At 44.9% G+C, this 72,089-nt stretch overlaps 1 protein-coding gene across 1 annotated transcript; it reads left to right on the top strand.

Annotated features, from left to right (window-relative positions):
• Positions 1-24,964: 24,964 nt before the first annotated feature.
• On the top strand, positions 24,965-54,565 carry LOC122553338 (G protein-coupled receptor 4-like). The gene is made up of 2 exons (XM_043696913.2): positions 24,965-25,123; positions 52,859-54,565. Exons 1-2 carry the CDS (start codon positions 25,073-25,075, stop codon positions 53,807-53,809), a joined length of 1,002 nt encoding a protein of 333 aa, XP_043552848.1. The 5' UTR covers positions 24,965-25,072; the 3' UTR covers positions 53,810-54,565.
• Positions 54,566-72,089: the final 17,524 nt, after the last annotated feature.

Genomic DNA, 72,089 nt, shown 5'->3' with positions numbered 1-72,089 from the left:
AGACAGAGATGTTGGCCAGGGAACAGGGTGGGGTGTTGAACTGGCAGGTCTCAGTAAGGTCAGGGTCCTTTTTGCACATAGAATGGTGATGTTCTGCAAAGAGGTCACCCCATGAAGAGAATACCATATTGTCAGCAAAGAATACAGGAGACTAGATTGAGTGAAGTGCAGCTTCGCCTGGAAGGTGTGTCTAGGCCTTTGGATACTGAGGAGGGAGAAAGTAAACAGGCAGGTGTTACACCTTCTGCGATTGCAAGGGAAGTGCTGTGGAGGTGTTGGGAGTGAAGGAGGAGTGGACCAAGATGTGGCGATGGGAACAGTCCCTGCGGAAGGCTGACATGGGAGGAGAGGGGAATATGTGTTTAGTGATGGCATCCTGTGGAGATAGTGGAATTGGCGACTAATTATCCTTTATATGTAGATGTTGGTGGGATGGTAGGTGAGGACAGAAGTGACCCTGTTGTTGTGGGAGGGAAGAAAAGGGTGAGGGTTGAAGTGTGGGAGGTGGGTTGGACACAGCTGACGGCCCTATCAATAACGGTGGTGGGGAGTCCTCAGTTGAGGAAGAAGATAGACATTTCAGATGCCCCCCAATCAACATAAGAATCATCAGAACAGATACGACAGAGGCAGAAAAACGGAGAATGAAATAGAGTCTTTACAGGAAGGTGGGTATGAAAATGTATCATCATGGTAACAGGGAGTTACTGAGTTTGTAGTGGACATTAATGACAAGCCTCTCTCTAGAAATTGAAATAGTAATGTTGAGGAAAGGAAGGGAGGAGTCAGAAGTGGACCAGGTGAAGGTCAGAGTGCAATGAAAGTTGGAACAGAAATCAATAAACCTTTCTAATTCCAGACGAGAGAGAGGGAAGCACCACTGATGATGTCATTGATATCCTGGAAAAAACTGTGGGTTGGGTCTAGAATAGGATTGGAACAAGGATGTTCCACGTCCCCCACAAAGAGACAGGTATAACTAGGGCCCATGTGGGTCCCCATGGCCACCTCTCTGAGCTGAAAGGAGTGAGAAGAATGAAAAGAGAAGTTGTTGAGGGTGAGGGTGGGGTCGGCCGGGTGGTGGAGGGTGCTGGGGGGTGGGGACTGTTCAGGCCTTTACTCCAGGAAGAAATGGGGAGCCCTGAGACCATCCTGGTGGGGGATGGGTGTGGAAGGGGGGGTTGTACCTCCATGGGAAAGGGGAGGTAGCTGGAGCCCATAAACTGGACGTTCCAAAACTGACATTATGTGTCAGACAGTTGTGGATGTAAGTGGAAGGGACTGGACGAGAAGAGAAAAAAAATTCAGTCGAGGTAGGAAAGGATGAGTTCTAGAGTCATAGCGGTGGACAGCTTTGTCTAACTTGTTCATGCTGACCAGATATCCTAAATTAATCTAGTCCCATTTGCCAGCATTTGGCCCATATCACTCTTAAACCCTTCCTATTCATATACCCAACCAGATAGCTTTTAAATGTTGGAAGTGTACCAGCCTCCACCACTTCCTCTGGCAGCTCATTCCATACACACACCACCCTCTGTGTGAAAACATTGTCCTTTAAGTCCCTTTTAAATCTTTTCCCTCTCTAAACCATAAATCTATGCCCTCTAGTTTTGGATTCCCCTACCGTTGACTGTTCACCCTACCCATGCCTCTTATGATTTTATAAACTCTATAAAGTTACTCCTCATCCTCCAACCCTCCAGGGAAAGTAGCCCCAGCCTATTCAAACCCTTCAACCCTGGCAACGGTGGCTCAGTGGTTAGCACTGCTGTCTCACAGCACCAGGGACCTGGGTTCAATTCCACCCTCGGGTGACTGTCTGGGTGGAGTTTGCACATTCTCCCCATGTCTGCGTGGGTTTCCTCCGGGTGCTCCAGTTTACTCCCACAGTCCAAAGATGCGTAGATCAGGTGGATTGGCCAAGCTAAATTGCCCATAGTGTTCATGGATGTGTAGGTTAGGTGCATTAGTTAGGGGCAAATGTGGAGTAATTGGGTCTGGGTGGGTTACTGTTCAGAGGGCCGGTGTTACTTGTTGGTCCAAATGGCCTGTTTCCACACTGTAGGAATTCTATGATGCTATGATCCTTGTAAACCTTCTCTGAACCCTTTCAAGTTAAATAGTCTTGTTCCTCTAGCAGGGAGACCAGAATTGCACACAGTGTTTCATAAATGGTATGATCAATGTCTAGTACAGTCACAATGTGGCATCCTAACTCCTACATTCAGTACACTAACCAATGAGGGTAAATGTGCCAAATGCCTTCTTCACTATCACATCTACCTGTTATTCCACTTTTAAGGAACATTGAACCTGCACAGAGGGATAAAACTGAGACCTTTGCTAACTACAGAATGTTTAGCATCAGACAGGAACGTCAAAAGCAATAGTAATTGCAGGACAGGAGGTGAGGTTGGGAGAGGAGATAGAGTCAGAGGGAAGGGGAAGAGAGAAAGGTTTTTAGAGAGATGTTGGTGTCTCTGAGTTGTTGCAGCTTGGGTTCCCTAAGGCTGAAAGGAAAAGAAAATGTTTCTTGTTAGAAAGTTGAATGAGCTGAAGGATACAGTGGAACTTGGGGCAGAGCATCTCTGAGCCAGTGTGAGGCAGTGCTGATGGAGAGAGAAGTCGCGAGTGTGCATATAGCACTGCATGGCCCTAAGTGTGCAGTAGGAATAGCTATCTGAGGAGTAGTGTATGTCACCACCAATGGAATGCCACCACCAGATACATATTCCCCTCCACAAGGACCATTCCCTCCAGGACCCCTTTGTCCAGTCCTCACACTTCTGTGCACCCCCACAACTTGTACTTCACTTGATCTAGTCTCCTATATTCACCGCTAACAATGTGGTTTCCTCTACATGGGGAGGCAAAGTGCAGACTGGACAACCGTTTTCCACAGAAATGACCCTGAGCTTCCTGTGGTCAGCCACTTCAACAGACCACGGTGTTCCCTGCCCAACATATGTCCATCAGACTTGCTGCAGTGCTCCAGCGAACTCAGCGCAAGCTGAAAGAGCAGTGTTTCATTTTTCTGGAGATCTGCAGCCTTCAGGACTCGATATCAAATTGAACAAATTTAGGGCCTGAGCACCTTCTCTCAATCCTTGCCCCAATCCCCACACACTGGGTCTTGTCATCAAATGAGCTGCTACCACTCACAAGCTATTGTCAGCTATTAATGCTCGTTATTAGCTCATTGTCTTGGGCTGACCTTTCCCCATTACTCTGCACAGTTGCTATACTCTCTCTGTGAACTCCAACTCCACCTATCATTTATTCTGCGCACCCCCCACCATCCCGCCATATCTTCTGCACAATACCAACACTTTCCTTGGCTACAATCCGTTCTGAAGAAGGGTCACTGGACCCAAAACGTTAACTCTGCTTTCTCTCCACAGATGCTGCCAGGCCTCCTGAGTTTTTCCAGTAATTTCTGTTTTTGTTTCGACTTTAGTTGGATGAGTTCTGAGATGGCTCATATGTGGAGACTCTGTCGCAAAGTGAGGAGATGGTCCTCAAAAAACTCTGGTGATTGAGAGGTTGAAAGTTTGTGCACTCTCTCCAGAAGGTTGCTGCCTTCTTGACTAAATCTTCAGTGTTTTGTTCAGTTACAAGCCAGGGCTCCCATGAATCAGTGGTTAAGTTTGATTTTGTCAATATTGCTTTGAGGCTATTCCTTAGGCATTCCCATGCCCTCCTGGCAGTCTCAAGCTCTGACCATATTCGAGATAGAGCACTTTCTGGGGGTGTAATATCAAGTAAATAAATGAAGTGGTCCTAGGGTTTTGACAATGCAGTTGGCATTGTGGTAATGTCGTTGTAGTATTAATCCAGAGCTTCAGGGTAATACTCTCAGGACATAGGCTGAATCCCATCTTGGCAGATGGTAAAAATCTACAATAAAAATTAGTCTGATGGTCACCATGGAACTAATGTTGATTGAGATGAATATTCATCTGATTCACTAACGTTCTTTGGGGAACGAAATCGCCTGTACTTACATGGCCTGGCCTACATGTGACTCCAGACCTGTAGCAATGAGGTTAGCTCTTAACTGCCCTCAGAGCTTGTAAGTTCTAAGACAGATAGGGGTGGTCATAGATGCTGGCCTGACCAGTGACATCCATATCTCACACATGAGGAAAGCCAAAGAAAAGAAGCAGCCAAGGCCCTGCTTAACTGATTCCGAATGATTATATACATCAACACTGGTCAAGCTAGCGTGGGAGAGAATGTTTCTCTTGGACCACCAGATTTAAAGGATCTTTAAGGAATCCCTACAGTGCGGAGAGAGGCCATTCAATTCATCAAGTTTACACCAACCCTCCAAAGAGCATTCCCTGTCCCCATACCCCCCTATTTGCCATGGCTAATCCACCTAATCTGCACATCTCTGGACACTATGGGCCAATTTAGCACAGCCAATCCACCTAATCCAATGGTCAACACGGTGGCTTAGTGGTTAGCACTGCTGCCGCACAGCACCAATGACCTGGGTTCAATTGCAGGCTCAGACAACTGTGTGGAGTTCGCACATTGTGTGTGTGTGTTTATTTTCCTCTGGGTGCTCCAGTTTCCTCCCACAGTCCAAAGATGTGCAGTTTAGGTGGATTGGCCATGCTAAATTGACCATAGTGTCCAGAGATGTGCAAGTTGGGTGGATTAGCTCTGGGAAACGCAGGGTTACAGGTCGGGGTGGGCCTGGGTGGGATGCCATTTGGAGGGTTGGCATGGACTCAATGGACCAAATGGCCTGCTTCCATACTGTAGGGATTCTTTGATTCTGAAGGTTATACAAGCCTCAGCAGCTTATAAGAGGGTCATTGCTCTCTGGTGAGCTATGACCTCAATTCGAGTTTGAGATTCTGGTCTTCAAATTTTCTGTTCCCCAGCTGTAGGAAAGCTGAGTGATGGTTGGGAAATGAATGATAATTTTGTACTCTATGTCTGTCTGCATCCTGAGGAGGCTCCTGAAGAATAGGAAATGGTTTGTTGTGAAAATGTGAAGAATTACAGTAAAGCAATTGGCTATGGTCCACAAAGGACTATATTGAGAAATAACTGGTGTTATGTAGTTTGGGGTGCACCATTCTCTGTTAATTATGGTGCAAAGCAACAAGAAGCATCAACATGTAATGCCTCAGCATATTCAGGCATTGAAGCGCTCATCCGTCCTGCCAACTTGGCGAAACAACTGCTGAGAATTTGGAATTTGTTTTATTGGGTGACTTAATTTGACCTGATGTAAAATCTGAGATGTTACAGATAAGATATAGTACATCACAGGAAAGAAGAAGTAGTCACAACACTGTAGGATCATGATGTATATTCATGAATAAACCAGAAACTGGAAGCAGACACAAACGGGTAACCACAGAACTCAATTCAGTACTATCTAAAGTTCAAAAGTGCCAAAGTTCACAAGCTACATGTGCAATTTTGAGAAGGCTCAGCATAATTAAATGAGTGATACGTTTTGAAAGGTACAGTTTGGTGGCAAGCACAGAGCTGGGTGAAAGTTAAATGAATCTTATACATGGATTAGCTTGCTCAGAAGTGACTACGGGAATTTGGTAAATAGGAATTGGATATAGGAGGGATGAAATGCTAAGTAGTTAAAATTAAGGCACAGCATTAATTATGGAAAACAGCAGAGTAATTGTTCAGATCTAAGGGATAAAGCTAAATAGACCAATTCTGCAGGGATCCAAATTGGAATGAGGTAGATATTTGTACATAATAGAACAAAGGGGATATTAAATGGAAACATACATAAAGTTGGGCCTTGTGATAACCCCTACTAGGCCCATGGGGAATCCCTAATCTCTATGTGGAGCTGACTGGGTATGAGTTCTCTGGGTAACAGGCAACGATCCTTTTTATTAGAACTCATCAGCACAGTGGCCCCTACCCCTGGACTGAGAAACCTGGGTTCAAGTCCCATCTTCTTCAGAGACCATACTGTAATAACATCTCTGAACAGGTTGATTAGGCAAAGTAGATTAAGCTTTTAAAATGATACATATCTCAACCTCCTTTGACACTGCATTGTCTGTAATGGGTTTTGCTTGTAAATATTTAATTAACTACACATTAGTTACTGGTGGTGGTTAGTAGTTTCAAATAAAAATAAGGCAGACCCCTCTAGAAAGCAGGTTGTGGCAGGGTCATCTTTGCAAACTCCCTGCCTCTCTTTGGGGTTACGTTTGTGTCCATGGAGAAGGAGTATGCGTGTCCATTAACACGCTCGCCACCTTGAGAGAAAAGATGTGCACTGCAGGGGAAACATTGCTTTGTTTCCCCCTCCAACTCCATCTTGATTTAGTCACCTCCCATGCTTCCACACCCCCTGCACTTTTAATGATTTAAATGGCCCATAGTGGACTCTGTGTGTTAATGCTGAATTGCCTACACAGGTGACTACTGTTGGTTGGTCAGTAGTTAAAGCAAAGAAAACATTTTTAAAAATGGTAATTTTGGTGGTGGGAAAGTTACTCCATTGCATGTGGCAACACCTCTGGGCATATAAAAACAAAGACCCCTATAGGGTCATGTGGTGTAACGATAGTGTCCCTGTCTCTGAGCCCAGGGCCTCCTCCAGAGGAGTGTAATAACTTCATTGATCCGGTTGATTAGGAAATATGTAAAGCAGACCCCTATTACTGGTGTTGGTGTTAGTAGTTTAAAAAAGTCACGGAGATTTGGTAGTGGGAAAGGTGCTCGGTTGTGCATGATAGTACTTATGAGTGTTAGAGAAAGAAAGCAGACTCCCTTTGCCCTCTAACCCCATTTTGATTTGATTGTTGCCCACTCTTCCTATCTCCTCTTATGTTTAATGGTTTGTAATGCCCATAGTGGGCTTTGCTTGTAAATATTTAATTGGCTACACAGGTGGTGGTCAGTAGTTGAGAAAATGTCACAATGATTTAGTGGTGGGAAAACCATTCTGTTCTGTGTAAGAGCATTTTCAGATACATTGAAAGAAAGCAGACCCAGGGCTGGGACTAACCTATGTATATCATGAATAATGGCTCTATTTTAGTGTTCAACAAGAAATTATGTTCCTTTAAAGTTGGGCTTCCTGGGTTATTTCAGAAACATATATAAAATACACAAGAAATGAGAGCAGCTATACACATTTAAATCCCTTATATATGCTGCATTATTTGATAAATTAAGGTTGATCTGATCACAGCCTCAACCCCACTTAATTTTCTGTGCCTCCACAACCCCTCTCTCCTTTGTAGATTAAAAATTTATCTCAACCTCAGAAGTGTTCCCATGTTCTCTGGGAAGAGACTTTCAAAGATTACAGACCCTCTGAGAAAGCAAAACTCAGCTCTCTCTTTAATGAGAGACCCTAATATTTAAACTGTGTCCCTACATACACTATCAACCCTATTTTTCTAATAAACCTGCTTGGAGATGCTATTACACACCTCTGGAACAGGGGAGTCCCCTTGGAATCTGTTATATTTCAATAAGATTCTTCTAATCTGCAATGTGTATAGGTCAAAAACCATCGGCAACCATCATGGGGAATGAAATAAAAGCAAAATAACGGCCAACTAGAATCCACTGGCTGTACATTCTGTGGCATGTATGTCCCTCCTATTAAGTTCTAGGTAATGACATGTTTAGGCAATGCTTGCAATTGCTCGGATTCTAGCTCAGTTAGTGCACCTGGAAGGCTGGGATTTCTGTGAGTGCATGTTCTAGCAGGTGGTCCTGCTAAGCTGCATGTGTGAAAGGCCACACATCAGCCTGGAATATATGGCATTAGCTTTGTTTCTTGTCTAATATCACATGAAGGAATGGAGTGATCTAAAAGTACAGAAGCTAATATTAAACTTCGCAAAACACACCAACTTCAAATTGCAGTGAACAGTGAGGAAAATAGCAGCAAACTTTAGGAGGACTTTGAGGAACTGGGCAGACACTAGGCAAGTGAAAGTTAATTTAGAGATTGAGTGACATTTGATTCTTGTAGGAAAAACTAAGAGATATAAATGGGATGATGCAATTTTAAAAGGCATGCAGGAACAGAGACATCTGGAAAGTATGTACATGTCTCTGAGAAATGACAGGACAAGTTCAAAATGTTCTACAAAAAAGCATATGGACTGCTTGACTTTATAAATAGAGGTGAGATATATAAAACAAGCTTGCCTTTATAAAGCATTCTACCAAGCATCACACTTTAGGGAAGACATCAATGCGAGTGAGTTTTGAGAAGATTTGTAGCTCACGTTGAGGTTCTGGATGTAGGTTCGCTCGCTGAGCTGGAAGGTTCATTTTCAGACGTTTCATCTCCATCAATGCCTTTGAGAGGGTGCAGAAGGTATTTACTCAAATGACACCAGGAAGGCTTCAGTTATTTAAGACACTGGAGGAACTGAAGCTACTTCCTTTGGAGCTGGAAAAGCTAAGCGGAGATTTAACTTCACATTTATTGCTGATCTTGCTTTTGTGCAACTCCAGTGCAGCTGTAACCTTGTGTGCCTCACTCTGTCTAAGCACCCTATGATCTGTATGTCCTTGTATGTAATGATCTGCCTGTACTACTTGCAAAATAAAACTTTTCACTGTGACAGCAATAAATCAAATCAATTCGAATCTAACCCAGGTTTTCAAAAGCATAAAGAATAGGGAAAATAAGAAGAAACTATTCCCAGCTTTCTATTCTGTTCCATTCTAAACTACTTCCAGTGGAAGAACGGTTAGAAAAAGGATCGAGATTTAAGGATGAACAGATCCAAAGGCAACATAAGGGCAAAGAACTTTTAAAGCAATAAGCTGATGTGATTTGAAATGCACCATCTGAACATAAGAAATAGAAGCAATAGAATATTCAGTTCCTCAGACCGGCCCTGTCATTTCATAAGATCATGATTGATCTAGCCCATGCTTCAAGTGTCTTTTAAGTATATTCAGTGATCCAGCCTCCACAAATCTCTGGAAACATTCACCATTTTATCGCATGGGAAATCATGTCTCACAAACTTGATTGAGTTTTTTGAAGAAGTAACAAAGAGGATTGATGAGGGTAGAGCAGTAGATGTGATCTATATGGACTTCAGTAATGTGTTTGACAAGGTTCCCCATGGGTGAGCAATGTTAGATCTCATGGAATACAGTGAGAACTAGCCATTTGGATACAGAACTGGCTCAGAGTTAGGAGACAGAGGGTAGTAGTGGAGGGTTGTTTTTCTGACTAGAGGCCTGTGACCAGTGGAGTACCACAGGATCGGTGCTGGGTCCACTACTTTTCATTATTGATATAAATGATGTGAGCATAACAGGTATAGTTAGTAAGTTTGCTCATGACACCAAAATTGGATATGTAGCGAAGAATGTTACCTCAGATTACAACAGGATCTGGACCAGATGGGCCAATGGGCTGAGAAGTGGCAGATGGAGTTTAATTTAGATAAATGCGAGGTGCTGCATTTTGGGAAAGCAAATCTTAGCAGGACTTATACACTTAATGGTAAGGTCTTCGGGAGTGTTGCTGAACAAAAAGACCTTGGAGTGCAGGTTCATAGCTCCTTGAAAGTGAAGTCGCAGTTAGATAGGATAGAAGAAGACATTTGGTATGCTGTACATCTCTATGACTCCAAGAAATTCCTTCTCAGCTCAGTTTCAAATGGATATTGAAAGTGTAACAACAGCAATAACTTTCAATAAGAAATGAGTTAAATATTGAGAGAGCAACATTTGCTGAATTATGTGGAAAGTGCAGTGGAATTTGATTAACTTCATAGCTTTTCCAAAAGAGAAGGCGCAATGGACTGAATAATCTCTGGGCTGTATCAGTCTGCCAGGCTGTAAATTCTTGCGAAAGAAATGGAACACCCATTGGGCAGGAGGAAGTGCTGACAAAGAAGTGGAGAAAGGAACGTCAATCAAGACCAAGGACCACTTCCATTTTCTGGAAACACCTGCCAAGTGTGCAGTAGGAATTGCAACTCTCGGATCAGGCTCATGAGTAACACACAGAACCCATGACCAGAGACATGGAGTTTTCTAGGTGAACAGTCATACAACAATGAAGAAAGGATTCACAGAGGTTGCTGTGTGATCAGAAAATATGTGTTAATAGAGAATGCTGACAAAGTGCCAGCTGTCATTCAATTGAAAGCATTCTCAACTCTGAAACAGATTATTTGTTTCAGTTCAATGCGAACATCTATGCTGAGACCCCAGTGCAGTACGGAAGAAGTCCTCACTTCCAGAGTTCACTTCTTTAGGATGAGCTGTTAAACCAAGCTCTCATCTGCACACTCCGAATGATGGATAAGCTTTCATCACTCAAAGAAAAGCCAGGGAGTTTGCCCCAGTGTTCTGGTCAATATTAATGCCTCAACCAACATCAATATAGCAGATCAATCATTGTTATTTATAGAAATAGGCTGTTTGGAAATTAACTATCCCAATTATTGGATCACAGCAATCACTATGCTTCAGTAACTGGACAGTATTTTGGAATCTCTGAAGGTTGTACAAGGGACTATACAAATGCAAGTCTTTCTTTTTGTTGTAAAAAGCGTACTCATATATTTTTCGGCAATAGGGCAGTCAAGAAGAAGGTAAAAGTAATAATCAATGTAAACCTTAGCAAGACACAGCATATTAGCACACGTTAGTGATCATTATAATTGTCTGCTCCTGCCAAGTATTCACAAAGATGTCATGAGCAACATGCCATCCCTGGGCAAGATTAAACCGGGCAAAATCAGTCAGTTTAATATCAATGAAGTGGAAGTTCTAAACAGGCTAAAGGATCTTTGTGAGACCTGGCAACTTGGAGTTAGTAAGGATACAACCTATCTTTCTTGTTGGAGGAATTTTCTTCCCAGCTAAACTTTGATTAAGTCCTGTTTCATTGATTAAACATCAAGGGTTGAATATTGCTGAAAAGTTATACATTTTATTAAAACTTTTCATCTTGCACACATCAGGACAAATCACAAGAATACCAACGTAAAGGAAAAGCATTTCTTGTTACAAATACTGTCTGAGAAGAGACTGCTGATTGGTTGGCAAATGGACTTTGTTAGGTAGAGGTGTTACAATGGGAAATGCAAGTGTTAAATGATATCCGACAGTTAACAGCCAAGCTTTGTTTAAATGTTAAACCAGACAAGTTGACTTTTAATTTGTCACTGGCATTGCCTTGAGAAGTGAGCTTGTGAATGACTGTCCCCTGTTTTGTTGAAATGAGACAGGCATCATGTTTATACATGTTCTTTCTGCCCTGCAAATATTCCAGTATCTACAAAGGGTGTCAATGGCATCATCGTAGTATACTAAACTATTCATCCAGAGACTCAGGTACTGTTCAGTGGATCCAAGTTTGAATCTTGTCCTGGCAGATAGTGTATTTAAATTGAATAAAAATCTGGATTGTTGCGAAAAATGTGACGGATTCACTCATGTCCTTTAAGGACGGAAATTGGCTTTTTATACTTGGCCTGGTCTACATATGACTATAGTCAAGATGAGAGTGGTGCTGGAAAAACACGGCAGATCGGGCAGCATCCAAGGAGCAGGAGAGTCGGGCAGGAGCCCTTCATCAGCCCTTCATCCTGCTCCTCGGATGCTGCCTGATCTGCTGTGCTTTTCCAGCTCCATTCTAACCTTGACTCTAATCTCCAGCATCTGCAGTACCCACTTCTACCTACATCTGACTGTACACCCATGGCAATGGTGTAGTCAGCAGTACCCACATCTGTAAATGGGAATGCCACTCTGCAAACCTGACAATTGTTTGTCAGCCTAACAAACTCAGAGTGATTCAGCAAATGCTGTCCAATCACAGAATTGCGTATGACATTTGGACACTGTGTTTTGAGTTTTGCGTTTTGCCAGCATTGGCGGGTGATGGTACAGTCAATATCTTGTTTGTTGCCAGCAACCAAAGAGTTCAACTGTTTGATGCAACCTGACAGTCCTCTGGATGTGCATCAAACATCTTAGACAGCAGGCCACCACCACCTTCTCTCCAATGACTAGCAATCAGCAATAAATGCTGGTCCATAAATCTTATCAAAACTCACTGGCCCAGCCAATGGCACACATATCCCATGAATGAATTTTAAAATTTCACACCATCGCTGAAATTCATATACCACATTACATATCCGTATAATGGGCAGGCCATCACTTTGGCTTCAAGGCAGTGTTCTGTGAGATACTAGACAATAGCAACATGAAACAGCTAGCTTTAGCTGTTGCTTACACTTTCAAGATACCTTATCCCTCCCAAATAATTTGAGATAAATTGAGCACTTTTCAGTTCAAAAATGATCTTGATCAAGCAGAGTCAACCAACCTGATTTAAAATTTAAACAAACCTTGGCAGTTAACTGTCAGTTATAGAGCCATAAGGTCATAAAGTCCTTCGGTCCAATTTGTCCACACTGAGCAGATATCCTAAATTAATCTAGTCACATTTGCCAGCACTTGGCCCATATCCATCTAACCCTTTCTATTCATCTACCCAACCAGATGCCTTTTAAATGTTGTAATTTGTCACAAAGCTGGTCCCTTTTTATTCTAAAAGCTGTTCTTTTTCTCAAAGATACTGTGTCCTTAGTTTTTTTCAGAGGGGTCCGGAGTGACTGGTTTGGTACAGAGATGAAAAAGGATTTTGAGAGGCCTTTAGTTTATATGTTTATATGACTTCAGACCAAAGTGGTCATGCTTTAGAAGTGACCTGTATAATGAAAGGGGAGTGGTCAGCTCTCTAGCTGTTAGGAGTTCAGCTGTGTGGAATTAGGTTCTCTCTCTCCTTCTGCGCTTCTAACTTCAACCTGTAAGCATCTGTTCCATTTTTTTACTGTTTTTTTAAGAGGGTTTGTTTATTGGAACTGTTGTGTATATTCAGAACAGCATACTTAAGTCTAGTTTGGATAGACTGAGATCTGTAGCGGTTCTTTATTCTGTTCTTCGTGTTTCACTGCGTAATTTTGTGAATAAATTTCTGTCTGTTTTAAAACCTGATAGTCAACCTGGCTAAATTCCTCTGGGTAATTTTCACTGTACACTTACCGAAACAAATTGCAAGGTTATGGTCTGATTTGCCTGCTCAAGAATGTTTTGAGTGGTCTGGCCTAGTCCATAACAAATTGTACTAGCCTCCACCATTTCCTCTTATAGCTCTTTCCATACATGCACCACTGTCTGTATGAAAAAGTTGCTCCTTAGGTTTCTTTTATATCTTTCCCCTCTCACCTTAAACCTATGCCTTCTGGTTTTGGACTGCCTTACCCTGGAGAAAGACCTTGACTGTTTACTGTATCCATGCCCCTCATGATTATATAAACTTCCATAAAGTCACCCCTTAGCCTTCGATACTCCAGAGAAAACAGCCCCATTCTATTCAGCCTCTCCCTGCAGCTCAAACTCTCCAGTCCAACAACATCCTTGAAAACCGTTTTTGAAGCCTTTTAAGTTCCACAACATCCTTCCTATACAGGGTGCTCAAATTGCATGCAGGAATCTGAAAGTGGCCTCAGCAATGACCTGTACAACCACAACATGACCTCCCAAATCCGATACTATAATGCGCTGACCTATAAAGGTGAGCATACCAAACATCTTCTTCACTATCCTATCTACCTGCAACTCCACTTTCAAGGAACTATGAATCTGCACCCCCTACTTACCATTAAGTGTGTAATTGCTGCTCTGATTTGCCTTTCCAAAATTCAGCAGCTCACATTTATCTAAATTAAACTGCGTCTGTCAATCCTCAGCCCATTGGCCCATCTGATCAAGATCTCATTGTACTCTGAGGTAACTTTCTTTCCAGTTCACTGTACCTCCAATTTTGGTGTCATCTGCAACCCTACTAACCATACCTCACATAGTCACACGCAGCGGACAAAGCACTGATCCTTGTGGCACACCGCCAGTCAGAGGCCTCCAGTCTGAAAAGCAACCCTCCACCACCAAGTACCTGGCTGGTACTCTTTTTATTCTGTATGATCTAACGTTGCTAACCATTCTGCCACGTGGAATCTTGTTGAATGTCTTACTGAGGTCCATAACGATCACGTCCACTGCTCTGCCCTCATCATCCAATTGGTACATTTGCCATGGCAAAGCCTCTAGCAACAAGACCACATGCCAATCAATCATCATTCTTTTCTCAGATGATATAAGAAAAGTTGTTCAAAGTTTGTGAGAAGATTTGTAGCTCGGGTGCTCGTTGCTGTGGTTCTGTTCACCGAGCTGGAAGCTTTTGTTGTAAACGTTTCATCCCCTGTCTAGGTGACATCCTCAGTGCTTGGGAGCCTCCTGTGAAGCGCTTCTCCTGTGAAGTGGTGTTTCCTCCGGCATTTATAGTGGCCTGTCCCTGCCGCTTCCGGTTGTCAGTTTCAGCTGTCCGCTGTAGTGGCCGGTATATTGGGTCCAGGTCTATGTGTTTGTTGATGGAGTTTGTGGATGAGTGCCATGCTTCTAGGAATTCCCTGGCTGTTCTTTGTTTCGCTTGCCCTATAATGGTAGTGTTGTTTCCCTTTTATTTTGGCATTTCTTGCAAATTATCTTGAGGAGTGCAAGATAAAAATCTTTGATATAAAGTGTCTTTTTCAAGCCATACTCAGGTGTGTACGACCAAAGAATTTCAAGGCTGTTAGCTGAGCCTACTGTCAAGTCTTGGGCAGAATAAAGCCTCCTCTGCTACTTGATAGAGGAGTTCTAGTCAAAGTGGAGAGGTGGGAAGTACTCAGTAACATTCCACAAGGCTCAGAATTAGAACCACCACTTTTGGTTTTTAAATGTTTTGGATATGCTATGGTAAATTCCCAGGGTAAGTGCAAGTTGAACTCAGACCTTCTGACCCAGAGGTAGGGAGACTGTCATGACACACAAGAGTCCGAAATGTTAATTTTGAAACTCAACATTGTGCAAACATCATGGCACAACAAACCCCAGCCTGGCATAAATTCCAGGAGCTTCATCCGCAGTGAAACTAATTCACATCAATGACCTAGATTCAGAAACAAATTGCAGGTAACAGAAATCCAGGGGGAATTCATAGAATTGAGGGTGTGTTGCTGGAAAAGCACAGCAGGTCAGGCAGCATCCAAGGAGCAGGAGAATCGACATTTCAGGTATAAGCCCTTAATCAGGAATGAGGTTTGTGGGCTGGGAGGTTGAGAGATAAATGGGAGGGTGGGGTGGGGTTGGGGGAAGGTAGCTGGGAAAGCAGAATGGTGGATGAAGGTGAGAGAGAAGGTAATAGGTCAGAGGGGGGGAATGATGGATAGGTCTGGAAGACCATGCTGAGTTGGAGACTTGGGATAAAGTTGGGGGGGGGGGAGAGGAGAAATGAGGAAGCTGTTGAAATCAATATTTATCTCATGTGGTTGAGGGGGTCCCAAAGCAGGAGATGAGGTGTTCCTCCTCCAGGTGTCAGGTGATAGGGGTTTGGCAATGGAGGAGGCTCAGGACCTGCATGTCCTTGACGGAGTGGGAGGGGGAGTTAAAGTGTTCAGCCACGGGGCGGTGGGGTTGGTGGGTGGGGGTTCCAAGAGATGTTCTCTGAAACAATCCGCAAGAAGGCATCCTATCTCCCCAATGTAGAGGAAACCAAACCGGGTGGAACAGATGCAGTAGATGACATTAGTAGAAGTACAGGTGAATTTGGGGCCTTGGACAAAGGTGAGGGGAGGGATCTGGGCACAGGCTTTGCACTTCTTGCGGTGGTAGGGAAAGTTGCCAGGAGGTATGGGCTGGTGGGAGCATGGACTTGATGAGGGAGTCGCGGAGGGAATGGACTGTCAGGAACACTAATGGGGTAGGGAGGGAAATATCTTTGGTGGTGGGATCCGTTTGGAGGTGGCGGAGGATAATGTGATGAATGCGGAGGTTAGTGGGGTGGAATGTGAGGACCGAGGGAGTTCTATTCTTGTTGCCTTGGGAGGGCTGGGGTTCAAGGGCAATGGTGCGTGAAGTTTTGGAGATGTGCTGGAGGGCATTGTCAACCATGTGGGAAGGGAAGTTGTGATCGTGGAAGAAAGAGGATATCTGGAATTTTCTGAGGTGGGATTGATCATCTTGGGAACAGATGTGGTGGAGGCGGAGGATTTGGGAATGAGAGATGGCGCTTTTACAGAAGGTAGGGTCAGAGGAGGTGTAATCCAGGTAGCTGTGGGAGTTGGTGGGCTTGTAGTATATGTCTGTGATTAGTCGGTTGCCAGAGATGGTGACGGAGAGGTCAAGGAAGGGGAGGGAGGTTGCTGAGATGGTCCTGGTGAATTTGAGGTTGGGGTGGAAGGTATTGGTAAAGTTGATGAACTGTTCAACCTCCTAGTGGGAGCATGAGGCAGCGCTGATATAGTCATCGATGTGGCGGAGGAACAGGTGGTGGGTGTAACTGCAGAAGATGGATTGTTCCACGTAACCAACAAACTGGCAGGCATAGCTGGGTCTCCTATGGGTGCCCATGGCTACTCCTTTCATTTCGAGGAAGTAGGAGAATTCGAAGGAGAATTTGTTGAGGTTGAGGACCAGTTCAGCCAGGCAGATGAGGGTGTCGGAAGGGTACTGGTTGGGACAGCATGAGAGGAAGAAACGGAGGATTTGGAGACCTTCGTTGTGGCGGAATCATGTATATAGGGACTGGATGTCCATGGTGAAGATGAGGCATTGGGGGCTAGGGAAACGGAAACCTTGGAGGAACTGAAGAGTGTAGGTGGTGTCATGAATGTAGGTGGGGAGTTCCTGGACTAAGCGGGACAGGACAGTTTCAAGGTTTGAAGAGATGGGTTCAGTGGGACAGGTGCAAGCTGAGACAATGGGTCAACCGAGGCAGTCAGGTTTGTGAATCTTAGGAAGGAGGTAGAACTGGGTGGTGCTGTGTTCATGGACAATGAGGTTGGAGATCCCCAGAGGTGATGAGGTTGTGGATGGTCTAGTGATGGGAGGTGATGTCGTGATCAAGGGGGCAGTAGGAGGAGGTGTCTGCAAGTTGGCACCTGGCTTCAGCAGTGTAGAGGTCAATCCCTACAGTGTGGAAACAGGCCATTTGGCCCAACAAGTCCATACCAACCCCCCGAAGAGCAACCCACCCAGATCCATTCACCTATCCTACTACTCTACATTTACTCTTGACCAATTCACCTGACTTGCACATCTTTGGATTGTGGGAGGAAACTGGAGCACCTGGAGGAAACCACGCAGACAGTCGCCTAAGGCGGGAATTGAACCTGGGTCCCTGGCATTGTGGGGTAGCAGTGCTAACCACTGAGCCACCATGCTGCCCCACAGTGTACTTGATAGAGAAGTTATGGTCGAATTGGAGGGCTGGGAAGTACTCAGTGGCATTCCACAAGGCTCAGAGTAAGAACCATACTTTTGGTTCTTAAAATCTCTCAGCTCAATTCTCACCTTAAGGATGAAAGTGATCTTGGACAAAAGTAAGAAGTGGCCAATGACAAGTCATCAGCACCTTTTACAAGTCCGGTGAATTGCTTCTCCTGTTTGCTTTCATGGGAATGCAGGCTGAAAAACTGATAGAGGAAAATGGGAGCAGGAGATGGAGCTATGTCCAAAATTGTGCTTGGATGGTACAATGGCTCAGTGGTTAGCACTGCTGCGTCACAGTGCCCGCGACCTGGGTTCAATTCCTGCCTCTGTGACTGTCTGCGTGGAGTTTGCATATTCTCCCCGTGTCTGCATGGGTTTCCTCCAGGTGCTCTGGTTTCCTCCCATAGTCCAAAGATGTGCAGGTTAGGCAGATTAGCCATGGGAAATGCAGGATTAGGGGGATGAGTCTGGATGGGATGCTGTTTGGAGGGCACTCGCTCTTTCTGTGGACTTGATGGGCTGAATGGCTACCTCCTGCATTGTGGGGATTTTATGACTTTGATAACTGATGCACCTAATACCTCCCAATCTGTTCAGATGAAAACTGCAGTTTCTAATCCTTAGCCCTTCCTCCGACAATTGCCCGTAAGAGTTGTGGTAAATAGCATTGTATACCATTTAATTTCTCACACTCAGATGTTAACTCATTATATAACATAAGAAAGGAAGACATCTCAGAATGGAAACCAGCATGTTACAAAATAGCAAAGTAAACATTCACTGACAACACCATTGCTGTAGGTAAGATTTCAAACAATTGATGAGGTGGAATCCAGGAAATAGGTAGAGTGCTTGGTGGCATGGTGTAAAGATAGCAATCTCTCCCTCAACATCAGCAAAATGAAAGAGCTGGTCATCAATTTCAGGAAGGAAGGTTGAGGGCATGTCCCTATCTACGTCAACAGAGCTGAAGTGGAGATGGTGGAAAGAGTCAAATTCCGAGGAATGACGATCACCAACATCAGTCTGTTCCACCCACATCAATGCTACGGTCAACAAAGCACAACAATGCCTCTGCTTCCTCAGGAGACTAAGGAAATTCAGCATGCCCATAGGGACCCTCACCAACCTTTACAGATGCACCATAGAAAGCATACTTTCTGGGTGCCCCTGGTATGGAAACTGCTCTGCCCAGAAGCCTAAGGAACTACAGAGAGTTGTATGCACAGCCCAGACTATCATGTAAACCAACCTTCCATCCATTGACTCCATCTACACTTCTCACTGCCTCAGAAAGGGAGCCAGCATAAAGATCCCTCACCCTGGTTACAATCTCTTCCAACCTCTTCCATTAGGCAGAAGGTCCAAAACCTTAAATACATGGTGCCAACAGATTCAAGAACAGCTTCTTTCCTGCTGTTATCAGGCTTGTGATTGGACCCCTCAAACTTCAAATTTAACGTTGATCTCGCTCTTTCTGCTCCTTCTCTGCTGCCGTAACATTGTATTCCTTGCTCTGTGCTATTGCCCTCAAACACATTGTGTGGTACGATCTTCCTTAACTGCAAGCAGAACACTTTTCATTGTACCTAGGTGCATGTAAATCAAATGAAATCAAAAGCATTTGATTTTCCAAAGCTTTTCAAAATCAAAAGCAAAATACTTTTATCCTGGGGCCAATAGAAACTGTTCTCTTCCGGCGGCAGCACCAACAGATTTGTCAGTAATGGATGTGGATCAGTAGTTAGCACTCCTGCCTCTGACTTGGAAAGCTTGACTCTTAATCCAAGGGCTTGGAAACAGAGTCAGGCTGATTCTTGTGCAGCATTGAGGGCGTACTGCACTGTCGGAGTCTTGTAGTGTCTTGCAGATGAAGCTTTAAACTGCCCTCATTTCACCGAATATAATTTAATTCAACAAGAAGTGCCCATAGTTAACAGGCTCATGGCACCTTCAAAGACAGCACGAATAACATGGGAAACGAACCAGTGCTCTCTGACACCTGGTCCTGCTGAATCCCTCTGTTGAACTGGAATGGTTCAAAGGGAGGGTGCACCAGAGACATCAGTGTCACAGCACCAACAAAAACAGGCCAATACCTGGCTGGCAAGCCTCAGAAAGATGACTAGTGGACGGGATTCAGGATGCCTCGGCCCAATCACAGTCCAGAATGTTCTAGTCATGTGTGAAATACCTCCACCAGTCAAAGCATTGATGTCAACGACAATGGCAGCTGTACTGAAAGGCTCATTGCTGACCTGTGTACGATGCTGCAGAGTGAGCTATGAATATGCTGATCAGTGGGTACCCACTGAGTTTGTGCCTGCACCATAACCATTGAATTTCTACAGATTCAGCTCCTTCCAGAGACCCAGTGGCATTGTCTGGGATTTTCTAGGGAGATAGCCAATGCATTGTTTAAGACAGCTGGAAAGTTTTGGCTGTTATCTATTCGTTTCAAGCAACATTTCCTCAAAGTGTCATCATTGTCTGATATTGCAGAGAGGGAATGTCTTGGGGCTGAAGGTCTTAGATGGGTGCCAGTCTACATTGGACAAAGATGTGAAGGAGGGAGCAGAGCAAGCAGAACAGGAGATGATTAACCTCCTGTACTACAGGCAACAAGCAGTTTAAGAGAGGCTTTAGAGACTGTAATCTGATGTTTGCCTTCAGAGATACCGGTGGAGATTGACACCTCTATTCTTGGCAAGAAATAAGTGGATCCTGCAGGTCTCATGAACAGGAGACACAGTAGGAATCTCTATGCATATTAATCAATGAGTCATAGAAGCCTAAAGTACAGAAAAAGGCCCTTTGGCCCATCAAGTCTGTACCTACCTATTCTAATTCTAATTTGGGGCGGCACGGTGGCTCAGTGGTTAGCACTGCTGTCTCACAGCGCCAGGGACCTGGGTTCAATTCCAGCCTGGGGCAACTGTCTGTGTGGAGTTTGCACATTCTCCCTGTGTCTGCGTGGGTTTCCTCCCACAGTCCAAAGATGTGCAGGTCAGGTGAATTGGCCATGCTAAATTGCCTGTAGTGTTAGGTGCATTAGTCAGAGGGGAATGGATCTGGGTGGGTTAATCTTCGGAGGGTCGATGTGGACTGGTTGGGCCGAAGGGCCTGTTTCCACACTGTAGGGAATCTAATCTAATCTAATGTAATTCCATTTTCCAGCACTTGGCCAATAGCCTTGTATGCTTTGGCCATTGGATGCTCTGACTGGAATAAACGTAGAGAAGGAGTTGAATGAGATGAGACAATAGGCATCCTGCAGAGCACTCTTGATAAGTCATAAATTGTAGGATCATACAGCACAGAACAGGTCCTTTAGCCCTTGGAGCCTGAACCCATAAAGCAACACTCGATCGATACAAGTCCCATATTCCCGTACTCGGCCCATAGCCTTGAAAGTTATGATATTTCAAGTGGTCATCCAAGTTCTTTCTTTTCAAAATATTGTGAGGATTCCTGCCTCAACACCCCTTCCAACAGAGCATTCCATACACATACCACCCTTTCACGTTAAAATTATGCCCTTTCGTTCTTGACCTTTCAACTAAGGGAAACAACTACTTTCTCTCCACCCGCTCCACGCTCCATCTTATACAACTCAGTCAGGTCCCCTTCCAGGCCTTCTTTCATCTTAAGTAAACAACCTGAGCTTATCTAACCTCTCTTCTATCTTCATTCCCAGGCAACATCCTGATGAATCTCCTCTGTACCTGCTCCAGTGCAATCAAAGCCTTCCTATATTGGGGTCAGCAGAAGAGCACACAATACAGCAGTTGTGGTCTAACCAAAGTCCTGGACAGCTCCAACATAACCTCCCTGCTCTTATAGTCTATGCCACAACTGGTAAGTGTCCCGTATGTCTTCCTAGCTATCCTAATAGCCTGTCCTGCCACACTCAGAGATGTGTGGACAAACATCCCTCTGTTTATCTGAAATTCCTAGTGTCCTGGCCACTTATTGAGTATTCTCTTGTCTTGTTACTTCTTCAAAAATGCATAACCTTGCATTTTTTAGTCTTAGAACATAGAACATAGAAGAATACAGCGCAGTACAGGCCCTTCGGCCCTCGATGTTGCGCCGATCCAAGCCCACCTAACCTACACTAGCCCACTATCCTCCATATACCTATCCAATGCCCGCTTAAATGCCCATAATGAGGGAGAGTCCACCACTGCTACTGGCAGGGCATTCCATGAACTCACAACTCGCTGAGTAAAGAACCTACCCCTAACATCTGTCCTATACCTACCCCCCGCTTAATTTAAAGCTATGCCCCCTTGTAATAGCTGACTCCATATGTGGAAAAAGATTCTCACTGTCGACCCTATCTAAACCCCTAATCATCTTGTATACCTCTATCAAGTCACCCCTAAACCTTCTTTTCTCCAATGAAAACAACCCCAAGTGCCTCAGCCTTTCCTCATACGATCTTTCTACCATAACAGGCAACATCCTGGTAAACCTCCTCTGCACCCGTTCCAGTGCCTCCACATCCTTCCTATAGTATGGCGACCAAAACTGCACACAAAACTCCAGATGCGGCCGCACCAGAGACTTATACAACTGCAACATGACCTCAGTACTCCGGAACTCAATTCCTCTACCAATAAAAGCCAGTACGCCATATGCCTTCTTCACCGCACTATTTACCTGGGTGGCAACTTTCAAAGATCTGTGTACATGGACACCAAGATCCCTCTGCTCATCCACACTACCAAGTATGTGACCATTAGCCCAGTACCCCATCTTTTTGTTACTCTTACCAAATTGAATCACCTCACACTTAGCTACATTGAACTCCATTTGCCACCTTTCTGCCCAGTTCTGCAGCTTATCTATATCCCGCTGTAACCTGCCACGTCCTTCCTCACTGTCTACAACTCCTCCGACTTTCGTATCATCTGCAAACTTGCTCACCCAACCTTCTAACCCCTCCTCCAGGTCATTTATAAAAATGACAAACAGCAATGGTCCCAAAACAGATCCTTGCGGAACACCGCTAGTGACGGCACTCCAAGATGAACCTTTGCCATCAACTACTACCCTCTGTCTTCTTCCGGCCAGCCAACTCCTAATCCAAACGTCCAACTCACCCTCAATGCCATACCTCCGTATTTTTTGAAGTAGCCTACCATGGGGAACCTTATCAAACGCCTTACTAAAATCCATATACACCACATCTACCGCTTTCCCCTCATCCACCTCCTTAGTCACCTTCTTAAAGAATTCAATAAGGTTTGTGAGGCACGACCTGCCTCACAAATGTCATTAACACCCATCTGCCTATCTGACCAGTCTGTTTCATTGTCGTGTCATCTAATACTTTCCTCCTCATTGTCAGTCACCCATTTCATGTCATCCGCACACTTACTCATCGTCTCCCCAACATTTTCCTCTGTGTTGTTTATATATATCATGAACAATAAGGGAACAAGCATTGATCTCTGTGGTACACTCACAGTACACTGGGCTCCAGTCACACAAACATCCTTCCACCACCACCCTTTGTCTCTTACCACGAAGCCAATTCTGGTTCCAACTTGCCAAGTCGTGTTTTGACTGTGGGGAAGGGCTGGTGAGATCCTGGTTGGAGGCCCAGACTCTCCTTTGGAGAGCAGGACGAACATGCCGACTCATGACCGGAATGTCATTGGCACTGCCACACCCTCAGATTTAACAACTCTGCTTCAAAATATTGCCCTGCATGTAGTAAAATGGTCAAATACACTGCACCCAATGAACGATCGAAGAAACGTTGACACTGAGCCTGGTGAGATATTGAGGCAGATGACTAAAATCAGTGCACTTGCTCAGCCTCCCCATCCAGCACCAATGCAAACACAGGCAGCAGGTAGGTATGATCCACAAGATTCAATGCAACAATCCACCCAGACCCCTTGGTAGCAATCCTGGGAGCTCTGCCACCTCAGCAGCAGATGCCTGTGAACACCACCACCAATGAGTTTCCCTCCAAACCACATCATCATGCTTTGAAGCTTTGGCATCGTCCTCACTGGCAGTGAATCCTGGAACTCCCTACCTAACAGCACTATGGATGTCCCTCCACAACACAGGCTGCTGCTGTGACAGCACCTATCTTTCTGTTAAGAGAAATGTAGTAAGGTTTAAGAAGGGAATTCCAGAATTTAACATCTAGGCACACTCACCTGTGACACGCAATCAGGCTGAGAGGCCATAGTTCGTGGTAAGTGGTAGACAGGACAATGAAGAAAATCCTTGCCATTATTGGTCAGTGCAGAGGAGGTGCAAGGTCATTGTTGCGGCTGTACAGGATTGGTTAGGCCACTTTTGGAATACTGCATTCAATTCTGGTCTCCCTGATGTAGGAAAGATGTTGTGAAACTTGAAGGGTTCCGAAAAGACTTACAAAGATATTGCCAGAGTTGGAGTGTTTAAGCTATAGGGAGAGTCTGAATAGACTGGGGCTGTTTTCCCTGGAGCATCAGAGGCTGAGGGGAGACCATATAGAGGTTGATAAAATCATGAGGGGCATGAATAGGGTAAATAGACAAGGTCTTTTCCCCAGGGTGGGGGAGTCCAGAACTACATGGAAGGCCATTTAGCCCATTGAGTTTAAGATTTAAGAGGGATCTAAGGGACAATGTTTTCACGCAGAAGGTGGTGCGTGTATGGAATGAGCTGCCAGAGGAAGTGGTGGAGGTTAGTACAATTACAGCATTTAAAAGGCATCTGGGTGGATATATGAATAGGAAGGATTTAGAGGGATATGGGCCAAATGCTGGCAAATAGGACTAGATTAATTTAGGACATCTGGTCAGCATGGACGAGTTGAACTATAGGGTCTTTATGACTCTATAACTGAGAGGAGTGCAGGTAACTCTGAAGGTTGGATAGGACAGTAGGAAATTTCAAAGATATGGAGAGATGAAGCCATGAAGGCATTTGAACTCGAGGATGCAAATTTTAAAATTAAGGTGATGCTTGATCAGGCGTTGGGCGGCACGGTGGCTCAGGGGTTGGCACTACTGCCTCACAGTGCCACAGACCTGTGTTCAATTTCAGCCTCGGGAGACTGTGTGGAGTTTGCCCATTCTCCCCATGTCTGTGTGGGTTTCCTCCAGGTGCTCCGGTTTCCTCCCACAGTCTAAATAAGACCATAAGACATAGGAGTGGAAGTAAGGCCATTCGGCCCATTGAGTCCACTCCGCCATTCAATCATGGCTGATGGGCATTTCAACTCCACTTACTCGCATTCATAAGACCATAAGACATAGGAGTGGACATAAGACCATAAGACATAGAAATATGTGCAGGTTAGGTGGATTGGCCATGCTATGTGGCTTAGGTGGATTAGCCATGGAAAATACAGGGGCAGGTTAGGCAATTGGGTCTGGATGCAACACTCTTCAGAGGATATGTGTGGATCTGATGGGCTGAATGGCCTGCTCCCACACTGTAGGGATTCTATGAGTCAATATAGGCAGTGCAGGCGATATTTGAACTTCCTTTCCTCTGCTAGACCCAGCCGACTACAACTCTCCTTGATGTGTTTCCACTACCAGCTGAAAGATCCCCACTCGTAAAACCATGTGAAGGCACACTTACATCCCTTTTCTGATCACATATTGCAAGATTTTGCTCATTCAGTGGTTTCCTGTTATAACGAGCGCACTCCCACCCAGTTGTGAGATCATCTGCTTCCTGCTCATTCTCTGTTAACGCTTAGTGCATTTAATGCGTGTTTGGAAGAATGTCTGAACGGACAACTACTACAACGAATAGTATTGAGATACTTTATAAGGTAAGTGTTTAGTCATGCACAAGAGTTGGCCAGACATAGTCTTAAGCAAACTGTGTAAAACCAAAGGCATTGTGGCATTTTTGGTTAATGATTTTTAGTTTTGAGCTGGGATTTCAGGATGAGAAGAATGTCAGAGACACGTGAACATGGAGCAGAAAATCTCAGGTTCAGCTGCTAACTCACGACCTACAACTCTGAAAGCTTACCTCCTGCCTTTTGCTCTTTCCATGGGTTAGCGCCACCTGTTATGACAAACAGGGCTTTGAAAGCACATCGTGTTTATTTTCTATGTAAAATTATATCAAACTTCCTAGTGCATGCTGTAAGAAACTAAGGCTCCATATTGGAAAGTCAGAAAGATAGCCCAATATCCTGAGTAATAGTTAAACTATCCTCAAACAGCATATCTGTAAACATGTTCTGCTATGTGACCTATGCCCTAGGCTCCAGAATTTGGTCCCCCTGTTTTCGTTTTACTCTAAACTCCTCCATGACATTCCTTCAAATCTACCTGTTTGAACATGCTGTACCAATCTTTAATCTCATTTATTTTTGTTGGGAAATATATTGCTTGCTTCTGTTTAAATTAGGCTCTTGAGTTAATCTTTAATCTGTGACAATATTTTAACTTGTAACTTTATTAATTTATTTTTCTACTTTATACTAAGAAGGACTGTAATGTTTAACTTCTAACTTAGAGTCATAGAGTCCTACAGCGCTGAGACAGGCCCTTTGGCCCAAACTGGTCCATGCCGACCAAAATGTCCGTCCACACTAACCCCATTTCCCTGCATTTAGCCCATATCCTTCTAGTCCTTTCCTATCCTTGTATTTGTCCAAATGCCTTTTAAATGTTGTTAATGTACCCACCTCAACCACTTCCTCATTCCATATGCATACCACCCTTTGTGTAAAAGAGTTGCTCCTCAGGTTCCCTTTTCTTCTTTCCCCTCTAACTATAAACTGATAGCCTCTAGTCCTCGATTCCCCAACCCTGGGGAAAAGACTGATTGCATTCACCCTACCCATGGCCTCTCATGGTCTTAGGCACCTCTATGGGGTATTCCTCCCCCCCCAAACCTCAATCTCCTACTCTCTAAAGAAATAAGTCCTAGCTTGTCCAACCTCTCCCTATAACTCAGACCATTGAGTCCTGGCAACATCCTTGTAAATTTCTTCTACACTCTTTCCATTTTAGTAACATCCTTCCTCTAGCAAGGTGACCAAAACTGAACACAATATTCCAAGTGTGGCCTCACCAACGTGCTGTATAACTGCAACATAACTTCCCAACTTCTATACGTTATTGGGATTGTACTATAGGCCCCCACTGGAGACTCTCACTGATGATGTTATCTAGTCATGGTGATGAAACGTCTGAAAACAAACATTCCAGTTCAGCGAGCTAACTTACATCCACATCAACCTGAGCTTCAAATCTTCTCAAAACTTGCTAAGAGGAACACGATTGCAGGAAGACTGGGGAGACCTGCAGGAGTAATAGGATTGTCATAGGAGGGGATTTTAATGTTCCTAACATAGACTGGGATTGCCATAACGCAAAGAGTTTAGATGGGGTGGAATGTATTAGTGCATTCAGGAAAGTTTCTTCAAGCAGTATATGGAGTGTGCTATTTGGAAAAGGGGCAAAACATGGTCTAATCTTGGGAAATAGGGCAGGACAGGTGATGGAGGTGACAGCATGGGAGCACTTTGGGACCAGTGACCATAGTTCTATTAATTTTTAAATAGTTATGGAGATGGACAAAACTGGCTGACTGATGAAAGCCAGTGTGCCAAAAGCCTTCTTCACTGCCCTGTCTATCAGTGATTTCCCTTTCAGAGACCCGTGCATCTGAACTCCAAAGTCGCTCTGTTCCATTATACTCTTTAATCATTATTCATTCATCAGGCTTTTGCCCGAAACATCGATTCTCCTGCTGCTTGGATGCTGCCTGACCTGCTGTGCTTTTCCAGCACCACACTCTCGATTCTACACATACATGTCCACTTTGGTCCTTGAGGGGTCTTCTAGTTATTCTTTTTCCTTTAATATACTTAAGGAACCTCTTTAGACAAATGACATCGGTAGGAATAGGGATGAGGTCCTGCAGAGTGATTATAGAGAGCTAGGAACAAAAGTTAAAAAGCAGGACCTCGTCGATGGTAATCTCCGGATTACTTCCAGTCCCACAAACTAGTGAGGGTGAGAACAGGAGAATATGGCAAATGAATGCATGGCTAAAGAATTGGTGTAGGGGGCAGGGATTCAGATTTATAGATCATTGGGATATTTTTCTGGGGACAGGTTGCATCTGAACTGAGGGGGAAACCAATATCTTGGCAGCCATGTTTACCAGTGCTGCAAGGAAGGGTTTAAACTAGATTCATGGGGATCCTCAACAGCAGGGAGGCAAGTTTGAGGCTGGAAGGAGATACAGTAATCAGAAATAGTAAAGTAAAGAAACCAGTAAGATTGGAACGGGACAGGGAGCAAGGAATGCCTGTTGGATTAAATTGCACTGGGATATTATAGCCATTACAGAAACATGGCTAAGGGAGGGACAGAGTTGAGAGTGTGTTGTTGAAAAAGCACAGCAGGTTAGGCAGCATTCAAGGAGCAGGAACATCAATGTTTCAGGCTGGAGCCCTTCACCTCGGGACAGGACTGGCAGCTTAATGTGCCAGGGTACAGGTGCTTTAGCCGGGACAGAGGTGGTGGAAGGAGGGGAGGGGGGGGGGGTTGCATTTTTGATTGAGATGAGTATCACAGCAGTAATCAGAGATGAAATAACTGAAGGATCATCCAGTGAGGCTTTGTGGGTGGAACTAAGAAATAAGAAGGGGGCGATGACGTTATTAGGGTTGTACTACAGGCCCCCACTGAAGACTCTCACTGATGATGTTACCTAGTCATGGTGATGAAACAAACCTTCCAGCTCAGTGAGCTAATTTACATCCATATCATCAACCTGAGCTTCAAATCTTCTCAAAACTTGCTAAGAGGAACAGAATTGCAGGGAGACTGGGGAGACCTGCAGGAGTAATAGAGTTGACATAGTAGGGGATTTTAATGTTCCTAACATAGACTGGGATTGCCATAACGCAAAGAGCTTAGATGGGGTGGAATGTGTTATGTGTATTCAGGAAAGTTTCCTCAAGCAGTATATGGAGTGTGCTATTTGGAAAAGGGCAAAACATGGTCTAATCTTGGGAAATAGTGCAGGACAGGTGATGGAAGTGACAGCATGCGAGCACTTTGGGACCAGTGACCATAGTTTTTTTAAAATTTTTAAATAGTTATGGAGAAGGACAAAACTGGTCTACAGGTTCATGTTCTAAATTCGGGCAGAGTGAATTTTGATGGAATTAGACAGGAGCTTGCAGGGGTTGATTGGAGTAATTTGCAGGTAAAGGGACCTCCAGCAAGTGAGAGGCCTTCAAAAGTGAGATAGCTGGAGTTCAAAGTCCGTATGTTCCTCTGAGGGTGAGGGGCAAGGTTGGCAGGAATAGGGTACCCTGGATGACAAAAGATATTGAGGCTTTAACCAGAAAAAAGGAGGAGACATGGCTCTGGTACAAGCAGCTGGGATCAAGGGAATCCCTGGAGGTATGTAGGGGATACAGGAGGTGACTGAAGAAGGAAATCAGGAGGGTGAAAAGGGGACACGAGATAGCCTTGGCTGAGAAGGTTAGAGTGAATCCAAAAAAAAGCTTTATTTCTTTATTTTTCTACTTTGTTTCTAAGTTGTTGTACCTTTACATCTAAGATGGCACCAGAACTGGTGACATAATTCATTTCCCACTGTACTCCTGTAGTTGAATACATGTGACAATAAAATCTAATTCTAATTCTTCTTTGATTCATGTCAAACTTTGGCATGATATAGAAATAACTTCACAGAAGCCAGTATCCTGACATTATATTTACTGGTGCACAGTAAAGTGGTTGTGGCCAGCCAGCTCAGAGTCAGTCTCCCAAACTGAGGAGATTCCAAATCCCCTGTTTATAAATATGACTTAGAGGTGCCAGTGTTGGACTGGGATGGACACAACACCAGGTTATAGTCCAACAGGTTAATTTGGGGGCACTAGCTTTCGGAGTTCTGCCTCTTTATCAGGTGGTTGTGGAGCAGAATCATAAGACACAGGATTTATAGCAACAGGATTGCAGTATCATAAAATGTAATATTAAACAAACTTAGCTTGAGTCTTTGATCTGTTAGAATGATCATGTTAGTTTCAGTTTTTTCATATATAAATCTCAGAACTTTTTTAAAGTTACATTCTCAAGATATCTTTAAAAATAGGTGCCATCTCAGCTCAGATTGAAGGTGTGGCACTTGACCTGAGCTAGTGCTTTCAAATAAACCTGTTGGACTACTACCTGGTGTTGTGTGACTTTTAACTTTGTTTATATATAGTCATAGAGTCACAGAGGTGTACAGCACAAAACCACACCCTTTAGTACAAATTGTCCATGCCGATGAGATATCCTAAATTAATAAAGTCCCATTTGCCAGCACTTGGCCCATATCCCTCCACACCCTTCCTATTCATATATCCATCCAGATTCCTTTTAAATGTTGTAATTGTACCAGCCTCCATCACCTCCTCTGGCAACTCATTCCATACACATACCACCCTCTGCGTGAAAAAGTTTCCCCTTTGGTTCCTTTTAAATCTTTTCCCCTCTTACCCTAAACCTATGCCCTCTAGTTCTGGACTCTCCCACCCCATGTCTATTTACCCTATCCATGCCTCTCATTATTTTATAAACATTTATTAGGTCACCCTTCAGCCTCCAACACTCCAGGGAAAACAGCCCCAGCCTATTCGGCCTCTCCCTATAGCTCAAATCCTCCAATCCTGGCAACATCCTTGTAAATCTTTTCTGAACCCTGTCAAGTTTCACAACATATTTCCAATAGGAAGGAAACCAGAATTGCACACAGTATTCCAAATGTGGCCTAACCAATGTCCTGCACAGCTGTAACATGACCTCCCAACTCCTATACTCAATACTCTGACCAATAAAGGAAAGCATACCAAACACCTTCTTCACTATCCTATCTACCTGCGACTCTACTTTCAAGGAGCTATGAACCTACACTCCAAGGTCTCTTTGTTCAGCAACACTCCCCAGGGCCCTACCATTAAGTGATTTGCCTTTCCAAAATTCAGCACTTCACATTTTTCTAAATTAAACTTCATCTGCTACTCCTCTGATCAAGATCCTGTTGTAATCTGAGGTAACCTTTTTCACTGTCCACTACACCTCCAATTTTGGTGTTGTCTGCAAACTTACTAACTATAACTCCTATGTTCACATCCAAATCATTTATTTAAATGACAAAAAGCAGTGGATCTAGCACCGATCCTTGTGGCACTCCACTGGTCACAGGCCTCCAGTCTGAAAGGGAACACTCCACCACCACCCTCTGTCTTCTATCTTCAAGCCCATTCTGTATCCAAATGGCTAGTTCTCCTTGCGTTGCATGTGATCTGACCTTGCTAACCAGTCTACCACGAGGAACATGGTCAAATACCTTACTGAAGTCCATATAGATCACATCCACTACTCTGCCCTTATCAATCCTCTTTGTTACTTCTTCAAAAAACTCAATTAAGTTAATGGGATACAATTTCCCACACACAAAGTCATGTTAATTATCCATAATCAGTCCTTGCCTCTCCAAGTACATGTAAATCCTATCCTTCAGGATTCCCTCCAACAACTTGCCCACCACCAATGTCGGGCTCACCAATCTATATTCCCTTGCATTTCTTTACCACCTTTCTTAAATAGTGGCACCACGTTAGCCAACCTCCAGTCTTCCGGCACCTCACCTGTGACTATCGATGATAGAAATATCTCAGCAAGGGGCCCAGCAATAACTTCCCTAGCTTCCCACCGAGCTCTAGGATACACTTGATCAGGTCCTGGGGTTTTATCCACCTTTATGCATTTTAATTTTAAGACATCCAGCACGTCCTCCTCGATAATATGGACACATTTCAAGATGTCACCATCTATTTTCCCACATTCTGTATCTTCCATATCCTTCTCCATAGTAAACACTAATTGCAAAATACTGGTTTAGTATCTCCCCCATCTCTTGCGGTTTCATACATCGGCTGCATTGCTCATCTCTAGGGGCCCTATTCTCTCCCTAGTTACTCTTTTGTCCTTAATGTAATTCTTTTGGATTCTCCTTAAGCCTATTTGCCAAAGCTACCTCATATCCCCTTTTTGCCCTCCTGATTTCTCTCTTAAGTATGCTCCTACTGCCTTAATACTCTTCAAAGGATTCACTTGATCCCTGCTGTCTATACTTGACATATGCTTTCCTTTTTTTGACCAAAACCTCAATTTCTGTAGTCATCCAGCATTCCTTACATTTACCAGCCTTGTCTTTCACCCTAACAGGAACATACTGTCTCTGGACTCTTGTTATCTCATTTCTGAAAGCTTCCCATTTTCCAGCTGTCCCTTTACCTATGAATATCCATCCCCAATCAACTTTTGAAAGTTCTTGCCTAATATCATCAAAATTGGCCTTTCTCCAATTTAGAACTTTATCTTTTAGATCTCGTCTATCCTTTTCCATCACTATTTTAAAACTAATAGAATTTTGGTCGCTGACCCGAAAGTGCTCCCCCACTGACACTCAGTCACCTGTCTACCTTATTTCCCAAGAGTAGGTCAAGTTTTGCACCTTCTCTTGCAGGTACATCCACATACTGAATCAGAACATTTTCTTGTACCCACTTAACAAATTCCTCTCCATCTGCATCTGTCAGCCAGATGATCCCTGATTGGCCCAGGTTAACAACCCCAGTTAAGGATCTAATAGTCCATGAGATCTACCTGGTTCCAATCACCACAAATACTTTGCTGTAAAGGTTTTACGGTGCTAAAATTCCTGTATAAATAATTTGTTTTTTTTTTCTGTTCCTGAAAGGGATTTAGGTAACTTCCATGACATACTTTTTCAAATCTTTCTGATTGTGATGTTACTTTAAGAGATGTATTTTATCAATTTATTTATGAAGAGAGGTTGAGACAGAGGTAAAGAGCAGTCTACTCAGAGCCAATAACGTAAACAGTGTGTGAGGCCTTGGGTTTTCTTTTAAGTTGGAACAATAGGAGCAGCCTGAATGGGTGGAGTCAGGCTCGCACAGAACCAGGGTTTTAATTTAGTTTTCGGTAGTTGCTGGGGTCTTGAAGCCAGTTGTGAAAGCTGTTACATCTTTCTGTCTTTGTTGCTAGTATTGCCTGTGAGACAATCTGTTTTACTGACTTTGCCTTGGCCAAGGGTGTGTTAAAAGTTAGACTTCTTTATTTTGTTTGTATTTAAACTGTAGTGTAAGAATAAGGTGTGTTTGGCTTAAAGCCAAGTAGTGTGATGAATTGAATTACATCCAGAACACAGCACTTTACACTTGCCTTTAAATAAGATAAAAGGTAGGGTCTAGGCTGTCTCCTTGATATATATCTGCCGGAGGTCTGGTTCTGAATCATAACATGACCCCCACAGCAACTCCACACATGTGTGTGCTAATCCAGAAACATGCATGTGCACCGTTCATGTAAATGTCTACACTTGGAGTATTGTGTACAGTTCTGGTCACCGCATTATAAGAAAGCTGTGGAAGCTTTGGAAAGGGTACAGAGGGCATTTACTAGATGTTGCCTGGTATGGAGGGAATGTCTTATGAGGAATTAGTATGACAGAGATTAGTATGACAGGGCGGCGCAACATCGAGGGCTGAAGGGCTTGTACTGCGCTGTAATGTTCTATGTTCTATGTACATCATATGCAAAGAGAAGAATTGTGATTTTGAAACAGAGTTCAACAGAGGGAGGAGTGGTCACGGGGAGGGGAACAGGGCAGAGAGAATGTTGGTAGGGGACTGCAGTAGAACGAGAGAGGTCGAGAATTGTTGGGGGGGCAGGTATGAGGACACGGGATGGCAGTGTGAGGAAGAGGGAGAGAGGACAGGCAGCAAAGGGGTAGGTAATGTCCAGGAGGCTCACAACTCCTCTTGCCCCCATACCCTCCCCTTGTCCCTCATACCCATGTCCCATTGGCTTCCCCTGTCCCCTCCCTGTCAGACCCTGCTCCTCTGCCTCCTCTCTCTATCCCCACATACAGTGACAACAAATTGTTTATATTTGTGTCCCCCGCATTCCTGTTGCTCACACAAATTTAACCGGTGCACAGTGTACATGCACTGGTGTCAGCAAAGACAGCCTTAAATTCCTTTCAACAAGGTAAGCTCAACAGTCCTAAACCACCTTCCTATCTCAGGAGCAACTGTTTTACACATTCAGCACCTGCCATGACTTTGACAAAAAATGCCCAAAGTGAAGATAAAAAGCTTCTTTCCCCCCAGTATATGACTGCTGAAAAACAACTTCAGGATCTTCTATCTGACAGCCAAATTCAGGACACTCTTCATTTTACTCACTCATAAAACTTTCCAAACGTATCTGTGTCAACTCTCCAAATGAGTAATTCACTTAGACTTATAGTGAGTCATAGAGTTTTTACAGCATGACCCTTTGGCCCTTGGTGTCCACACCATCACCAATCAACAAACATCCATCTACTCTAATACCTTTTTCCAGCACTTGGTTATATGCTGTGAGCTTGTATGCTGTGCCATTCCAAGTGTACATCGAAATACGTCTGAAATATCTGGAGTGTTCCTAACTTTGCCACCCTTTTAGACAGTGAGTTCCAGATACCCACCACCCTCTGGATGAAATCAAGTTTTCTCTAATCTCCTGGTGCTATTCTCTTGCCGTCCCCTCATAGCTCTGCATGTTCTTCATAAACATTTCATAAAACAGTCTGATTCCATCTGGAACTCTTAATCGAAGTGTATTCTCTAAACTCTTAGGAAATGCATTCCAATCTTTAACCATTCATCTGCACATAAAAGACTTTCCTCATGTCACTTGTGCTCCTTTTCCCTATTACTTTGAATCTGCACCCTCTTGTTCTTAGTCTGGGTGAAGAAGTTTCTCCTCAACTCTGTTCTAAGTGGCCTACCCCTTATTTTTAAACTGTGTCCTCTGGTTCGGCACACACCCATCAACGGAAACATGTTTCCTGCCTCCAGAGTGTCCAATCCTTTAATAATCTTATATGTCTCAGTCAGATCCCCTCTCAGCCGTCTAAACTCAAGCATATACAAGCCCAGTTGCTCCAATCTTTCAGCGTAAGATAGTCCCGCTATTCCTGGAATTGACCTTGTGAACCTATGCTGCACTCCCTCAATAGCCAGAAAGTCTTTCCTCAAATTCGGAGACCAAAACTGCGCACAATATTCCAACTGCGGTCTCACCAGGACCCTGTACACCTAGAGAAGGACCTCTTTGCTTCTATACTCAATTCCTCTTGTTATGAAGGACAGCATGCCATTAGCTTTCCCCACTGTCTGCTGTACCTGCATGCTTGCCTTCATTGACTGATGTACAAGAACACCTAGATCTCGTTGTACCGTCTCGTTACCTAATTTGACTCCATTTAGGTAGTAATCTGCCTTCCTGTTCTTGCCGCCAAAGTGGATAACCACACATTTATCCACATTAAACTGCATCTGCCATGCATCTGACCACTCACCTAACTTGTCCAGGTCACCCTGTAATCTCCTAACATCCTCATCACATTTCACCCTGCCGTCCAGCTTTGTGTCATCAGCAAATTTGCTAATATTACTTTTAATACCTTCATCTATATCATTAATGTACATTGTAAAAAGCTGCGGTCCCAGCACTGATCCCTGTGGCACACCACTGGTCACCGCCTGCCATTCCGAAAGGGAGCTGTTTATCACTTCTCTGTTGTTTCCTGGCAGCCAACCAATTTTCAATCCAAATCAGTATTTTGTCCCCAATACCATGTGCCCTAATTTTGCTCACTAACCTCCTATGTGGGACTTTATCAAAGGCTTTCCGAAAGTCCAAGTATACTACATCCACTGGAGTTCCCCTGTCTATCTTCAGAGTTACATCCTCAAAAAATTCCAGAAGATTAGTCAAGCATGATTTCCCCTTCATAAATCCATGCTGACTCTGTCCTATCCTATTACTGCTATCCAGATGTGTCGTAATTTCGTCCTTTATAATTGACTCCAGCATTTTTCCCACCACTGAGGTCAGACTAACTGGTCTATAATTCTCTTTTTTCTCTCTCCCTCCTTTCTTAAAAAGTAGGACAACATTAGCCACTCTCCAATCCGCAGGAACTGATCCTGAATTGATAAAACATTGGAAAATGATCACCAACGCATCCACGATTTCTCGAGCCACCTCCTTCAGTACCCTGGGATGTAGACCATCAGGGCCCGGAGACTTATCAACCTTCAGACCTAACAGTCTCTCCAACACCATTTCCTGCCAAATATAAATTCCCTTCAGTTCAGGTCCTTCAGCCACTAGTACATCTGGGAGATTGCTCATGTCGTCCCCAGTGAACACAGATCTAAAGTACCAATTCAACTCTTCTGCCATTTCTTCATTCCCCGTAATAAATTCACCCGTTTCTGTCTTCAAGGGCCCAATTTTAGTCGTAACCATTTTCTTTCTTTTCACATACCTAAAAAAGCCTTTACCACCCTCCTTTATATTTTTGGCCAGTTTACCTTCGTACCTTATTTTTTCTTTGCATATTTAGTTTTAGTTATCCTCTTTAGTTCTTTTATCCTTTTTAGTTATCCTCTGTTGTTCTTTAAAAGCTTTCCAAGTCCTCCATTTTCCCACTCATCTTTGCTATGTTATACTTTTTCCCTTTTGTCTTTATATGGTCCTTAACTTCCCTCGTCACCCCTGCCTCCCCTTAGGATCTTTCTTCCTCTTTGGAATGAACTGATCCTGCATCTTCTGCATTATACACAGAAATACCTGCCATTGTTGCTCCACTGCCATCCCTGCTAAGGTATTGCACCATTGAACTTTGGCCAGCTCCTCCCTCATAGCTCCATAGTTCCCCTTATTCAACTGAAATATTGTCACTTCCGATTATACCATCTCCCTTTCAAACAGCAGATTAAAGCTTATTGTATTGTGGTCACTCCCTCCTAATGGCTCCTTTACTTCAAGGTCCCTAATAATCCGGTTCATTGCACAGCATCAGATCCAGAATTGTTTTCTCCCTGGTCGGCTCCAGCACAAGCTGTTCTAAAAATCCACCTCAGAGGCACTCCACAAACTCCCTTTCTTGGGGTCCAGTACCATCCTGATTCTCTCAGTCTACCTGCATGTTGAAACCTCCCATAACAACTGTAGTAATATCTTTGCGACAGGCCAATTTCAGCTCCTTATTCAACTTACACACTACATCCAGGCTACTGTATGGGGGCCTGTAGATAACTCCCATTAGGATCTTTCTACCCTTAGAATTTCTCAGCTCTATCCACACTGACTCTACATCCCCTGACTCTAGGTCCCCCCCACGCAAGGGACTGAATATCATCCCTTACCAACAAGGCCACCTCACCCCCTCTGCCCGTCAGTCTGTCCTTACGATAGCACATATAGCCTTGAATATTAATTTCCCAGGCCCTGTCCACTTGAAGCCAAGTCTCCGTTATCCCCACAACATCGTAACTGCCAATTTCCAAATGAGCTTCAAGCTCATCCACCTCATTTCTAATGCTTCGTGCATTCATATATAATATTTTTAATTTGTTACTCCCCTCACCCTTCCTATCAATCCCTATTTCACTTGACCTTACGGCATGATCCTTTTTTAAGTTTTCTGCTCCATTGATTCCGTTGTCTTTCTTGACATCTCTTGTTCTAACTTTCCCTTTAACTTTCTTCTTAAACTTCCAGTTTGTCCCCTCCCCCTGCTATTTAGTTTAAACGTAGCTGTGTTGCAGTGGCAAACCTACTTGCCAGAATGCTGGTCCCCCACCTATTAAGGTGCAACCCGTCCCTCTTGTATAATTTATCCTTACCGCTAAACATACCCCAGTGATCCAAGAATTTAAATCCTTACTTCCTGCACCAGTTCCCCAGCCACACATTCAAGTCCATTATCTCCCTGTTCCTGTCCTCTCCAGCCCGAGGAACTGGAAACAAACCGGAGATAACCTGGACGTCCTGCTTTTCAGCCTTTTTCCGAGTTCTCCTATGTCCCGCTATAGAATGTCCCTCCTCTTCTTCCCGACATCATTTGTGCCGACATGCATCATCACGTCTGGCTCTTCACCTTCGCCCTTGAGGATTTGCTGCACTCTGTCTGCGATATCCTTAATCCTAGCACCAGGAAGGCAACACACCATCCTCAAATCCCGCCTGTTGCCGCAGAAACCCCTTTCAGTCCCTCTCACTATGGAATCTCCTATTACCATGGCTCTGTGTGATGTCTGACTCCTCGGCTCTGCCTCCACGCCAATTTCTGATTGGCAGACCTGACCGCCTCGCAGACTGGCAGTGATGTCTGTCTCTACGGTTTCCAAGAGATTCAACCTGTTCCTGACAGGTACTTCCCCCGGGGTCCCTTGCATTTGTCTCATCTCTGCCTTCCTCATCGTCTTCTCCCTTCTACTCTCTTCTGGTATGCTCGGTGTAATAACCTTGCTGAAGGTCCTGTCCAGAAAGATCTCGTTCTCTGGGATGAGCCTGAGGTCATTTAGTTCTTTCTTCAGTGCTGCAATATGCTCTGTCAGAAGCTGAACGTGTACACACTTTCCACAGTTATACGAGACAGCTACACCAGAGTCCCTGACCTCCCACATCATGCACGCAGTACACTGAATCAGCTTGGCAGTCATGTCTTCACCCTCTTCAACTGTGGCGTAATCACTTCACTCAACTTCTTTGTCAAAGACTCCTGAGCCAAAGACTCGCTCTTTTCTCAATAGAAACTACCCTCGACCCCTGTGTTTTGTTGCAAGTCTGTGGACTTTTAATTTAGGTTAGAGGAGGGGGGTGGGAAGGAGGCCCTACTGTGTAGGACCTGGGGCCTAGAACAAGCCTACTTAAATAACACTCACCCACCTTCCCAACAGCCTCTGTGCTCCGACTTCACTTCCGCCCAGCTCCCGCCGCTCTCTGCTGCAAAAAAAGGAAACTACCCTAGCTTCTCTGATTTATCTTCATAACTGAAGTTTCATAACTGAAGCATCCTGCGTCTTTTCTGCACTCTCATCATAAATTTCACATCCAAAAGCCCAAAACTGGACAAAATTCAGATTGGTTCCACAGGTCAGCGCAACATCGAGGGCCGAAGGACCTGCACTGCACTGTAATGTTCTGTGTTCCATGTTCTAAAATACTCCAGCTGAAGCTTAACTAGTGTCATGTACAAATTCAACATCACATCCTTACTATTTTAATCTGTGGCCCTATTGATAAAACCCAGGATTAAGTACTTTATTAACTGCACTCCCAATCTATCCTGCAGTCTACAAAAGTGTAAAAGTGTATATATCCAGGTTGAAAGGCATGTATAATCTATTATTGTTATTTTGGATTTTGAAATTTTTTAAGGAGAATTTGACTTACATTCTAAGAAGGTAATTTTTTTTGTTTTGGTCAGAAAGTCATTTGAAACAGTATAATTAAGACGGAGATAGATAGGTTCTTGTTTGTCAAAGGGATCAAGGGTTATGGGGAGAAGCCAGGAGAATGGGTTTGAGAAATTTATCAACTATGATTGAATGGTGGAGCTGACTTGATGGGCTGAATGGCCTAATTACTGCTTCTATGTCGTATGGTCTTATAACTTAATACATCAATTCCAAGAAAGCATATGGTCCAGTCAAGTGCCTAACAGGATAGTTGTGTGAATTGATAGAAAGTTTGTTCTGTTGAGTTTGCAACTGACAGAAAAGACAGACCAGGGACCATTTGGCTTCATTTCAAAGAGTCAGGCGTTTATTCAAAAGAGAAGTTTTCTCTTAACAAAAGGGGTTTAGTTTGTGAGGCAGCACCAATAAAGTACGCTATATGCCAGCTGAGGCTGTACAAGTGTCTTATACATGTAGAATATAACCTTCCTGCTTTTGTACTTCAAAACTCTATTAATCCCTCTAGAAATAGACCATTAGATTATTGAGTTTGCTTTGCCATTCAATACTAACCTAGCTGATCCCGGCTGTAGTTTGAATTCCACATTCGCATTGACATTCGATAATCTTTCATTTCTCTGCCTAACAACAACCTACTGTACATTGCAGTAGTTCAGAAAGACAGCTCACCACCACCTTCTCAAGGACATTTGGGGAATGTGCAATAAAATGTGCTCGCTTTGCCAGCAACACCCACTTCCTGAAAATTAGTTGGGGAAATAAAATAAACAAGTGCTTTGTATTTTTAATTACTCTGAAGAAGTATTGGGTGAATATGAAAGTCAACAATTGAGCAACTTGCATTTTAATACCATCTTTCTTGGAGTATTCCAGCTGATAAAGCAGTGTTCATTGAAGTGTAGGCACTGTTCCAATGGAGCATACGACAGCCAATTGCAAATTGAACACAACATGATCTCATGAGTTAAAATCCTGGAATTCCCTTCCTCAAGGCATTGTGGGTCTACCTGCAGCACATGGCCTGCAGCGGTTCAAGAAGGCAGCTCACCCCCACCTTCTCAAGGGGCAACTGGGACGGGCAGTAAATGGTGGGCCCAGCTAGTGACACCCATGTCCCATGAATAAATAAAAAAGTATCAGTAATGTGATCATGATATTTTTTATTCACATGTTCACTTCTTCACACTGAGGTCTGTGTGCTGTAGGTAGACCCACAATGCCCTGAGGGAAGGAATTCCAGGATTCTGATCCAGTCAGACTGAACAAGCAGCGATAGATTTCCAAGTCAGGATGGTTATGAACCAGACCAAATTGGACCCTATCTTTTTCCTATTTTAAAGATAAATGTAACATGTTTCAGATGCAATGCAATTAGAGTCATAGAGACGAACAGCATGGAAACAGACCTTTCAGTCCAACTCATCCATGCTGCCCAGATATCCCAACCCAATCTAAACCCACCTGCCAGTACCTGGCCCATATCTCTCCAAACCCTTCCTATTCATATACCCATCCAAATGCCTCTTAAATGTTGCAATTGTACCAGCCTCCACCACATCCTCTGGCAGCTCATTCCATACATGTACCACCCTCTGCATGAAAAAGTAGCCCCTTAGGTCTCTTTTATATCTTTCCCCTCTCACCCTAAACCTATGCCCTTTAGTTCTGAACACTCCCACCCCAGAGAAAAGACTTTGTCTATTTACCCTATCCATGCCCCTCATGATTTTATAAACTCTATAAGGTCACCCTCAGCCTCCGATGCTCCAGAGAAAACAGCCCCAGCCTGTTCAGCCTCTCCCTGTAGCTCAAATCCTCCAAGCCTGGCAACATCCGTGTAAATCTTTTTTGAACCCTTGCACGTTTTACAATACCTTTCCGATAGGAAGGAGACCAGATTTGCACGCAATATTCCAACAGTGGCCTAACCAATGTCCTGCACAGCCACAACATGACCTCCCAACTCCTGTACTCAATACTCTGACCAATAAAGGAAAGCATACCAAACACCTTCTTCACTATCTTATCTACCTGCAACTCCACTTTCAAGGAGCTATGAACCTGCACTCCAAGGTCTCTTTGTTCAGCAACACTCCCTAGGACCTTACCATTAAGTGTATAAGTCCTGCTAAGATTTGCTTTTCCAAAATGCAGCACCTCGCATTTATCTGAATTAAACTCCATCTGCCACTTCTCAGCCCATTGGCCCATCTGAATTGATCCCGTTGTAATCTGAGATAACCTTCTTTGCTATTCACTACACCTCCAATTTTGGTGTCATATGCAAACTTATTAACTATACCTCTTATGCTCACATCTGAATCATTTATATAAATGGCAAAAAGTTCTGCTCCTGGGCCCGACCAAACTGGCCATAAACAGGTCCAGGCAGTGGGCTGTGGAGAGAGTCGTTAGGGCCGACTGCCTGCCCCTCTTCCACGGCTACATCCGAGCCTTGGTGTCCCTGGAGAAGGAGCACGCGGTGTCCACCAACACCCTGGAGTTGTTCAGGGAGAGGTGGGCGCCGCAGGGAGTGGAGTGTATTATTTCCCCCACAACTCTATTTTGATTTAGTCCCTGCCCTCCCCCTTCACTGTTTGATCACGCAGCACTGCCCTCTGATGTGAAGGGCACTGCTTGTCACTGGCCACTCGGGTGTTTCCTTTCTTTCTGGTGGTGGAAATTGAATAAAGATTTGTACACCTGTTGTCTTTCATTGTGTCTCACACCTGCACACACACCAGATGGGTGCTGGGGAAAAGTATAAGCACTACTGTAGTTAGGCGGGAGTGTGGGGGAGAAAGAAAGAAAAAAAGTGATGAAAAGTGGTGGACCCAGCACCGATCCTTGTGGCACTCCACTGGTCACAGGCCTCCAGTCTGAAAAACAACCCTCCACCACCACCCTCTGTCTTCTACCTATGAGCCAGTTCTGTATTCAAATGGCTAGTTCTCCCTGTATTCCGTGAGATCTAACCTTGCTAATCAGTCTCCCATGGGGAAGCTTGTCAAAAGCCTTACTGAAGTCCATATAGATCACATCTACCGCTCTGCCCTCATCAATCCTCTTTGTTACTTCTTCATAAAACTCAATCAAGTTTGTGAGACATGATTTCCCACACTCAAAGCCATGTTGACTATCCCTAATCAGTCCTTGCCTTTCCAAATACATGTACATTCTGTCCCTCAGGATTCCCTCCAACAATTTGCCCACCACCGAGGTCAGGCTCACCGGTCTATAGTTCCCTGGCTTATCCTTAACACCTTTCTTAAACAGTGGCACCATGTTAGTCAACCTCCAGTCTTTCAGCACCTCACCTGTGACTACCAATGATACAAGTATCTCAGTAAGAGGCCCAGCAATCACTTCTCTAGCTTCCCACAGAGTTCTAGGGTCAAATCAGATTTGAAGCAAAACACACTTTATTCATCCACTATAGTTAAAATACAACAAAAGAAAGAAGGAATAAGGATAACTTGAATCTATTGGAAAACATAACAGAATAATAGATACAGTAACTATTAACTATTCCAATATAGTAACATCCCATAAACATACCCTTGGCAAACGGCAAATTCAGATAACAGGTTGTCTCACATGCAACTCCTGTAACAGGCAGAGAGCCCCCAGCTGTTGACTCTAACTGAGAGAGGGGAAAAGTAGTTTCCACTTCTTCATGACCCCAACAGTAACTGCTGAAAGCTAAACTAAAGATCCTGGTTCCATGGGAGTTTGACCACACCCATTCAGGCTCCTATTGTTACAACTTTAAAAAAAAACCCAAGACCTCACAAGCTGTTTAATTCATTGGCTTTCTAACTGGACAGGTTGGTGCCTCTGTCTTAAAGCCTCTATTTTAACAGAAAAAAAAACTCTTAAAGCCACAGTATCATCACAGGATGGTGAGTGACTTGGAGGAGAACTTGCAGTTGATGGTGTTCCCATGTATCTGCTGACCTTGTCCTTCTAGAACATGATCAGATCATCTATTTTAGTGATGTTGACTCAATGATGAATATTGGACAAGTTCTCCTTCTGGGGGGATGGGGGGTGGGTGTGTGTATGTGTGTGGGGCGAGTGTATGTGTTTGTATGTGGGTGTGTCTGTGTCTGTGTGTAAAACAGGATTACCACTTTCAGCATTTTCTGTTTGCCATTCAGAAATTTTTCAGTAGTGAAGCAATGCAGAAAATTGCTCAGATTTGTCCTGTTCACACAAAGCAGGACAAATTTAATGTGGGAGGCTACTGCCCCATCAGTCTACTCTCAATCATCAGTAAAGTGCTGGAAGGGGTCACCAACCGTGCTATCAAGCAGCACCTGCTCAGCAATAACCTGCTCAGTGATGCCCAGTTTGGGTTCCCCCAGGGCCACTTAGTTTCTAACCTCACTTGAGCCTTGGCTCAAACACAGTGATAGTGGCTGTCCTTGACCTCAATATAAATTTGACCAAATATGACATCAGGGAGCCATAGCAAAACTGGAGTTAGTGAGAGTCCAGGGTAAAATTCCCAATTGGTTGGAGTCATGATGTTTCAGTAAGAACAGAGAAGACAGTAAAAGAGGGGGAGGTGTGGCATTGTTGATCAAGGACAGTATTACAGTTGCAGAAAGAATGTTTGAGGACTCGTCAGCTGAGGTAGTATGGGCTGAGGTTAGAAACAGGAAAGAAGAGGTCACCCTGTTGGAAGTTTTCTATAGGCCTCCGAATAGTTCCAGAGATGTAGAGGAAAGGATAGCAAAGATGATTCTCAATTCCAAATATTGACTGGGAACATCATAGTATGAGTTTTTGTCCAGTGTTTGCAGAAGGGCTTCCTGACACAGTATGTAGACAACCCAACAAGGGGCGAAGCCACATTAGATTTGGTACTGGGTAATGAGCCCAGCCAGGTGTTAAACTTGGAAGCAGGTGAGCACTTTGGTGATAGCGATCACAATTCTGGTATGTTTACTTTAGTGATAGAAAGGGATAGGTGTATACCACTGGGCAAGAGTTACTGCTGGGGGAAAGGCAATTACAATGCGATTAGGCAAGATTTAGGAAGCATAGGATGGAGAAGGAAACTGCAAGGGATGGGCACATTAGAAATGTGGAGCTTATTCAAGGAAAAGCTCCTTGTGTCCTAGATAAGTATGTACCTGTCAGGTAGGGAGGAAGCTGTAGAGCGCGGGAGCTGCGGTTTACGAAGGAAGTGGAATCTCTGGTCAAGAGGAAGAAGAAGATTTATGTTAGGATGAGATGTGAAGGCTCAGTTAGGGCGCTTGAGGGTTACAAGGTAGCCAGGAAAGACCTAAAGAGAGAACTCAGAAGAGCCAGGAGGAGACATGAGAAGTTGTTGGCAGATAGGATCGAGGTAAACCCTAAGGCTTTTTATAGGTATTTAAGGAATAAAAGAATGACGAGAGTAAGATTAGAGCCAATCAAGGATAGTAGTGGGAAGTTGTGTGTGGAGTCAGAGGAGATAGGGGAAGCACTAAATGACAGGTTTCACTCTAGAAAACGACAATGTTATTGAGGAGAATACTGAGATACAGACTACTAGACTGGGTGGGATTGAGGTTCACAAGGAAAAGGTATTAGAAATCCTGCAGAGTGTGAAAATAGATAAGTCCCCTGGGCCGGATGGGATTTATCCTAGGATCCTCTGGGAAGCCAGGGGGGAGATTGCCGAGCCTTTGGCATTGATCTTTAAATCGTCATTGTCTACAGGAATAGTGCCAGAAGACTGGAAGATAGCAAATGTGGTTCCCCTGTTCAAGAAGGGGAGTAGAGACAATCCTGGCAATTATAGACCAGTGAGCCTTACTTCAGTTGTTGGTAAAGTGTTGGAAAAGGTTTAAAGATACAGGATTTATAATCATCTAGAAAAGAATAATTTGATTAGGGATAGCACGGTTTTGTGAAGGGTAGGTCATGCCTCACAAACCTTATTGAGTTCTTTGAGAAGGTGACCAAACAGGTAGATGAGAGTAAACCAGTTGATGTGGTGTATATGGATTTCAGCAAGGCGTTCGATAAGGTTCCCCACAGTAGGCTATTGTACAAAATGCGGAGGAATGGGATTGTGGGAGATATAGCAGTTTGGATCAGTAATTGGCTTGCTGAAAGAAGACAGAGGGTGGTGGTTGATGGGAAATGTTCATCCTGGAGTCCAGTTACCAGTGGTGTACTGCAAAGGTCAGTGTTGGGTCCACTGCTGTTCGTCATTTTTATAAACGACCTGGATGAGGACGTAGAAGGGTGGGTTAGTATATTTGCAGATGACACTAAGATCGGTGGAGTTGTGGATAGTGACGAAGGATGTAGTAGGTTACAGAGAGACATAGATAAGCTGCAGAGCTGGGCTGAGAGGTGGCAAATGGAGTTTAATGCGGACAAGTGTGAGGTGATTCACTTTGGTCGGAGTAACCGGAATGCAAAGTACTGGGCTAATGGTAAGATTCTTGGTAGTGCAGATGAGCAGAGAGATCTCGGTGTCCAGGTACACAGATCCTTGAAAGTTGCCACCCAGGTTGACAGGGTTGTTAAGGCATACAGTGTTTTAGCTTTTATTAGTAGAGGGATCGAGTTCCGGAACCATGAGGTTATGCTGCAGCTGTACAAAACTCTGGTGTTGGTGCACTTGGAGTATTGTGTACAGTTCTGGTCACCGCATTATAAGAAGGATGTGGAAGCTTTGGAAAGGGTGCAGAGGAGATTTACTAGGATGTTGCCTGGTATGGAAGGAAGGTCTTACGAGGAAAGGCTGAGGGACTTGAGGCTGTTTTCGTTAGAGAGAAGGAGGTTGAGAGATGACTTAATAGAGACATATAAGATAATCAGAGGGTTAGATAGGGTGGACAGGGAGAGCCTTTTTCCAAGTATGGTGACGGCGAGCACGAGGGGGCATAGCTTTAAATTGAGGGGTGATAGATATAGGACAAATGTCAGAGGTAGTTTCTTTACTCAGAGAGTAGTAAGGGTATGGAATGCTTTGCCTGTAACGGTAGTAGATTCACCAATTTTAAGTACATTTAAGTCATCATTGGACAAGCATATGGACGTACATGGAATAGTGTAGGTTAGATGGGCTTCAGATTGGTATGACAGGTCGGCGCAACATCGAGGGCCGAAGGGCCTGTACTGCGCTGTAATGTTCTATGCTTAGCACAAAAGGAAGATGATTATGATTGTTGGAGGTCAATCATCTCAATCCGAGGATATCACTATAGGAGTTCCTCAGAGGAATGTCCAAGGTGCAACGGTCTCCAGTCATAGAGTCATAGAGATGTACAGCACGGAAACAGACCCTTCGATCTAACTTGCCCATCCACCCAGATGTCCTAACCTAATCTAGTCCTATTTGCCAGCACCCGGCCCATATCCCTCTAAACCCTTCCTATTCGTGTACCCATCCAGATGCCTTTTAAATGTTGTAATTGTAGCAGCATCCACCACTTCTTCTGGCAGCTCATTCTGGCACCACCCTCTGCACAAAAAAGTTATCTCTTGGGTCCCTTTTGTATCTTGCCCCTCTCACCCTAAAACTATGCCCTCGAGCTTTGGACTCCCTTATCCTGGGAAAATGTTCTTGTCTATTTACCTTATCCATACCCCTCATGATTTTATGAGCCTCCAAAAGGTCACCCCTCAGCCTGCAGGGAAAACAGCCCCAGCCTGCTCAACCTTTCCCTGTGGCTCTTTTCATTAATTACCTTTGTTCCATCATAAAGAAAGAATTCAGAGTGTTCACTAATGATTGCACAACATTCAACACCATTCATGACTTCACAGATGCTGAAGCAGACCATGTCCTAATGGATAAAAAACAATGACTGCAGATGCTGGAAACCAGATTCTGGAGTGGAGTGGTGCTGGAAAAGCACAGCAGTTCAGGCAGCATCAGAGGAGCAGTAAAATCGACATTTCAGGCAAAAGCCCTTCATCAAGAAGGGCTTTTGCCCGAAACGTCGATTTTACTGCTCCTCGGATGCTGCCTGAACTGATGTCCATATCCTAATATAGCAAGACCTGGCAATATTCAGGCTTGGACTAACAAGCAGCAAGTAACAGTTATAACACAAGGTGTGAAATATTGGCGTTCTTACCTATAAGCCTCAAGTCAGGAATGTGATGGAATACTCCCCACTTGCCTGGATGGGGGCAGCTCCAACAGCAATCAAGAAATTTGACACCATCCAGGACAAAGCAGCCACTTGATTGGCACCACGTCCACAAACATCCACTCCCTCCATCACTGACATTCAGTAGTAGCGGTGTGTACTCCCTGCAAGACTCACTGCAACAACTCCCTGAGGCTCTTTTGATAGCACCTTCCAAACCAGAGACTCCTCGCACCGAGAAGGACAAGGGCAGCAGATACATGCAACACCACGCCCTGGTGTTCCTTCCCAAGCCATTCAAATATGCTGCTGACTTGGAAATATATCGCTGTTTGTTTGCTGTCATTGAGTTAAAATACTTTCATTTCCCTTCTGGCAGTTATGACTTTGTACTGCAGATAGACATGACTTTTTTGAACCTTTTGACTGCTATCTAAAGAAATTCATAGTACTGAATCTGATAAGTTATCACATCTCAATATCATTTCCATTTCTGATACCAATTTGTACACGAAACATCTTATACATCTTTTAAAATATAAAGCGACAAATTACTGTTGGTATTGAGGGAGATGCATGTTGGTTATGTTTGTAAAACATTTCTCTATATTTTCATTAGAACAGTTAAGCTATTTAAAACAACTTGAATAATTCATCAGCTATCCACATAGGAGTCATTTGAATGTGTGAAGTGTTAGTTGGTCATTTCTAGCAACAATTTCAATCCAATTTCTTTTTCTTTGAAAATAATCCATTGTGTTCAAGGATGACTTGTTCCATTGCAGTTTGATGGGTCTGAAATGGCAGGTATACCTAACATAGGATTTCATCAGGAATCCCGAAACGTCGATTCTCCTGCTTCTCGGATGCTGCCTGAGCGGCTGTGCTTTTCCAGCACCACACTCTTTGACTCTGATCTTCAGCATCAGCAGTCCTCACTTTCTCCCAATGTAGGATTTGTCACATTTGGTTTAGCTGGTGATTGAAAGGACATGTGGATGAGCTATTGGGAGGCTTGTGTGTTCTCTCCAATTCCTCAACATTGGCAATTCAGGTTCCCAAACAAATTTTCATAATATCTTTGATATTTTCTCAAATTATCCTTCTCCATTTTAATCTGTCACAAGCTAGGATCTCTCATGAGTTACCGTGATATTTTACTTCATCGGGAATGTTAAGAGGACATTCCTAAAATAAAGCATTTCCACTGTTCTCCTGGGAGTCTTCTTCCAAATCCTCTTCGATAGGCTGAATGGCCTACGTCAGCTCTCATTTCTTATGATCTTATTGTTATGAGTTTGGTGTCAAGCAAGTAGTCACATAGTCATGGAAATGTACAATATGGAAACAGACCCTTCGGTCCAACTCGTCCACACCAACCAGATATCCTAACCTAATCTAGTCCCACCTGCCAGCACTTGGCCCATATCCCTCCAAACCCTTCCTATTCATATACCCATCCAGATGCCTTTTAAATGCTGTAATTGTACCAACGTCCACCACTTCCTCTGGCAGCTCATTCCATACATGCACCACCCTCTGTGTGAAAAAGTTGCCCCTTAGGTTCCTTTTAAATCTTTCCCCTCTCACTCTAAACCCATGCCCTCTAACTTTGATTCCCCTACCCTGGGAAAAAGACCTTGTCTATTTATCCTATCCAAACGCCTCGTGATTTTATAAACCTCTATAAGGTCACCCCTCAGCCTTCGATGCTCCAGGTAAAACAGCCCCAGCCTGTTCAGCCTCTCCCTGTAGCTCAGATCCTCCAACCCTGGCAACATTCTTTTCTGAACCCTTTCAAGTTTCATAACATCTTTCTTATAGCAGGGTGGCCAGAATTGAATGCAGTATTCCAATAGCGGTCCAACTGATGTAGCCTCTACAACCACAACATGACAACCCAACTCCTATATTCAAATGCCTTCTCCACTGCACTGTCTACCTGTGACTCCTCCTTCAAGGAACCTGCACTCCAAGATCTCTTTGTTCAGCAACATTCCTCAGGACCCTACCATTAAGTATGTAACCCCCTACTCTGATCTGCCTTTCCAAAATTGAACGCCTCACATATATCAAGTTTAAACTCCATCTGGCACTCATCGGCCCATTGGGTCATTTGATCAAGATCTCATTGTGCTCTGAGGTAACCTTCTTCACTGTCCACTATGTCTCCAATTTTGGTGTCATCTGCAAACTTACTAACCATACCTACTATATTCTCATCCAAATCTTTATGTAATGAGAAAACGCTGTGGACCCAGCACCGATCCTTGCAGCACACTGCGGGTGTAAGGCCTCCAGTCTGAAAAGCAATCCTCCACCACCATCCTCAGTCTTCTACTTAGAGCCAATTTTGTATCCAAATGGCTAACTGCCCCTGGATTCCATATAGAGTCATAGAGATGTACAGCATGGAAACAGACCCTTCGGTCCAACCCATCCATGCCAACTAGATATCCCAACCCAATCTAGTCCCACCTGCCAGCACCCGACCCATATCCTTCCAAACCCTTCCTATTCAATATACCCATCCAAATTCCTTTTAAATGTTGCAATTGTACCAGCCTCCACCACTTCCTCTGGCAGCTCATTCCATACCCGTACCACCCTCTGTGTGAAAAGGTTGACCCTTAGGTCTCTTTTATATCTTTCTCCTCTCACCTTAAACCTATGCCCTCTAGTTCTGGACTCCCCGACCCCAGGGAAAAGACTTTGTCTATTTACCCTATCCATGCCCCTCATAATTTTGTTAACCTCTATAAGATCACCCCTCAGTCTCCGACACTCCAGGGAAAACAGCCCCAGCCTGTTCAGCGTCTCCCTGTAGCTCAGATCCTCCAACCCTGGCAACATCCTTGTAAATCTTTTCTGAACCCTTTCAAGTTTCACAACATCTTTCTGACAGGAAGGAGACCAGAATTGCACGCAATATTCCAACAGTGGCTTAACCAATGTCCTGTACAGCCGCAACATGACCTCCCAACTCCTGTACTCAATACTCTGACCAATAAAGGAAAGCAGACCAAACGCCTTCTTCACTATCCTACCTACTGCGACTCCACTTTCAAGGAGCTATGAACCTGCACTCCAAGGAATCTTTGAGAAAGCGTGGAATGCAGATGCTGAAGAACAGAGTCGAGAGTGTGGTGCTGGAAATGCACAGCTGGTCAGGCAGCATCCGACGAGTAGGGGAGTCGACATTTCAGGCATAAGCATTGGTCCCATGCTGGATTATTCTGGTAAGTGTCTGTACTTAGACATGAGGAAGTGCTTGCATTCTGCTGAGACGGCCCCCACAGATCCCACTGTCACCATTCCCGGCCCCCGAGGGGAACACCACCCCTGCTCATGACTCTACCCCCATTCCCCCACCATCACACCCACTCCAGTTACCGGCTCCGCCCCCACTCCCAGCTCCACACCCATACCAGATCCCAGCTCCCAGCCCTGCCGAGTTTTCACCATCCCCCCAGACCTTCCCCTCACTGAGGACGAACGATCAGCAAAGGACTCACCTTCATCCCCCTCCGTCCACGCATCAATGAATTTAATACACGCCGTGAAGTCGAACACTTCTTCCTCCGCCTCCGAGCTTACTTTCATAATCAGGACTCCCGCCCACCTTCCGAGGACCCCTTCGCCCACCTCCAACACACTGCATCCGCCTGGACACCCCGCGCTGGCCTATTACCTGCCCTCGACCTCTTCTTTTCCAACTGCCGTCGGGACATTAACCGCCTCAACCTGTCTACCCCCCTCCCCCACTCCAACCTCTCATCCTCACAACGCGCAGCCCTCCAATCCCTCTGCTCCAATCCCAACCTCACCATCAAGCCAGCGGATAAAGGGGGCGCAGTGGTAGTCTGGCGCACTGACCTCTACACCGCTGAAGCCAAACGTCAACTCGAGGACATCTCTTCCTACCGCCCTCTCAACCATGACCCCAACCCTCATAACCAAACCATCATCTCCCAAACCATACAGAACCTCATCACCTCAGGAGATCTCCCATCCACAGCTTCCAACCTCATAGTCCGGGAATCCCGCACTGCCCGGTTCTACCTCCTTCCCAAGATCCACAAGCCTGACCACCCTGGCCGACCCATTGTCTCAGCCTGCTCCTGCCCCACTGAACTCATCTCTACCTACCTCGACACTGTCCTATCCCCCCAGTCCAGGAACTCCCCACATACGTTCGAGACACCACCCACGCCCTCCACCTCCTCCAAGACTTCCGTTTCCCCGGCCCCTAACGCCTCATCTTCACCATGGATATCCAATCCCTCTACACCTCCATCCGCCATGACCAGCGCCCCCAAGCTCTCCGTTTCTTCCTCTCCAGACGTCCCGAACAGTACCCTTCCACCGACACTCTCATTCATTTGGCCGAACTGGTCCTCACCCTTAACAATTTCTCCTTTGAATCCTCCCACTTCCTCCAGACCAAAGGGGTAGCCATGGGCACACGTATGGGCCCCAGCTATACCTGTCTCTTTGTTGGCTACGTAGAACAGTCGATCTTCCGTAATTACACTGGCACCACTCCCCACCTCTTCCTCCGCTACATTGATGACTGCATTGGCGCCACCTCGTGCTCTCGCGAGGAGGTTGAGCAATTCATCAACTTCACCAACACATTCCACCCTGACCTTAAATTTACCTGGACCATCTCTGACACCTCCCTCCCCTTCCTGGACCTCTCCATCTCCATTAATGACGACTGACTTGATACCGACATTTTTTACAAACCCACCGACTCCCACAGCTACCTGGATTACACCTCTTCCCACCCTACCTCCCGCAAAAATGCCATCCCGTATTCCCAATTCCTCTGCCTCCGCCGTATCTGCTCCCAGGAGGACCAGTTCCACCACAGACCACACCAGATGGCCTCCTTCTTTAGAGATTGCAATTTCCCTTCCCACGTGGTTAAAGATGCCCTCCAACGCATCTCGTCCACATCCCGCACCTCCGCCCTTAGACCCCACCCCTCCAACCGTAACAAGGACAGAACGCCCCTGGTGCTCACCTTCCACCCCACCAACCTTCGCATAAACCAAATCATCCGCCGACATTTCCGCCACCTCCAAAAAGACCCCACCACCAGGGATATATTTCCCTCCCCACCCCTTTCCGCCTTCTGCAAAGACCGTTCCCTCCATGACTACCTGGTCAGGTTCACGCCCCCTAATAACCCACCCTACCGTCCTGGCACCTTCCCCTGCCACCGCAGGAATTGCAAAACCTGCGCCCACACTTCCTCCTTCACCTCCATCCAAGGCACTAAAGGAGCCTTCCACATCCATCAAAGTTTTACTTGCACATCCACTAATATCATTTATTGTATCCGTTGCTCCCGATGCAGTCTCCTCTACATTGGGGAGACTGGACGCCTCCTAGCAGAGCGCTTTAGGGAACATCTCCGGGACACCCGCACCAATCAACCACACCGCCCTGTGGCCCAACATTTCAACTCCCCCTCCCACTCTGCCGAGGACATGGAGGTCCTGGTCCTCCTTCACCGCCGCTTCCTCACCACCAGACGCCTGGAGGAAGAACGCCTCATCTTCTGCCTCGGAACACTTCAACCCCAGGGTATCAGTGTAGACTTCACCAGTTTCCTCATTTCCCCTTCCCCCACCTCACCATAGTTCCAAACTTCCAGCTCAGCACTGTTCCCAGGACTTGTCCTACCTGCCTATCTTCTTTTCCACCTATCCACTCCACCCTCTTCCCTAACCTATCACCTTCATCCCCTCCCCCACTCACCCATTGTACTCTATGCTACTTTCTCCCCACCCCCATCCTCCTCTCCACCCTTCAGGCTCTCTGCCTGTATTCCTGATGAAGGGCTTTTGCCTGAAATGTCGATCTTCCTGCTCCTCGAATTCCGCCTGAACTGCTGTACTCTTCCAGCACCACTAATCCAGAATCTGATTTCCAGCATCTGCAGTCATTGTTTTTACCAGAATGAGGAAGTGCTAGTTGGGTGAGGTTCCTGTAGGTTTCCTGTTGAGTATATGTGTATATCTCTCTCTCCTCCATCTCTCACTCACTCTTTTCTTGATTTTATCAATAGAATGATACATGCACCATTCAATATTCCTTCGACCAATGGTTATTTTCAATTGTCTATGTCTTGGTGTTCATCCTGGGCCTGCCCATAAACTGCATTGCCCTGTACGCAGCCTATAAACAAGTGAGGCGCAAGAATGAACTGGGAATATACCTCTTCAATCTAACTGTAGCTGATCTACTCTACATACTAACCCTGCCTTTCTGGATCGATTTCACTCTGCATGATGACAACTGGAGGGCTGGAGCTACCATGTGTCAGATCTGCTCCTTTTTGACCCACACCAATTTATATGCGAGCTCCGCTTTCCTGTGCTGTATCTCCTTTGACCGTTATCTCGGGGTGGTTCATCCCCTGAGAACGACTAGATTCCGCACAATTAGGACAGCAATCACAATTAGCTGTGTTGCCTGGCTCAGCCAATCAGCTTTCAATCTTGAACTGTTGATCCAACCAGAGATTTCCAACAATTCCAAAAGTCACAAGTTATGCTACGATATCTACCCCATCGAGCCTTGGAAAGCAAATCTCAACTATTTCAGGATTGCCTTTGGATTCCTGCTCCCATTTGCTCTGATCTTCATCTTCTACTGCAGCATTTACAACTCGGTGAGCAACAGTATCTCCACACTGCACCATGAGAAGAGAAGGGCAGTGAAACTGATGCTGAGCATTACAGTGGGGTTCACCATCTGCTTCTTCCCCTACCATGCCATGTTGTTGGTCCGAAGCATCATGGAGAAGGACTGCAATGTTGTACAACACATCTTCATCCCTTATCGACTATCAGTGGCTCTCATCTGCTTGAACTGCATTCTGGATCCAATCCTGTATTGTTTTGTGAATGAGACAGCACGCAGAGATATCTTACTTGCCACATTGCGGAGGAAAGAGAACGCTATTAGGACCAGGAAACTGCAGGCCAACAACATGTCAGAGACTGTGATTCTTTAATGTTTAATAAAACAGAGAACGCTATGAACACTTGTGCAGTACCTGTGGAGGGAGAAAAACAGAGTTAATGTTTCAGACAGAATGACCTTTGGTCAGGACCAAAAGAAGTTAGAGCTTGAACAGGTTTGAAACAAGTTCAGAGTTGGGGTAAATAGAGGGTTAGGAGTAAGAAGCATCAACAATTCCAACATGAGCTCAGATTGGGGAGTAAATATCAATATATTCACATGCTGAATGCACTGTCCATTAGTTTGTAATTATGGAAAAGTGAAAAGGACGGGAGGATTCAATGTGTCATGATCAAGGGTAAAGGCTGATTTAGGACAGAGCAACAATTGGCTGCTTCAGCATCCAGGAACTGATAGACCTGACCATTCACCATGACCCAATTAGCTGCTCAAACCAAAAACAGAAGTTGCTGGAAAAGCTCAGCAGGTCTGGCAGCATCTGTGGAAAAAAAAAATCAGAGTTAACATTTCAGGTCCAGTGATCTTTCCTCAAAACTGATGGCAGCTGAAATAATGTTAGAAAGGGCTGGGGGGAGGGGGTAAGGAGTAATCAATTTTGAACTTGCAGCATGGGTTGGTACCTGGGATTTTGATATTGTGGTCATTTCAGAGACATGGGTAGAACAGAGACAGGAATGTTGCAGGTTTCAGGATTTAGATGTTTCAGTAAGGACAGAAAAGATAGTAAAAGAGGGGGGAGTGAGGCATTGTTCGTCAAGGGCAGTTTTATGGTGGCAGAAAGGACATTTGAGGAATCATCAACTGAGGTAGTATGGGCTAAGATTAAAACAGAAAAGGAGAGGTCACCCTGTTGGGAGGTTTCTATAGGCCTCCGAATAGTTCCAGAGATATAGAGGGAAGGATAGCAAAGATGATCCTCAATAGCAGTGAGAGTGACAGGGTAGTTGTTACAGGGGACTTTGATTTTCTAAATATTGACTGGGGGTACTATAGTTCAATACTTTAGACACAGTTTCCTGAGACAGTGTGTAGACAGGCCAACAAGAGGCGAGGCCACATTGGATTTGGTACTGGGTAATGAACCCAGCCAGGTGTTAGATTTGGAGGTAGGTGAGCATGTTGGTGACAGTGACCACTATTCAGTTGTGTTTACTTTAGTAATAGAAAGGGATACGCATATACCGCAGGGCAAGAGTTAAAGCCGGGGGAAAGGCAATTAGAGTCATAGAGATGTACAGCATGGAAACAGACCCTTCGGTCCAACCCGTCCATGCCGACCAGATATCCCAACCCAATCTAGTCCCACCTGCCAGCACCCGGCCCATATCCCTCCAAACCCTTTCTATTCATATACCCATCCAAATGCCTCTTAAATGTTGCAATTGTACCAGTCTCCACCGTGTCCTCTGGCAGCTCATTCCATACATGTACCACCCTCTGCGTGAAAAAGTTGCCCCTTAAATCTCTTTTATATCTTTCCCCTCTCACCCTAAACCTTTGCTCTCTAGTTCTGGACTCCCCAACCCCAGGGAAAAGACTTTGCCTATTTATCCTATCCATGCCCCTCATAATTTTGTAAACCTCTATAAGGTCACCCTCCAACACTCCAGGGAAAAGATCCCCAGCCTGTTCAGCCTCTCCCTGTAGCTCAGATCCTACAACCGAGGCAACATCCTTGTAAATCTTTTTCTGAAACCTTTCAAGTTTCACAACATCCTTTCGATAGGAAGGAGACCAGAATTGCACGCAATATTCCAACAGTGGCCTAACCAATGTCCTGTACAGCCACAACATGACCTCCCAACTCCTGTACTCAATACTCTGACCAATAAAGGAAAGCATACCAAACGCCTTCTTCACTATCCTATCTACCTGCGACTCCACTTTCAAGGAGCTATGAACCTGCACTCCAAGGTCTCTTTGTTCAGCAACACTCTCTAGGACTTTACCATTAAGTGTATAAGTCCTACTAAGATTTGCTTTCCCAAAATGCAGCACCTCGCATTTATCTGAATTAAACTCCATCTGCCACTTCTCAGCCCATTGGCCCATCTGGTCCAGATCCTGTTGTAATCTGAGGTAACCCTCTTCACTGTCCACTACATCTCCAATTTTGGTGTCATCTCCAAACTTACTAACTGAACCTCTTATGCTCGCATCCAAATCATTTATGTAAATGACAAAAAGTAGAAAGCCCAGCACTGATCCTTGTGGCACTCCACTGGTCACAGCCCAGTCTGAAAAACAGCCCTCCACCACCACCCTCTGTCTTCTACCTTTGAGCCAGTTCTGTATCCAAATGGCTAGTTCTCCCTGTATTCCATGAGATCTAACCTTGCTAATCAATCTCCCATGGGGAACCTTGTCGAACACCTTACTGAAGTCCATATAGATCACATCTACTGCTGTGCCCTCATCAATCTTCTTTGTTACTTCTTCAAAAAACTCAATCAAGTTTGTGAGACATGATTTCCCACGCACAAAGCCATGTTGGCTATCCCGAATCAGTCCTTGCCTTTCCAAATACATGTACATCCTGTCCCACAGGATTCCCTTCAACAACTTGCCCACTACCGAGGTCTCCGGCTCACCGGTCTATAGTTCCCTGGCTTGACTTTACCGCCCTTCTTAAACAGTGGCACCACGTTTGCCAACCTCCAGTCTTCCAGCACCTCACCTGTGACTATCGATGATACAAATATCTCAGCAAGAGGCCCAGCAATCACTTCTTTAGTTTCCCACAGAATTCTGGGTACACCTGATCAGGTCCTAGGGATTTATCCACCTTTAACCGTTTCAAGACATCCAGCACTTCCTCCTCTGTAATCTGGACATTTTGCAAGATGTCACCATCTATTTCCCTACAGTCTATATCTTCCATATCCTTTTCCACAGTAAATACTGATGCAAAATATTCATTTAGTATCTCCCCCATTTTCTGTGGCTCCACACAAAGGCCGCCTTGCTGATCTTTGAGGGGCCCTATTCTCTCCCTAGTTGCCCTTTTGTCCTTAATATATTTGTAAAAGCCCTTTGGATTCTCCTTTATAGTATTTGCCCACGCTATCTCATGTCCCCGTTTTTCCCTCCTGATTTCCCTCTTAAGTATACTTGTACTTCCTTTATACTCTTCTAAGGATTTATTCAATCTATCCTATCTATACCAAACATATGCTTCCTTCTTTTTCTTAACCAAATCCACAATTTCTTTAGTCATCCAGCATTCCCTATACCTACCAGCCTTCCCTTTCACCCTGACAGGAATATACTTTCTCTGGATTCTCGTTATCCCATTTCTGAAGGCTTCCCATTTTCCAGCCGTCCCTTTACCTGCGAACATCTGCCCCAATCAGCTTTCGAAAGTTCTTGCCTAATATCGTCAGAATTGGCCGTTCTCCAATATAGAATTTCAACTTTTAGATCTGGTCTATCCTTTTCCATCACTATTTTAAAATAAATAGAATTATGGTCTCTAGCCCCAAAGTGTTCCCCCACTGACACCTCAGTCACCTGCCCTGCCGTATTTCCCAAGCGTAGGTCAAGGTTTGCACCTTCTCTCGTGATGTGATTAGGCAAGATTTAGGATACATAGGAAGGGGAAGGAAACTGCAGCGGATGTGCACAATTGAAATGTGGATCTTATTCAAGGAACAGCTACTGCGTGTCCTTGATAAGTATGTAGCTGTCAGGCAGGGAGGAAGTTGTCAAGCACAGGAGCCGTGGTTTACTAAGGAGATTGAATCTCTTGTCAAGAGGAAGAAGATGGCTTACGTGAGGAAGAGATGTGAAGGCTCAGTTAGGGCGCTTGAGAGTTACAAGGTAACCAGGAAAAACCTAAACAGAGAGCTAAGACGAGCGAGGAAGGGACATGAGATGTTGCTGTCAGATTGGATCAGGGAAAACACTAAAGCTTTCTATAGTTATATCAGGGATAAAAGAACGACTAGAGTATGATTAGGGTTAGTCAAGGACAGTAGATTAGATTAGATTACTTTACAGTGTGGAAACAGGCCCTTCGGCCCAACAAGTCCACACCGACCCGCCGAAGCGTAACCCACCCATACCCCTACATTTACCCCTTACCTAACACTACGGACAATTTAGCATGGCCAATTCACCTGACCTGCAAATCTTTGGAATGTGGGAGGAAACCGGAGCACCCGGAGGAAACCCACGCAGACACGGGGAGAATGTGCAAACTCCACACAGTCAGTCGCCTGAGGCGGGAATTGAACCCGGGTCTCTGGCGCTATGAGGCAGTAGTGCTAACCACTGTGCCACTGTCCCACTACGCCCAGTAGTGGGAAGTTGTGTGTGGAGTCAGAGGAGATTGGGGAAACACTAAATGAATATTTTTCATCAGTATCCACTGAGGAATAAGATGAAGTTGTCAAGGAGAATACTGAGAAACAGGCTACTAGACAAGGTGGGAGTGAGGTTCACAAGGCGGAGGTGTTAGCAATTTTGGAAAGTGTGAAAATAGATAAGTCCCCTGGGCCAGATGGGATTTATCCTAGGATTCTCTGGGATGCCAGGGAGGAGATTGCCAAGCCTTTGGCTTAGATCTTTTTGTCATCATTGTCTATAGGAATAGTGCCAGAAGACTGGAGGATAGCAAATGTTATTCAAGAAGGGGAGTAGAGATAATCCTGGTAATTATAGCCCAGTGAGCCTTACTTCGGTTTAGGTAAAGTGTTGGAAAATGTTATAAGAGATAGGATTTATAATCATCTAGAGAGGAATAAGTTGATTAGGGATAGTCAGCACGGTTTTGTGAAGGGTAGGTCGTGCCTCACAAACATTATTGAGTTCTTTGAGATGAGGGTTAAGTGGTTGATGTGGTGTATATGGATAAGGTTCCCCATGGTTAGCTAATTGACAAAATACAGAGGCATGGAATTGAGAGTGATTTGCGGTTTGGATCAGAAATTGGCTAGCTGAAAGAAGACAGAGAGGGGTGGTTGGTGGGAAACATTCACCCTGGAGTTCAGTTACTAGTGTACTGCAAGGATCTGTTCTGGGTCCACTAATGTTTGTCATTTTTATAAATGACATAAACGAGGACATAGAAAGATGGGTTAGTAAATTTGCGGATGACATTAAAGTCAGTAAAGTTGTGGATAGTGCCAGAGGATGTGGTAGATTACAGAGGGACAAGGATAAGCTGCAGAGCTGTGTTGAGAGATGGCAAATGGAGTTTCATGTGGAAAAGTGTGAGGTGATTCACTTTGGAAGGAGTAACAGGAATGCAGGGTATTGGGCTAATGGTAAGATTCTTGGCAATGTAGATAAGCAGAGAGATGTTGGTGTCCATGTACATAGATTTCTCAAAGTTCCCATCCAGGTTAATAGGACTGTTAAGAAGGCATATGGTGAGTTAGCTTTTATCGGTAGAGGGATTGAGTTTTGGAGCCATTAAGTCATGCTGCAGCTGTACAAAACTCTGATGCGGCCCCACTAGGAGTATTGTGTACAGCTCTGCTCACCGCATTATAGGAAGGATGTGGAAGCTTTGGAAAGGGTCCAGAGGAGATTTACTGGGGTGTTGTCTGCTATGGCGGGAAGGTCTTATAAGGAAAGGCTGAGGGAACAGAGGCTGTTTTCATTGGAGAGAAGAAGGTTGAGAGGTGAGTTAGTTGTGACATATAACGTAATCAGAGGGTTAGATCAGGTGAACAGTGAGAGCCTTTTTCCTCAGATGGTGATAGCTAACACAAGGGGACATACTTTTAAATTGAGGGGTGATGGATATAGGACATTTATCAGAGGTAGTTTCTTCATTCAGAGAGTAGTAAGTGTGTGGAACGCCCTGCCTGCAACAGTAGTAGACTCACCAACTTTAAGGGCATTTAAATGGTCATTGGATAGGCATATGGACCAGAATGGAATAGTGTAGGATAGATGGGCTTCAGATTGGTTTCACAGCACGGCACAACATCGAGGGCCGAAGGGCCTATATTGTGCTGTAATGTTCTATGTTCTATCGATAGGTGGGGTTAGAGCCCAAAGAGAGAGAAGACAGTTGTACAGACAAAAGAGTGAATAAAGATCAGGCAAGGAGGGTGAATAAGTATTAATGGGGACGGTTAGTGACTAGCAACTTGTTGTATGTAATAGCAGACCATGGGATCACAAGGGCTGGTGTGTGACGTTTGGGGTAAGGACCTGGGAAAGCTGGGGCCTGAAAATTGTTGAACTTGGTGTTGGCTCCAGAAGGCTGCAGAGTCCCCAAGTGGAAAAATGAGGTGCTATTCTTCCAGCTTGTACCGAGCTTCACTAGAGCGCTGCAGCAAGCCTGATGTTAGCCAGGGAACAGGGAGGGACGTTAACAGGCAGGTAGCTGGAAGCTCAGGGTCTGTTTTGCAGCCAGTCTACGCTTTGTTTCCCCAGTGTAGAGGAGACCACATTGTGAGCAGCGAATGCAGTGGACTAGATGATGTGGAGGGCAGGAAAAGCACTACTTCAGCTGGAAGGTGTGCCTGGGGCCTTGGATAGTGAGGAGGGGTGAGGTAAAGGGACAGGTGTTACACCTTCTGCTGTTGCATGGGACAGTGCAGTGTGGCTGTAGGGCTAGGTGGAGGGAGAGGTTTGAAGGTGTGGTGCTGCCCAGAAAGCTGTTATTTTGGTCGGCACAGTGACTTGGTGGTTGACACTGCTGCCTCACAGTGGCAGGGACCCAGGTTCGATTCCAGCCTCAGGCGACTGTCTGTGTGGAGTTTGCACATTCTCCCCGTGCCTGGGTGGGTTTCCTCTGGGTGCTCCGGTTTCCTCCCACAGTCCAAAGATATGGAGGTCAGGTGAATTGGCCATGCTAAATTGCCCATAATGTTAGATGCATTAGTCAGAGGGAAATAGGTCTGGGTGTGTTACTCTTCGGAGAGTCAGTGTGGACTTGTTGGGCCAAAGGGCTTGTTTTCACACTGTAGGGAATCTAATCTCATCTGGTCAGCTGCTTGACACTGTCTTCTGACAAAATGCTGGACAAGCTGGGTTTCTTTCATATGGAGTTTAGAGGAGTCTGAGAGGTAACTTGATAAGATTCAGTATATAAGTGCATATTAAGTGTGTAATTGTATAAGACCCTGAATGGAAGCCAAATGCTGCTTTTTCTGTAAATCTGAAATAAACACAGATTGCTGGCAGGATTGAGCAGGTCTGGCAGCCTCTGTAGAACAACAAGGCTAATGTTTCAGGTCTAGTCCAACTTTCCTTCGGACATCGGAGACCCTGGATGGTCTCCTTAAGGTGGGCACCACAATGATCCTCCATCGTGTAGGTGAGTCCAAAAATAAGAAACGCTCGTTAAAAATTCGGGGCCTTGCTTTTAGGACAGAGATACTGAGAACTTCTTTTCTCTGTCAGAGGGTTGTGCTAGTTTGGAATTCTGCTTCAGAAGGCTGTGGAGATTGAGCCATTGGATATTTTTTGAGACAGAGGTGGATACATTTTTGTTAAGGAAAGAAATGGAAACTGGTCTATGGTTGCATGCATGGTGGAGCAGGGTGGAGCACCAATGGTATAATCCTGCTCCTTATTCATTTGTTCATGTTATCTTTAAGTCAAAGCATTCATTGTCCTTTTGCTTATTCAATCATGGGACATGGCCAACACTGGTTGGGCTCACCATTTATTGCCCGTCTCAAGTTGTCCCTTGGGTGGGGTGAGCTGCCTTCTTAAATCACTGCAGTCCATGTGCTGTAGGTTGGCCCACAAGGCACTCAGGGTGGGAATTCCAGGATTTTGACCCAGTCACACTGAAGGAAGAATCACATTCCAATTGTTCAAACTGCAAAGATTTCAAACCTTACCTTGGAGGGGAGGAAAATGGTCCTCGTCATTTCATATTCCCATTAGATAAATGATGTTATTAGGGTGGATACACTCAGTCTTTTTCCCAGGGTTGGGGTATCAAGGACTAGAGGGCATCAGTTTAAGGTTAGAGGGGAAAGAATAAATGGGAAGCTGAGGAGCAACCTTTTTCACACAGAGGGTGGTACGCATATGGAATGAGCTGCCAGTGGAAGCGGTTGAGGTGGGTACATTAACAACATTTAAAAGACATTTGGACAAATACATGGATAGGAAAGGACTAGAAGGGTATGGGCCAAGTGCAGGGAAATGGGATTAGCGTGGGCGGACATTTTGGTCAGCATGGACCTGTTTGGGCCAAAGGGCCTGTCTGTGTGCTGTAGGACTCTATGTTCAATGACCTGCTCATTTATAAATGATGCAGTAAATGGTCGTCTGGATTACCACATCATAACAGGTTTCCAATTAGTCCCTTTGCCCTACAAGTTCCCCACAACATTGTAATTGTTTTCCCTTGAAGTAATTAATTATTTCCTTTTTGAAAGTTACCGTTGAGACTGTTCCCACCTTTCAAACTCAGCACTCTAAACAACAACCCACTTTGTTGCAGAAAATGTCCCACCCCCAGTCCTTTAGCACTTCACCTTAAGTCTGTGTATCCTGGTTACTATCCCTGCTGTTCATGCAAACCCCTTTGATTTTGAACCCCTCTATTGTATCTCCCTTAAACACTCTGCTTCAGAGACAGCAAGCCCAACTTCCCCAGTTTCTTCACTGAACTGAATTTCCTTCACCCCTCTCATATAATTTGAACAAATCTCTCCTGCTCTGCCTCCAATGACGACATCTTTTTGGTGCCAGAATAAAACACCGGGGAGAGATACGTGGTTTCGCGGTAACAGCTCCATTATCTCAAGCAAACATTTTGCTGAGCATTATTTTCTTGCAGCCACTGTATCTTTAAGGGATGGCAATAATATGCTGCTTTCAATTCAACTTTTTAATGCCTGTGTAACGGGCTGCTTTCTCACTGGTCAATCAGCCAACCTCAAAACAGTGAAGAAGTCCAATAGTCTCTGTCTCGTCCTCTTGAAGTCTGAAGGCTGCATCTCACTGGTGATCTTTTGTAATTCATTCACAGGCTGAGGGTACCATTGGCTCGGCCAGAATTTATTGCCCATCTCAGTGGGTCGTCAAGAGTCAACTCCATCGCTCTGGGTCTGTTCCTTCATCGACTGAGGCTGTTTCAGCAATGACTTCCAAAAGTTGATTAGATCAAAATCAGATCGATAATTTAGATTAGATTCCCTGCAGTGTGAAAACAGGCCCTTTGGCCCAACCAGTCCACACTGATCCTCTGAAGAGTAACCCACCCAGACCCATTCCCCTCTGACTAATACGCCTAACACTGTGGACAACTTAGCATGGCCAATTCACCTGACCTGCACATCTTTGGATTGTGGGAAGAAACCAACACAGACACAGAGAGAGAATGCGCAAAATCCACACAGACGGTCGCCTGAGGCTGGATTCAAAGCCAGGTTCCTGGTGCTGTGAGGCAGCAGTGCTAACCACTGAGCCACCGTGTCACCCTTTTATAGTCATAACGGATTACAGCATGGAAACAAGCCCTTCAGCCCAACTTGTCCATGCCACCCAGTTTTCACAATAAGTCTAGTCCCATTGGCTTGTGTTTGGTCCATATCCCTCCATACCGACCCCTGTATCCTTGTACCTGTCCAAATGTTTTTTGAATGACAACATAGTATTCGCCTCCACCACTGCCCCAGGCAGCCTGTCCCACACACTCAGCACTCCTTATGTGGACAAAAATTGCCTTTTGGACCCTTTTGTATCTCTCCCCTCTCACTTTAAACCTGCCCTCTAGTTTTAGACTCCCCTACCATGGGAAAAGCTAGAGTAGATCATAGAATCCCTATAGTGTGGAAATAGGCCATTCAGCTCAACAGGTCCACACCAACCCTCCATACAGTATCCCACTCAAACCCATTCCCCTACATTTACCCCTGGCTAATGCACCTAACCTACATATCCCTGAACACTATGGACAATTTTAGCCTGGCCAATTCACCTAACCTGTACATCTTTGGACTGTGGGAGGAAACCGGAGCACCCGGAGGAAACCCACGCAGACACGGGGAGAATGTGCAAACTCCACACAGTCAGTCGCCTGAGGCTGGAATCGAACCTGGGTCCCTAGCGTTGTGTGGCAGCACTGAGCCACCATGCAACCCAATAGCTGCTAGCTTATTTACCTAATCTATGCCTCTCCTGATTTTATAGACCTGTATAAGGTCACTTCTCAGTCTCCTACACTCCAGGGAGAAAAGTCCCAAACTATTCAGCCTCTCATTACAACACAAACATAATAATAATCAGTAAAGAAGGACAAGAGATATAGTACTAAGTTGGATATCCTTCTCAAGGAGCTAGCAGAGGTATGATGGGCCGAATGACCTCATTCTGGGCAGTAACATTCTAGGATTTTCCTTTGCTTTGTGCCTGGAGAGAAGTTATAGCCCTCATAACGTAGAGATGAAAATGGAGATGAAAAAAGAGTGGGGTCTCTAAAACTGCGTCATTTTTGTGTACATTAGGGGTGAAGGGCTTAACAGGCACAGGAATGATTCTTCTTTAGAACCGAAAGCATCTAGAAATTTACAGTTTTTATGCAAATGGAAGAGGGAGAGGGACAGCGAATGGAACAGATACTGAAAGATACAAAAGACAAAGGCTGCTATGCTGCTGGTAAAGAGGTGATAGATGCAGAAAATAGATCGAGGTGAAGGTGTGAAAAGTAGAAAATAGGTTCACTGTGCAGAGAGGGAAGCCAACAAGACATAGTTGTGGTAGAGTGAGTAATGGAAAAATAATGAGTACAGCGGTCAGACTCTGAAGTTGTTCCATTCAATGCTAAGTCCTGAATTCAGTAAAGTACCTCAGCTGAAATGAGATGCTGTTCATCCAGATTGGACTGAGGTTCCTTGGAACATTGCAGAAGGTGGAGGACTCCAATGTTAGCACGGGACTTAGATTGTACATTGAAATAGTAAGCAGCTGCGAAGTGAAGGTCATCCCAATGGATTTAATCTGATAAGGCAAGGGAGTGGGAACGAAAGCACCAGGTCAGCATGTGACCAGAAGATAAAGGTTAGTAGGTTAATAGGCAAGATTAGAGTGGTGCTGGAAAAGCACAGCGGGTCAGGCAGCATCCGATGAGCAGGAGAATCGATATTTCAGGGAGGAGCCCTTCGTCAGGAATGAGGCTGGGAGCCTCGGGGGTGGAGAGATAAATGGGAGGGGGGGTGGGGCTGGGGAGAAGGTAGCTGAGAGTGCAATAGGTAGATGGAGGAAGGGGTAAAGGTGATAGGTCAGAGTGGAAGGTGGAGCAGATAGGTGGGAAGGGAGATGGACAGGCGAGACAGGTCATGAGGATGGTGCTGAGCTGGAAGGTTGGAACTGGGGTATGGTGGGAGAAGGGAAATGAGGAAACTGGTGAAGTCCACATTGATGCCCTGGGGTTGAAGTGTTCCGAGGCGGAAGATGAGGCGTTCTTCCTCCAGGCATCGGGTGGTGAGTGAGTGGCTGTGGAGGAGGCCCAGGACCTGCATGTCCTCGGCAGGGTGGGAGGGGGAGTTGAAATGTTGGGCCACAGGGCGGTGTGGTTGATTGGTGCGGGTGTCCCAGAGATGTTCCCTAAAGCGCTCTGCGAGGAGGCGTCCAGTCTCCCCAATGTAGAGGAGACCGCATCGGGAGCAACGGATACAATAAATGACATTGGTGGATGTGCAGGTGAAACTTTGATGGATGTGGAAGGCTCCTTTAGGGCATTGGATAGAGGTGAGGGAGGAGGTGTGGGCGTAGGTTTTGCAATTCCTGCAGTCTCCGGGTGAAGGTGCCAGGATGGGAGGGTGGGTTGTTGGGGGGCGTGGACCTGACCAGGTAGTCACAGAGGGAAAGCTCTTTGCAGAAAGCAGATAGGGGTGGGGAGGGAAATATATCCCTGGTTGTGGGGTCCATTTGTAGGCTAGGCAAGGCCAGTCTAAACACCATGGTGAGGGAAGGAATCATAAAAGATCAAAGTGTGAGTTGAAATTTGGAGTAAATGAAAGCAATGAGGCTCAGAAACTAATAACTAAGGCTGAAGATTGTGGAAAGTGTAGTGCACAAGAAAATATTAAAAGACAAATCAGTAGAACCTATTTAAAAGCCTTGTACCTAAATACAGACAGTGTTGTTACAATTATATCAGGCATTGGTGAGACCACCTCCATCCACCTATCTCAGCCCCCATGGCCAACAAACCTCATTCCTGATGAAGGGCTTATGCCCGAAATGTTGATTCTCCTGCTCCTTGGATGCTGCCTGACCTGCTGTGCTTTTCCAGGAACACACTCTCGACTCTGATCTCCAGCATCTGCAGTTCACACTTTCTCCATCGACCTATCACCTTCCAAGGCACCTTCCCCCCCAGCTCCACCCCCCCACCCTCCTATTTATCTCTCTGCTCTCTTTCACCTCCCCCGCCCACCCTGCAACATTCCTGAAGAAGTGCTTTTGCTTGAAACGTCGATTCTCCTGCTCCTCAGATGCTGCCTAACCAGCTGTGCTTTTCCAGCACCACACTTTTCAACATTAGTGTGACCAAACCTGAGTACTGTGTCCAGTTTTGGTCTCCTTACTTGAGGAAGAATGTGGAGGCAGCTCAGAGGAGGTTCACCAGTTCGATTCCAGGAATGAAAGGGCCATCGTACGAGGAGCAAGTAAATAGCTTGAGTTTGTACTCGCTGGAGTTCAGAAAAGTGAGAGAGAATCTGATCGAGGTATACAAAATGCTGAGAGGATTGATCAGGTGGATGTGGAACAGATCCATCGCCTTGTCGCACAGACTCAAACAATAGGTCATAGGTACAGAGCGGGAGGAGGTAGGTTCAAACTCCATCTCTCAGAGGGTTGGGAATCTGTGGAACTCACTGCCCCAGAGTGCAGTGGGGGGAGAGTCAACCAAGAGATTCCAGAAAGAAATAGATGCTTTTCTGATGAAAAGCTGGATGAAGGGCTAAGGGGGACAGGCAGGAGAGTGCAGTTCAGACCAGAATACAATCAGCCATGATCGTATTAAATGGTAGAATGGGCTCTAAGGGCTGAATGGCCTATTCCTTTCCTAGTTCTTAGATTCCTATGGTCAAGGCAGAGGTATTCCAAAAAGCAGTCACCTAGTCACGTTGCCAGTGTAGAGGAGACCACCTTATAAGCAGCGAATGCAGTAGACTAGATAGTGTGGAGAGCAGGTAAAGTGCTGCTTCACCTGGAAGGTGTGTTTAGGGCCTTGGACAAAGAGGAGGGGGGAGCTGAATGGGCAAGTGTTACACCTGGAATTATATGGGAAAGTGTCGTGGGAGAGTGAGGAAGTGAGGAGTGATGGGAGAGTGGACCAGAGCCAAGGAGGGAGTGGTCCCCATGGAACGTTGACAGGGGAGGGGAGGACAATATGTGAGTCATACCAGACTCAAAACATTATTTTTCTCTCCACGGACCTCCTGAGTTTCTGCAGCACTTCCTGTCTTCATTTCAAATTTCCAGCATCTGCACATTTTACTTTTATTGGAGGAAGAAGGATCATTTAACACTGAAGAGCACAAATGGGCTATCTGCTGTTAAAAGGAGGAACCAGATAACTTAGAAGATTGACAAGCATATCTTTTGTTTCTGATCTTCACCATTTGTTTCCCTTCTGCTGTTTCCCCTATTGGTCTCTTGCAACAAGGTTTGCAAAGCACAGTGAGGACATCTGGTGGTGCAGTATCGACTGTGCACTAATAACACAGATTTCTATAACCTCATGGTTCAGGGATGTCAGAAAAGGTGCTTTCCAGACACTGAAATACTTCATTAAACATCGCTGTAATGTAGGAGTAAAAGGACTTTCAAACAGAGGCCTTTATCCTTTCATAGGAGAACTGTAGCGCAAAGGAAGACCCATTTGTCCCACTGTATGTATTCCATCCAGAGCCAGCAGGCCTAACCCCATAGTGCTGGAAGTGACAACACATTCCTTTTCCAAATGTGTTTAAAAATGCAGTAAAGACTTCTATGTCTACCACCCTTTTGGTAATGAACTCCAACCCCCTCTAATCCTCCTCTAAATTACTTTAAATCTGTAATTCCTGCTTATTGACCTCTGCTTAAAAAAAAATCCTTCCAATTCACTTTGTTCTAGCCTCTCATAACTTCAGACATCTGAATTAAATCTCTCGGTCTCCTGAAAGCAAGCTCCCTCCTATCTAATCTCTCATCATAGCTACATTCCATTACGACATCCTTGTAGGTCTCCTCTGCAGCCTCTCTCTAGTTAGTCACCACATTGTGCTCCCTACCAGGTTCTCAGAGTCACAATACATCATGGTAATGTGTGCTGCAAATCCATTCTCCAGGATAAAAACATTTGTTGTTGAGCTCCCACATGCTGCAGGATGTACATGTGCTGGGACTGCACTGCCGTGCTCTGTCTTGCTCCACTGAACAATAACTGAATTTATCAAAAACAATGTTAACATTTATTCCTGGTTTCAACAAAAGAAACCACTCTCCACCTCACCAATCAGCTCATCTTGCTCTGCTGACAATACTTAAGGCCTTTTCTTACCTCTCTCCTTACCCAATGCTCACGCTCCTTCACTTTCTCTCCAGCTATAGGGAAAGGCTGAATAAGCTGGGGCTGTTTTCCCTGGAGCGTTGGAGGCTGAGGGGTGACCTTATAGAAGTTTATAAAATTATGAGGAGCATGGATAGGATAAACAGACAAAATCTTTTCCCTGGGGTGGGGGAGTCCAGAACTAGAGTCATAGAGTCATAGAGACATACAGCATGGAAACAGACCCTTCAGTCCAACCCATCCATGCAGACCAGATATCCTAACCCAATCTATTCCCACCTGCCAGCACCCAGCCCATATCCCTCCAAACCCTTCCTATTCATATACCCATCCAAATGCCTCTTAAATGTTGCAATTGTACCAGCCTCCACCACATCCTCTGGCAGCTCATTCCATACACGTACCACCCTCTGCATGAAAAAGTTGCCCCTTAGGTCTCTTTTATATCTTTCCCCTCTCACTCTAAACCTATGCCCTCTAGTTCTGGACTCCCCGACCCCAGGGAAAAGACTTTGTCTATTTATCCTATCCATGCCCCTCATAATTTTGGAAACCTCTATAAGGTCACCCCTCAGCCTCCGACGCTCCAGGGAAAACAGCCCCAGCCTGTTCAGCCTCTCCCTATAGCTCAGATCCTCCAACCCTGGCAACATCCTTGTAAATCTTTTCTGAACCCTTTCAAGTTTCACAACATCTTTCCAATGGGAAGGAGACCAGAATTGCATGCAATATTCCAACAGTGGCCTAACCAATGTCCTGTACAGCCGCAACATGACCTCCCAACTCCTGTACTCAATACTCTGACCAATAAAGGAAAGCATACCAAACGCCTTCTTCACTATCCTATCTACCTGCGACTCCACTTTCAAGGAGCTATGAAACTGCACTCCAAGGTCTCTTTGTTCAGCAACATTCCTGAGGACCTTACCATTAAGTGTATAACTCCTGCTAAGATTTGCTTTCCCAAAATGCAGCACCTCGCATTTATCGGAATCAAACTCCATCTGCCACTTCTCAGCCCATTGGTCCATCTGGTCAAGATCCTGTTGTAATCTGAGGTAACCCTCTTCGCTGTTCACTACACCTCTAATTTTGGTGTCATCTGCAAACTTAATAACTGTACCTCTTACGCTCGCATCCAAATCATTTATGTAAATGACAAAACGTAGAGGACCCAGCACCGATCCTTGTGGCACTCCACTGGCCACAGGTCTCCAGTCTGAAAAACAACCCACCACCACCACCCTCTGTCTTCTACCTTTGAGCCAGTTCTGTATCTAAATGACTACTTGTCCCTGTATTCCATGAGATCTAACCTTGCTAATCAGTCTCTCCCATGGGGAACCTTGTTGAACGCCTTACTGAAGTCCATATAGATCACATCTACTGCTGTGCCCTCATCAATCTTCTTTGTTACTTCTTCAAAAAACTCAATCAAGTTTGTGAGACATGATTTCCCGTGCACAAAGCCATGTTGACTATCCCGAATCAGTCCTTGCCTTTCCAAATACATGTGCATCCAGTCCCTCAGGATTCCCTCCAACAACTTGCCCACCACCGAGGTCAGGCTCACCGGTCTATAGTTCCTTGGCTTGTCCTTACCACCCTTCTTAAACAGTGGCATCATATTTGCCAACCTCCAGTCTTCCGGCACCTCACCTGTGACTATCGATGATACAAACATCTCAGCAAGAGGCCTAGTAATCACTTCTCTAGCTTCCCACAGAGTTCTCGGGTACACTTGATGAGGTCCTGGGGATTTAAGGTGAGAAGGGAAACATTTAAAAGGAACCTGAGGAGCAACGTTTTCACACTATGGGTGGTGCGTGTATGGAATGAGCTGCCAGGCGAAGTGGTGGAGGCTGGTACAATTACAGCATTTAAAAGGCATCTTAATGAGTGTATGAATAGGAAGGGGTTAGAGGAATACGGGCTAAGTGCTGGCAAGTGGGATTAGATTAGTTTAGGATATCTGGTTGGCATGGATGAGGTGGACCGAAGGGTCTGTTTCCGTTCTGTGCTTCTCTATGACTCTAAGATTGTTGATCTTAAAAATGCTAACTGCACATGTATTGAATTGAATTGAATTTATTGTCATATGTACCAGGCACAATGGAAAGCTTTGTCTTGCGAGCAATACAGGCAGATCACTGAGTTAAGTAGCATAGATGTACCGTGGACATAGGTATTTAGATACTTAACGTAGAGACTTAACTTCAAACCCTGTGGCTCCACTGTTCCTCTCTCTCTCTCTCTGCAGAGTTTGATTAGATATCACATTTTGAAATGTTCACTATCTATTTTGGTTTCTGGTTTGCTTCACTGCACCAGCACGTGGGTGAAATGCTGCTTTAGATAAACACCACGGAATTGCTATTTAGAAAGCACTAATGATGCATGCAGAGGAAAGCTCCCTCCCCACCCAGAGCCGAACAGGGAGTCAATCAACATTTTAGCATGATTTGCAGATGCCGGTGTTGGACTGGGGTGTACAAAGTTAAAAATCACACAACACCAGGTTATAGTCCAACAGGTTTAATTGGAAGCACTAGCTTTCGGAGCGACAATCACCTGATGAGGAAGCAGCGCTCCGAAGGCTAGTGCTTCCACATAAACCTGTTGGACTATAACCTGGTGTTGTGTGATTTTTAACAGGCAGCCACCCCATGTGGCAGAGGGAGCCCTGGCCAGCAGATGTCTTACTGTAGCTGTATAGGGCCTTGGTGAGACCCACCTGGAGTATTGCGTGTAGCTTTGGCTCCCCTACTTACAAACAGATATACTTGCCAAAGATGGAGTGCAGCTAAAGTTCACCAGACTGGTCCCTGGAATGGAAGGATCGTTGCTTGAGGAGAGGTTGCATTGACTTGGTTTTTATTCATTAGACTTTAGAACAATGAGAGGGATTGAACTGAAACAGAAACATTTCTGACAAGGCTGGACAGATTGGATGTGGAGCTGATGTTTCTCCTGACTGGGAAGGTAAGAGATCTAGAGTAAGGAATCACGGTCTCAGGATTTGGAGAAGGTCATTTAGAACTGATACAAGGGGAAATTTCTTAATTTGAGGGATGGTGAAACTGGAATTCTTTGCAACAGCAGGCTGTGGGGGAATTCAGTGAATACCCCTTGTTCCTCTTTTCAAGAAGGTGAGTAGGGAAATCCCTGGCAATTACATTCCAGTCAGTCTGGCGTCTGTGGTCAGCAAGGTTTCGGAAAACATTCTGAGGGATAGGATTTATGACTATTTGGAAAAACGCAGCATGATGAAAGGCAGTCAGCATGGCTTTGTGAGGGGCAGGTCGTGCCTCACAAATCTTATTGAGTTCTTTGAGGAGATGACGAGACAGGTTGACGAAGGTCAAGCAGTGGATGTGGCATATGTGGACTTTAGCAAGGCATTTGAGAAGGTTCCCCATGGTAGGCTCATTCATAAAGTTAGGAAATATGGGATACAGGGAGATTTGGCTGTCTGGATTCAGAATTGGTAGGCTGACAGAATGCAGAGAGTGGTTGTAGATGGAAGGTATTCTGCCTGGAGGTCAGTGTTGAGTGGTGTCCTGCAGGGCTCTGTTCTTGGGCCTCTACTCTTTGTAGGTTTTATAAATGACTTGGATGAGGAGGTTGAGGGGTGGGTTAGTAAATTTGCAGATGACACAAAGGTTGGAGGTGCCGTTGATAGTATTGAGGGCTATTGCAGGCTGCAGCGCAACATAGACGGAATGCAGAGCTAGGCTGAGAAATGGCAGATGGAGTTCAACCTGGAAATTGTGAAATGATGCACTTTGGAAAGTGGAACTTGAATGTTGAATATAGGATTAAAGAC

The sequence above is a fragment of the Chiloscyllium plagiosum genome, unplaced genomic scaffold (assembly GCF_037043375.1).
Source record: "Chiloscyllium plagiosum isolate Xiang-an unplaced genomic scaffold, Cpla_swu_hap1 HiC_scaffold_8, whole genome shotgun sequence".
NCBI lineage: Eukaryota > Metazoa > Chordata > Chondrichthyes > Orectolobiformes > Hemiscylliidae > Chiloscyllium > Chiloscyllium plagiosum.
This window is presented reverse-complemented; position numbering and strand designations above follow the sequence as displayed.

Excerpts from the sequence above, each read along its gene's own strand:
- LOC122553338 (XM_043696913.2), top strand. The coding sequence starts at position 25,073 with ATGTCTGAACGGACAACTACTACAACGAATAGTATTGAGATACTTTAT. Across the intron at positions 25,124-52,858 it reads GTATTGAGATACTTTATAAG|AATGATACATGCACCATTCA; the intron begins GTAAGTGTTTAG and ends TTTTATCAATAG.